The sequence below is a fragment of the Phyllobates terribilis genome, unplaced genomic scaffold (genome assembly GCF_046119375.1).
Source record: "Phyllobates terribilis strain yellow unplaced genomic scaffold, ASM4611937v1 Scaffold_126__1_contigs__length_5098115, whole genome shotgun sequence".
NCBI lineage: Eukaryota > Metazoa > Chordata > Amphibia > Anura > Dendrobatidae > Phyllobates > Phyllobates terribilis.
In genome coordinates, this window is record NW_027362886.1 from 2,530,873 (window position 1) to 2,596,580 (window position 65,708).

Here is a 65,708-nt window from a genome sequence, read left to right on the forward strand (position 1 = left end):
GCGTGCGAGTGTGTGTGACTGTGTGCGACTGTGTGCGAGTGTGTGAGTGCGAGTGTGTGCGAGTGTGTGCGAGTGTGTGTGTGTGAGTGTGTGCGAGTGTGTGTGCGATTGTGTATTAGTGAATGTGTGCGAGTGTGCGTGAGTGTGTGCGTGTGAGTGAGTGAGTGTGTGCGTGCGAGTGTGTGCGAGTGAGTGTGATTGAGTGTGTGCGAGTGTGTGCGAGTGTGTGTGTGCGATTGTGCATAAGTGTGTGCGAGTGTGAGTGTGTAGGACTGTGTGTGCGAGTGTGTGTGCGAGTGTGTGTGAGTGTGTGCGAGTGTGTGTGAGTGTGTGCGATTGTGTGTAGGAGTGTGTGCGATTGTGTGTGTGAGTGTGTAGGACTGTATATGCGAGTGTGTGCGACTGTGTGTGAGTGTGTGTGCGAGTGTGTGAGCATGTGTGAGTGTGTGCAAGTGTGTGCGTGCGAGTGTGTGTGTGCGAGTGTGTGTGATTGTGTATGAGTGAGTGTGTGCGAGTGTGTGCGAGTGTGTGTGTGAGTGTGTGCAAGTGTGTTTGAGTGTGTTTGTGCGAGTGTGTATGAGTGTGTGTGCGAGTGTGTGCAAGTGTGTTTGTGCGAGTGTGTATGAGTGTGTGTGTGCGAGTGTGTGCAAGTGTGTGTGATTGTGTGTGAGTGTGTGTATGAGTGAGTGTGTGGGAGTGTGTGCGAGTGCGTGTGCGAGTGTATGCACGAGTGTGTGCGTGCGAGTGTGTGCGTGCGAGTGTGTGCGAGTGTGCTCGAGTGAGTGGGTGTGAGTGTGTGCGAGTGTGCATGAGTGAGTGTATGTGAGTGTGTGCGTGTGTGCGAGTTTGTGTGCGAGTGTGCTCGAGTGAATGGGTGCGAGTGTGTGTGAGTGTGTGCGAGTGAGTGCAAGTGTGTGCGAGTGTGTGGGTGTGAGTGTGTGCAAGTGTGTGCGAGTGTGTGTGAATGTGTGTTCGAGTGTGTGCGAGTGTGTGTGAGTGTGTGTGCGAGTGTGTGCAAGTGTGTGCGAGTGTGTGTGAATGTGTGTTCGAGTGTGTGCGAGTGTGTGCGTGTGAGTGTGTGTGAGTGTGCTCGAGTGAGTGTGTGCGAGTGTGTGCGAGTGTGTATGAGCGAGTGTGTGCGAGTTTGTGTGCGAGTGTGTGTGTGCGAATGTGTGTGAGTGTGTGCGAGTGTGTGTGAGTGTGTGTGCGAGTGCGTGCGAGTGTGTGCGTTCGAGTGTGTGCAAGTGTGAGTGAGTGTGTGCGAGTGTGTGTGCGAGTTTGTGTGCGAGAGTGTGCGAGTGTGTGCGAGTGTGTGCAAATGTGCCTGAGTGTGCGGGAGTGTGCACGAGTGAGTGGGTGCGAGTGTGTGCGAGTGTGCATGAGCGAGTGTGTGTGAGTGTGTGCGTGTGTGCGAGTTTGTGTGCGAGTGAGTGTGTGCGAATGTGTGCAAGTGTGTCTGTGCGAGTGTGTGTGCAAGTGTGTGCGTGCGAGTGTGTGCGTGCGAGTGTGTGCGTGCGATTGTGTGCGAGTGTGTGTGAGTGTGTGTGTGAGTGTGTGTGCGAGAGTGTGCGAGTGTGTGCGAGTGTGTGCAAATGTGCCCGAGTGTGCGTGAGTGTGCACGAGTGAGTGGGTGCGAGTGTGTGCGAGTGTGTGTGAGTGTGTACGTGTGAGTGTGTGCGAACGTGTGTGAGTGTGTGTGAGTGTGTGTGCGAGTGTGTGTGCATGTGTTTGTGTGCGAGTGTGTGCGAGTGTGTATGAGTGTGTGTGCGAGTGTGTGCAAGTGTGTGTGAGTGTGTGCGAGTGTGTGCGTGCGACTGTGTGCGACTGTGTGCGAGTTTGTGCGAGTGTGTGAGTGCGAGTGTGTCCGAATGTGTGCGAGTGTGTGCGTGCGAGTGTGCACGAGTGTGTGCATGTAAGTGTGTGCGTGCGAGTGTGTGCGAGCGTGCTCGAGTGAATGGTGAGAGTGTGTGCGAGTGTGTGTGAGTGTGTGCGAGTAAGTATGTGTAAGTGTGTATGAGTGAGTGTGTGTGTGTGCGAGTTTGTGTGTGAGTGTGTGCGAGTGAGGATTTGCGACTGTGTGCGAGTTTGTGTGCGAGTGTGTGTGCGAGTGTGTGCGTGCGAGTGTGTGTGTTCGAGTGTGTGCGCGCGAGTGTGTGCGAGTGTGTGAGTGCGAATGTGTGTGCGTTTGAGTGTGTGCGAGTGTGTATGAGTGTATGTGCGAGTGTGTGCCAGTGTGTGCGAGTGTGTGCAAGTGTGTGCGAGTATGTGCGAGAGTGTGCGAGTGTGTGCGAGTGTGTGTGCATTTGTGTATGAGTGTGTGCGAGTGTGTGTGAGTTTGTGCAAGTGTGTGCGTGTGTTCGTGCGAGTGCGTGCAGGTGTGTGTATGCGAGTGTGTGTGCGATTGTGTATGAGTGTGTGTGAGTTTGTGCAAGTGTGTGCGTGTGTGTGCGAGTGCGTGCGAGTACGCGCAAATGTGTGCGAGAGTGTGCGAGTGTGGGCGTGCGAGTGTGTGCTAGTGTGCGCGAGTGTGCGAGTTTGTGTGCGAGTGTGCTCGAGTGAATGGGTGCGAGTGTGTGTGCAAGTGTGTGCATGCGAGTGTGTGCGTGTGAGTGTGTGCGTGCGCGTGTGTGTGACTGTGTGCGACTGTGTGCGAGTGTGTGAGTGCGAGTGTGTGCGAATGTGTGCGTGCGAGTGTGCACGAGTGTGTGCGTGTAAGTGTGTACGTGCGAGTGTGTGCGAGTGTGCTCGAGTGAATGGGTGCGAGTGTTTGCGAGTGTGTGTGAGTGTGTGCGAGTGAGTGTGTGTGAGAGTGTATTAGTGAGTGTGTGTGAGTGTGTGCCAGTGTGTGCGAGTGTGTGCGAGTGTGTGCGTGCGAGTGTGTGCGTGCGAGGGTGTGCGAGTGTGTGAGTGTGTGTGCAAATGTGTGTGCGAGTGAGTGTGTATGAGTGTGTGTAGGAGTGTGTGTGAGTGTGTGCGAATGTGTGTGAGTGTGTAGGACTGTATGTGCAAGTGTGTGCGAGTGTGTTCGAGTGTGTGCGAGTGTGTGTGAGTGTGTGTGAGTGTGTGCAAGTGTGTGTGTGAGTGTGTGCAAGTGTGTGTGCGTGTGTGTGAGTGTGTGCATGAGTGAGTGTGTGCGAGTGTGTGTGTGTGTGTGTGTGAGTGTGTGCGAGTGTGTGTGTGCGCGTGCGAGTGTGTGCGAGTGTGTGCGAGTGTGTGTGTGTGAGTGTGTGCGAGTGTGTGTGCGATTGTGTATTAGTGAATGTGTGCGAGTGTGCGTGAGTGTGTGCGTGTGAGTGAGTGAGTGTGTGCGTGCGAGTGTGTGCGAGTGAGTGTGATTGAGTGTGTGCGAGTGTGTGCGAGTGTGTGTGTGCGATTGTGCATAAGTGTGTGCGAGTGTGAGTGTGTAGGACTGTGTGTGCGAGTGTGTGTGCGAGTGTGTGCGAGTGTGTGCGAGTGTGTGTGAGTGTGTGCGATTGTGTGTAGGAGTGTGTGCGATTGTGTGTGTGAGTGTGTAGGACTGTATATGCGAGTGTGTGCGACTGTGTGTGAGTGTGTGTGCGAGTGTGTGAGCATGTGTGAGTGTGTGCAAGTGTGTGCGTGCGAGTGTGTGTGTGCGAGTGTGTGTGATTGTGTATGAGTGAGTGTGTGCGAGTGTGTGCGAGTGTGTGTGTGAGTGTGTGCAAGTGTGTTTGAGTGTGTTTGTGCGAGTGTGTATGAGTGTGTGTGCGAGTGTGTGCAAGTGTGTTTGTGCGAGTGTGTATGAGTGTGTGTGTGCGAGTGTGTGCAAGTGTGTGTGATTGTGTGTGAGTGTGTGTATGAGTGAGTGTGTGGGAGTGTGTGCGAGTGCGTGTGCGAGTGTATGCACGAGTGTGTGCGTGCGAGTGTGTGCGTGCGAGTGTGTGCGAGTGTGCTCGAGTGAGTGGGTGTGAGTGTGTGCGAGTGTGCATGAGTGAGTGTATGTGAGTGTGTGCGTGTGTGCGAGTTTGTGTGCGAGTGTGCTCGAGTGAATGGGTGCGAGTGTGTGTGAGTGTGTGCGAGTGAGTGCAAGTGTGTGCGAGTGTGTGGGTGTGAGTGTGTGCAAGTGTGTGCGAGTGTGTGTGAATGTGTGTTCGAGTGTGTGCGAGTGTGTGTGAGTGTGTGTGCGAGTGTGTGCAAGTGTGTGCGAGTGTGTGTGAATGTGTGTTCGAGTGTGTGCGAGTGTGTGCGTGTGAGTGTGTGTGAGTGTGCTCGAGTGAGTGTGTGCGAGTGTGTGCGAGTGTGTATGAGCGAGTGTGTGCGAGTTTGTGTGCGAGTGTGTGCGAATGTGTGTGAGTGTGTGCGAGTGTGTGTGAGTGTGTGTGCGAGTGCGTGCGAGTGTGTGCGTTCGAGTGTGTGCAAGTGTGAGTGAGTGTGTGCGAGTGTGTGTGCGAGTTTGTGTGCGAGAGTGTGCGAGTGTGTGCGAGTGTGTGCAAATGTGCCTGAGTGTGCGGGAGTGTGCACGAGTGAGTGGGTGCGAGTGTGTGCGAGTGTGCATGAGCGAGTGTGTGTGAGTGTGTGCGTGTGTGCGAGTTTGTGTGCGAGTGAGTGTGTGCGAATGTGTGCAAGTGTGTCTGTGCGAGTGTGTGTGCAAGTGTGTGCGTGCGAGTGTGTGCGTGCGAGTGTGTGCGTGCGATTGTGTGCGAGTGTGTGTGAGTGTGCGTGTGAGTGTGTGTGCGAGAGTGTGCGAGTGTGTGCGAGTGTGTGCAAATGTGCCCGAGTGTGCGTGAGTGTGCACGAGTGAGTGGGTGCGAGTGTGTGCGAGTGTGTGTGAGTGTGTACGTGTGAGTGTGTGCGAACGTGTGTGAGTGTGTGTGAGTGTGTGTGCGAGTGTGTGTGCATGTGTTTGTGTGCGAGTGTGTGCGAGTGTGTATGAGTGTGTGTGCGAGTGTGTGCAAGTGTGTGTGAGTGTGTGCGAGTGTGTGCGTGCGACTGTGTGCGACTGTGTGCGAGTTTGTGCGAGTGTGTGAGTGCGAGTGTGTCCGAATGTGTGCGAGTGTGTGCGTGCGAGTGTGCACGAGTGTGTGCATGTAAGTGTGTGCGTGCGAGTGTGTGCGAGCGTGCTCGAGTGAATGGTGAGAGTGTGTGCGAGTGTGTGTGAGTGTGTGCGAGTAAGTATGTGTAAGTGTGTATGAGTGAGTGTGTGTGTGTGCGAGTTTGTGTGTGAGTGTGTGCGAGTGAGGATTTGCGACTGTGTGCGAGTTTGTGTGCGAGTGTGTGTGCGAGTGTGTGCGTGCGAGTGTGTGTGTTCGAGTGTGTGCGCGCGAGTGTGTGCGAGTGTGTGAGTGCGAATGTGTGTGCGTTTGAGTGTGTGCGAGTGTGTATGAGTGTATGTGCGAGTGTGTGCCAGTGTGTGCGAGTGTGTGCAAGTGTGTGCGAGTATGTGCGAGAGTGTGCGAGTGTGTGCGAGTGTGTGTGCATTTGTGTATGAGTGTGTGCGAGTGTGTGTGAGTTTGTGCAAGTGTGTGCGTGTGTTCGTGCGAGTGCGTGCAGGTGTGTGTATGCGAGTGTGTGTGCGATTGTGTATGAGTGTGTGTGAGTTTGTGCAAGTGTGTGCGTGTGTGTGCGAGTGCGTGCGAGTACGCGCAAATGTGTGCGAGAGTGTGCGAGTGTGGGCGTGCGAGTGTGTGCTAGTGTGCGCGAGTGTGCGAGTTTGTGTGCGAGTGTGCTCGAGTGAATGGGTGCGAGTGTGTGTGCAAGTGTGTGCATGCGAGTGTGTGCGTGTGAGTGTGTGCGTGCGCGTGTGTGTGACTGTGTGCGACTGTGTGCGAGTGTGTGAGTGCGAGTGTGTGCGAATGTGTGCGTGCGAGTGTGCACGAGTGTGTGCGTGTAAGTGTGTACGTGCGAGTGTGTGCGAGTGTGCTCGAGTGAATGGGTGCGAGTGTTTGCGAGTGTGTGTGAGTGTGTGCGAGTGAGTGTGTGTGAGAGTGTATTAGTGAGTGTGTGTGAGTGTGTGCCAGTGTGTGCGAGTGTGTGCGAGTGTGTGCGTGCGAGTGTGTGCGTGCGAGGGTGTGCGAGTGTGTGAGTGTGTGTGCAAATGTGTGTGCGAGTGAGTGTGTATGAGTGTGTGTAGGAGTGTGTGTGAGTGTGTGCGAATGTGTGTGAGTGTGTAGGACTGTATGTGCAAGTGTGTGCGAGTGTGTTCGAGTGTGTGCGAGTGTGTGTGAGTGTGTGTGAGTGTGTGCAAGTGTGTGTGTGAGTGTGTGCAAGTGTGTGTGCGTGTGTGTGAGTGTGTGCATGAGTGAGTGTGTGCGAGTGTGTGTGTGTGTGTGTGTGTGTGTGAGTGTGTGCGAGTGTGTGTGTGCGCGTGCGAGTGTGTGCGAGTGTGTGCGAGTGTGTGTGTGTGAGTGTGTGCGAGTGTGTGTGCGATTGTGTATTAGTGAATGTGTGCGAGTGTGCGTGAGTGTGTGCGTGTGAGTGAGTGAGTGTGTGCGTGCGAGTGTGTGCGAGTGAGTGTGATTGAGTGTGTGCGAGTGTGTGCGAGTGTGTGTGTGCGATTGTGCATAAGTGTGTGCGAGTGTGAGTGTGTAGGACTGTGTGTGCGAGTGTGTGTGCGAGTGTGTGCGAGTGTGTGCGAGTGTGTGTGAGTGTGTGCGATTGTGTGTAGGAGTGTGTGCGATTGTGTGTGTGAGTGTGTAGGACTGTATATGCGAGTGTGTGCGACTGTGTGTGAGTGTGTGTGCGAGTGTGTGAGCATGTGTGAGTGTGTGCAAGTGTGTGCGTGCGAGTGTGTGTGTGCGAGTGTGTGTGATTGTGTATGAGTGAGTGTGTGCGAGTGTGTGCGAGTGTGTGTGTGAGTGTGTGCAAGTGTGTTTGAGTGTGTTTGTGCGAGTGTGTATGAGTGTGTGTGCGAGTGTGTGCAAGTGTGTTTGTGCGAGTGTGTATGAGTGTGTGTGTGCGAGTGTGTGCAAGTGTGTGTGATTGTGTGTGAGTGTGTGTATGAGTGAGTGTGTGGGAGTGTGTGCGAGTGCGTGTGCGAGTGTATGCACGAGTGTGTGCGTGCGAGTGTGTGCGTGCGAGTGTGTGCGAGTGTGCTCGAGTGAGTGGGTGTGAGTGTGTGCGAGTGTGCATGAGTGAGTGTATGTGAGTGTGTGCGTGTGTGCGAGTTTGTGTGCGAGTGTGCTCGAGTGAATGGGTGCGAGTGTGTGTGAGTGTGTGCGAGTGAGTGCAAGTGTGTGCGAGTGTGTGGGTGTGAGTGTGTGCAAGTGTGTGCGAGTGTGTGTGAATGTGTGTTCGAGTGTGTGCGAGTGTGTGTGAGTGTGTGTGCGAGTGTGTGCAAGTGTGTGCGAGTGTGTGTGAATGTGTGTTCGAGTGTGTGCGAGTGTGTGCGTGTGAGTGTGTGTGAGTGTGCTCGAGTGAGTGTGTGCGAGTGTGTGCGAGTGTGTATGAGCGAGTGTGTGCGAGTTTGTGTGCGAGTGTGTGTGTGCGAATGTGTGTGAGTGTGTGCGAGTGTGTGTGAGTGTGTGTGCGAGTGCGTGCGAGTGTGTGCGTTCGAGTGTGTGCAAGTGTGAGTGAGTGTGTGCGAGTGTGTGTGCGAGTTTGTGTGCGAGAGTGTGCGAGTGTGTGCGAGTGTGTGCAAATGTGCCTGAGTGTGCGGGAGTGTGCACGAGTGAGTGGGTGCGAGTGTGTGCGAGTGTGCATGAGCGAGTGTGTGTGAGTGTGTGCGTGTGTGCGAGTTTGTGTGCGAGTGAGTGTGTGCGAATGTGTGCAAGTGTGTCTGTGCGAGTGTGTGTGCAAGTGTGTGCGTGCGAGTGTGTGCGTGCGAGTGTGTGCGTGCGATTGTGTGCGAGTGTGTGTGAGTGTGTGTGTGAGTGTGTGTGCGAGAGTGTGCGAGTGTGTACGAGTGTGTGCAAATGTGCCCGAGTGTGCGTGAGTGTGCACGAGTGAGTGGGTGCGAGTGTGTGCGAGTGTGTGTGAGTGTGTACGTGTGAGTGTGTGCGAACGTGTGTGAGTGTGTGTGAGTGTGTGTGCGAGTGTGTGTGCATGTGTTTGTGTGCGAGTGTGTATGAGTGTGTGTGCGAGTGTGTGCAAGTGTGTGTGAGTGTGTGCGAGTGTGTGCGTGCGAGTGTGTGCGACTGTGTGCGAGTGTGTGCGAGTGTGTGAGTGCGAGTGTGTCCGAATGTGTGCGAGTGTGTGCGTGCGAGTGTGCACGAGTGTGTGCATGTAAGTGTGTGCGTGCGAGTGTGTGCGAGCGTGCTCGAGTGAATGGTGAGAGTGTGTGCGAGTGTGTGTGAGTGTGTGCGAGTAAGTATGTGTAAGTGTGTATGAGTGAGTGTGTGTGTGTGCGAGTTTGTGTGTGAGTGTGTGCGAGTGAGGATTTGCGACTGTGTGCGAGTTTGTGTGCGAGTGTGTGTGCGAGTGTGTGCGTGCGAGTGTGTGTGTTCGAGTGTGTGCGCGCGAGTGTGTGCGAGTGTGTGAGTGCGAATGTGTGTGCGTTTGAGTGTGTGCGAGTGTGTATGAGTGTATGTGCGAGTGTGTGCCAGTGTGTGCGAGTGTGTGCAAGTGTGTGCGAGTATGTGCGAGAGTGTGCGAGTGTGTGCGAGTGTGTGTGCATTTGTGTATGAGTGTGTGCGAGTGTGTGTGAGTTTGTGCAAGTGTGTGCGTGTGTTCGTGCGAGTGCGTGCAGGTGTGTGTATGCGAGTGTGTGTACGATTGTGTATGAGTGTGTGTGAGTTTGTGCAAGTGTGTGCGTGTGTGTGCGAGTGCGTGCGAGTACGCGCAAATGTGTGCGAGAGTGTGCGAGTGTGGGCGTGCGAGTGTGTGCTAGTGTGCGCGAGTGTGCGAGTTTGTGTGCGAGTGTGCTCGAGTGAATGGGTGCGAGTGTGTGTGCAAGTGTGTGCATGCGAGTGTGTGCGTGTGAGTGTGTGCGTGCGAGTGTGTGTGACTGTGTGCGACTGTGTGCGAGTGTGTGAGTGCGAGTGTGTGCGAATGTGTGCGTGCGAGTGTGCACGAGTGTGTGCGTGTAAGTGTGTACGTGCGAGTGTGTGCGAGTGTGCTCGAGTGAATGGGTGCGAGTGTTTGCGAGTGTGTGTGAGTGTGTGCGAGTGAGTGTGTGTGAGAGTGTATTAGTGAGTGTGTGTGAGTGTGTGCCAGTGTGTGCGAGTGTGTGCGAGTGTGTGCGTGCGAGTGTGTGCGTGCGAGGGTGTGCGAGTGTGTGAGTGTGTGTGCAAATGTGTGTGCGAGTGAGTGTGTATGAGTGTGTGTAGGAGTGTGTGTGAGTGTGTGCGAATGTGTGTGAGTGTGTAGGACTGTATGTGCAAGTGTGTGCGAGTGTGTTCGAGTGTGTGCGAGTGTGTGTGAGTGTGTGTGAGTGTGTGCAAGTGTGTGTGTGAGTGTGTGCAAGTGTGTGTGCGTGTGTGTGAGTGTGTGCATGAGTGAGTGTGTGCGAGTGTGTGTGTGTGTGTGTGTGTGTGTGAGTGTGTGCGAGTGTGTGTGTGCGCGTGCGAGTGTGTGCGAGTGTGTGCGAGTGTGTGTGTGTGAGTGTGTGCGAGTGTGTGTGCGATTGTGTATTAGTGAATGTGTGCGAGTGTGCGTGAGTGTGTGCGTGTGAGTGAGTGAGTGTGTGCGTGCGAGTGTGTGCGAGTGAGTGTGATTGAGTGTGTGCGAGTGTGTGCGAGTGTGTGTGTGCGATTGTGCATAAGTGTGTGCGAGTGTGAGTGTGTAGGACTGTGTGTGCGAGTGTGTGTGCGAGTGTGTGCGAGTGTGTGCGAGTGTGTGTGAGTGTGTGCGATTGTGTGTAGGAGTGTGTGCGATTGTGTGTGTGAGTGTGTAGGACTGTATATGCGAGTGTGTGCGACTGTGTGTGAGTGTGTGTGCGAGTGTGTGAGCATGTGTGAGTGTGTGCAAGTGTGTGCGTGCGAGTGTGTGTGTGCGAGTGTGTGTGATTGTGTATGAGTGAGTGTGTGCGAGTGTGTGCGAGTGTGTGTGAGTGTGTGCAAGTGTGTTTGAGTGTGTTTGTGCGAGTGTGTATGAGTGTGTGTGCGAGTGTGTGCAAGTGTGTTTGTGCGAGTGTGTATGAGTGTGTGTGTGCGAGTGTGTGCAAGTGTGTGTGATTGTGTGTGAGTGTGTGTATGAGTGAGTGTGTGGGAGTGTGTGCGAGTGCGTGTGTGAGTGTATGCACGAGTGTGTGCGTGCGAGTGTGTGCGTGCGAGTGTGTGCGAGTGTGCTCGAGTGAGTGGGTGTGAGTGTGTGCGAGTGTGCATGAGTGAGTGTATGTGAGTGTGTGCGTGTGTGCGAGTTTGTGTGCGAGTGTGCTCGAGTGAATGGGTGCGAGTGTGTGTGAGTGTGTGCGAGTGAGTGCAAGTGTGTGCGAGTGTGTGGGTGTGAGTGTGTGCAAGTGTGTGCGAGTGTGTGTGAATGTGTGTTCGAGTGTGTGCGAGTGTGTGTGAGTGTGTGGGTGCGAGTGTGTGCAAGTGTGTGCGAGTGTGTGTGAATGTGTGTTCGAGTGTGTGCGAGTGTGTGCGTGTGAGTGTGTGTGAGTGTGCTCGAGTGAGTGTGTGCGAGTGTGTGCGAGTGTGTATGAGCGAGTGTGTGCGAGTTTGTGTGCGAGTGTGTGTGTGCGAATGTGTGTGAGTGTGTGCGAGTGTGTGTGAGTGTGTGTGCGAGTGCGTGCGAGTGTGTGCGTTCGAGTGTGTGCAAGTGTGAGTGAGTGTGTGCGAGTGTGTGTGCGAGTTTGTGTGCGAGAGTGTGCGAGTGTGTGCGAGTGTGTGCAAATGTGCCTGAGTGTGCGGGAGTGTGCACGAGTGAGTGGGTGCGAGTGTGTGCGAGTGTGCATGAGCGAGTGTGTGTGAGTGTGTGCGTGTGTGCGAGTTTGTGTGCGAGTGAGTGTGTGCGAATGTGTGCAAGTGTGTCTGTGCGAGTGTGTGTGCAAGTGTGTGCGTGCGAGTGTGTGCGTGCGAGTGTGTGCGTGCGATTGTGTGCGAGTGTGTGTGAGTGTGTGTGTGAGTGTGTGTGCGAGAGTGTGCGAGTGTGTACGAGTGTGTGCAAATGTGCCCGAGTGTGCGTGAGTGTGCACGAGTGAGTGGGTGCGAGTGTGTGCGAGTGTGTGTGAGTGTGTACGTGTGAGTGTGTGCGAACGTGTGTGAGTGTGTGTGAGTGTGTGTGCATGTGTTTGTGTGCGAGTGTGTGCGAGTGTGTATGAGTGTGTGTGCGAGTGTGTGCAAGTGTGTGTGAGTGTGTGCGAGTGTGTGCGTGCGACTGTGTGCGAGTGTGTGCGAGTGTGTGAGTGCGAGTGTGTCCGAATGTGTGCGAGTGTGTGCGTGCGAGTGTGCACGAGTGTGTGCATGTAAGTGTGTGCGTGCGAGTGTGTGCGAGCGTGCTCGAGTGAATGGTGAGAGTGTGTGCGAGTGTGTGTGAGTGTGTGCGAGTAAGTATGTGTAAGTGTGTATGAGTGAGTGTGTGTGTGTGCGAGTTTGTGTGTGAGTGTGTGCGAGTGAGGATTTGCGACTGTGTGCGAGTTTGTGTGCGAGTGTGTGTGCGAGTGTGTGCGTGCGAGTGTGTGTGTTCGAGTGTGTGCGCGCGAGTGTGTGCGAGTGTGTGAGTGCGAATGTGTGTGCGTTTGAGTGTGTGCGAGTGTGTATGAGTGTATGTGCGAGTGTGTGCCAGTGTGTGCGAGTGTGTGCAAGTGTGTGCGAGTATGTGCGAGAGTGTGCGAGTGTGTGCGAGTGTGTGTGCATTTGTGTATGAGTGTGTGCGAGTGTGTGTGAGTTTGTGCAAGTGTGTGCGTGTGTTCGTGCGAGTGCGTGCAGGTGTGTGTATGCGAGTGTGTGTGCGATTGTGTATGAGTGTGTGTGAGTTTGTGCAAGTGTGTGCGTGTGTGTGCGAGTGCGTGCGAGTACGCGCAAATGTGTGCGAGAGTGTGCGAGTGTGGGCGTGCGAGTGTGTGCTAGTGTGCGCGAGTGTGCGAGTTTGTGTGCGAGTGTGCTCGAGTGAATGGGTGCGAGTGTGTGTGAGTGTGTGCTAGTGAGTGCAAGTGTGTGCGAGTGTGTGTGTGCGAGTGTGTGCAAGTGTGTGCGAGTATGTGCGACAATGTGCGATTGTGTGCGAGTGTGTGTGTGCGAGTGTGTGTGCATTTGTGTATGAGTGTGTGCGAGTGTGTGCAAGTGTGTGTGAGTGTGTGCGAGTGTGTGCATGCGAGTGTGTGCGACTGTGTGCGAGTGTGTGCGAGTGTGTGCGAATGTGTGCGAGTGTTTGTGTGCGAGTGTGCACGAGTGTGCACGAGTGTGTCCGTGTAAGTGTGTGCGTGCGAGTGTGTGCGACTGTGCTCGAGTGAATGGGTGCGAGTGTGTGCGAGTGTGTGAGTGTGTGAGAGTGTGTGCGTGCGAGTGTGTGCGAGTGTGTGAGTGTGTGTGCGAATGTGTGTGCGAGTGAGTGTGTATGAGTGTGTGTAGGAGTGTGTGCGATTGTGTGTGTGAGTGTCTAGGACTGTATGTGCAAGTGTGTGCGAGTGTGTTTGAGTGTGTGAGTGTGTGCGAGTGTGTGTGAGTGTGTGTGAGTGTGTGCAAGTGTGTGTGTGCGAGTGTGTGTGTGTGAGTGTGTGCAAGTGTGTTCGAGTGTGTGTGCGAGTGTGTATGAGTGTGTTTGTGCAAGTGTGTGCGCGTGTGTGTGAGTGTGTGTGAGTGTGTGCATGAGTGAGTGTGTGCGAGTGTGTGTGAGTGTGTGTGTGTGTGAGTGTGTGCGAGTGTGTGTGTGCGAGTGTGTGCGTGCGAGTGTGTTCGAGTGTGTGCGAGTGTGTGTGTGTGAGTGTGTGCGAGTGTGTGTGTGCGATTGTGTATTAGTGAATGTGTGCGAGTGTGCGTGAGTGTGTGCGTGTGAGTGAGTGAGTGTGTGTGTGCGAGTGTGTGCGAGTGAGTGTGAGTGAGTGTGTGCGAGTGTGTGTGTGCGATTGTGCATAAGTGTGTGCGAGTTTGAGTGTGTAGGACTGTGTGTGCGAGTGTGTGTGCGAGTGTGTGTGCGAGTGTGTGTGAGTGTGTGCGAGTGTGTGTGAGTGTGTGCGAGTGTGTGTAGGAGTGTGTGCGATTGTGTGTGTGAGTGTGTAGGACTCTATATGCGAGTGTGTGCGACTGTGTTCGAGTGTATGTGCGAGTGTGTGAGCATGTGTGAGTGTGTGCAAGTGTGTGCGTGCGAGTGTGTGTGTGTGTGAGTGTGTGTGATTGTGTATGAGTGAGTGTGTGCGAGTGTGTGCGAGTGTGTGTGAGTGTGTGTGTGTGAGTGTGTGCAAGTGTGTTTGAGTGTGTTTGTGCGAGTGTGTATGAGTGTGTGCGAGTGTGTGCAAGTGTGTTTGTGCGAGTGTGTATGAGTGTGTGTGTGTGCGAGTGTGTGCAGGTGTGTGTGATTGTGTGTGAGTGTGTGTATGAGTGAGTGTGTGCGAGTGTGTGTGAGTGTGTGTGCGAGTGTGTGTGCGAGTGTATGCGCGAGTGTGTGCGTGCGAGTGTGTGCGAGTGTGTGCGTGCGAGTCTGTGTGTGCACACGAGTGTGTGCGAGTGTGTGAGTGTGTGTGCGAATGTGTGTGCGTGTGAGTGTGTGCGAGTGTGTATGAGTGTATGTGCGAGTGTGTGCCAGTGTGTGCGAGTGTGTGTGTGTGTGCAAGTGTGTGCGAGTGAGTGTGTGCGAGTGTGTGCGAGAGTGTGCGAGTGTGTGTGTGCGAGTGTGTGTGTGTGAGTGTGTGTGCAATTGTGTATGAGTGTGGGCGAGTGTGTGTGAGTTTGTGCAAGTGTGTGCGTGTGTGCGTGCGAGTGCGTGTGAGTGAGTGCGAGTGTGTGCGAGTGTGTGTATGCGCGTGTGTGTGCTATTGTGTATGAGTGTGTGCGAGTGTGTGTGAGTTTGTGCGAGTTTGTGTGTGTGTGTGCGAGTGTGTGCTAGTGTGCACGAGTGTTTGAGTGTGTGCGAGTGTGCCTGAGTAAGTGTGTGTGTGATTGTGTGCGAGTGTTTCCGAGTGTGTGTGTGAGTGAGTAGGACTGTGTGTGCGAGTGTTTGCGAGTGTGTGTGCGAGCATGTGTGTGCGAGTGTGTTCGAGTGAGTGCAATTGGGAGCGAGTGTGTGCCAGTGTGTGTGTGCGAGTGTGTGCGAGTGTGTGTATGAGTGTGTGTGTTCGATTGTGTATAAGTGTGTGCGAGTGAGTGTGTGTGAGTGTGTGTGCGAGTGTGTGCATGCGAGTGTGTGCGTGTGAGTGTGTGCGTGCGAGTGTGTGTGACTGTGTGCGACTGTGTGCGAGTGTGTGAGTGCGAGTGTGTGCGAATGTGTGCGTGCGAGTGTGCACGAGTGTGTGCGTGTAAGTGTGTGCGTGCGAGTGTGTGCGAGTGTGCTCGAGTGAATGGGTGCGAGTGTTTGCGAGTGTGTGTGAGTGTGTGCGAGTGAGTGTGTGTGAGAGTGTATTAGTGAGTGTGTGTGAGTGTGTGCCAGTGTGTGCGAGTTTGTGTGCGAGTGTGTGCGAGTGTGTGCGTGCGAGTGTGTGCATGCGAGGGTGTGCGAGTGTGTGAGTGTGTGTGCAAATGTGTGTGCGAGTGAGTGTGTATGAGTGTGTGTAGGAGTGTGTGTGAGTGTGTGCGATTGTGTGTGTGAGTGTGTAGGACTGTATGTGCAAGTGTGTGCGAGTGTGTTCGAGTGTGTGCGAGTGTGTGTGAGTGTGTGTGAGTGTGTGCAAGTGTGTGTGTGAGTGTGTGCAAGTGTGTGTGCGTGTGTGTGAGTGTGTGTGAGTGTGTGCATGAGTGAGTGTGTGCGAGTGTGTGTGAGTGTGTGTGTGTGTGAGTGTGTGCGAGTGTGTGTGTGCGAGTGTGTGTGTGCGAGTGTGTGCGAGTGTGTGCGAGTGTGTGTGTGTGAGTGTGTGCGAGTGTGTGTGCGATTGTGTATTAGTGAATGTGTGCGAGTGTGCGTGAGTGTGTGCGTGTGAGTGAGTGAGTGTGTGCGTGCGAGTGTGTGCGAGTGAGTGTGAGTGAGTGTGTGCGAGTGTGTGCGAGTGTGTGTGTGCGATTGTGCATAAGTGTGTGCGAGTGTGAGTGTGTAGGACTGTGTGTGCGAGTGTGTGTGCGAGTGTGTGCGAGTGTGTGCGAGTGTGTGTGAGTGTGTGCGAGTGTGTGTAGGAGTGTGTGCGATTGTGTGTGTGAGTGTGTAGGACTGTATATGCGAGTGTGTGCGACTGTGTGCGAGTGTGTGTGCGAGTGTGTGAGCATGTGTGAGTGTGTGCAAGTGTGTGCGTGCGAGTGTGTGTGTGCGAGTGTGTGTGATTGTGTATGAGTGAGTGTGTGCGAGTGTGTGCGAGTGTGTGTGTGAGTGTGTGCAAGTGTGTTTGAGTGTGTTTGTGCGAGTGTGTATGAGTGTGTGTGCGAGTGTGTGCAAGTGTGTTTGTGCGAGTGTGTATGAGTGTGTGTGTGCGAGTGTGTGCAAGTGTGTGTGATTGTGAGTGTGTGTATGAGTGAGTGTGTGCGAGTGTGTGTGAGTGTGTGTGCGAGTGTGTGTGCGAGTGTATGCGCGAGTGTGTGCGTGCGAGTGTGTGCGAGTGTGTGCGTGCGAGTCTGTGTGTGCACACGAGTGTGTGCGAGTGTGTGAGTGTGTGTGCGAATGTGTGTGCGTGTGAGTGTGTGCGAGTGTGTATGAGTGTATGTGCGAGTGTGTGCCAGTGTGTGCGAGTGTGTGTGTGTGTGCAAGTGTGTGCGAGTGAGTGTGTGCGAGTGTGTGCGAGAGTGTGCGAGTGTGTGTGTGCGAGTGTGTGTGTGTGAGTGTGTGTGCAATTGTGTATGAGTGTGGGCGAGTGTGTGTGAGTTTGTGCAAGTGTGTGCGTGTGTGCGTGCGAGTGCGTGTGAGTGAGTGCGAGTGTGTGCGAGTGTGTGTATGCGCGTGTGTGTGCTATTGTGTATGAGTGTGTGCGAGTGTGTGTGAGTTTGTGCGAGTTTGTGTGTGTGTTTGTGCGAGTGTGTGCTAGTGTGCACGAGTGTTTGAGTGTGTGCGAGTGTGCCTGAGTAAGTGTGTGTGTGATTGTGTGCGAGTGTTTCCGAGTGTGTGTGTGAGTGAGTAGGACTGTGTGTGCGAGTGTTTGCGAGTGTGTGTGCGAGCATGTGTGTGCGAGTGTGTTCGAGTGAGTGCAATTGGGAGCGAGTGTGTGCCAGTGTGTGTGTGCGAGTGTGTGCGAGTGTGTGTATGAGTGTGTGTGTTCGATTGTGTATAAGTGTGTGCGAGTGAGTGTGTGTGAGTGTGTGTGCGAGTGTGTGCATGCGAGTGTGTGCGTGTGAGTGTGTGCGTGCGAGTGTGTGTGACTGTGTGCGACTGTGTGCGAGTGTGTGAGTGCGAGTGTGTGCGAATGTGTGCGTGCGAGTGTGCACGAGTGTGTGCGTGTAAGTGTGTGCGTGCGAGTGTGTGCGAGTGTGCTCGAGTGAATGGGTGCGAGTGTTTGCGAGTGTGTGTGAGTGTGTGTGAGTGAGTGTGTGTGAGAGTGTATTAGTGAGTGTGTGTGAGTGTGTGCCAGTGTGTGCGAGTTTGTGTGCGAGTGTGTGCGAGTGTGTGCGTGCGAGTGTGTGCATGCGAGGGTGTGCGAGTGTGTGAGTGTGTGTGCAAATGTGTGTGCGAGTGAGTGTGTATGAGTGTGTGTAGGAGTGTGTGTGAGTGTGTGCGATTGTGTGTGTGAGTGTGTAGGACTGTATGTGCAAGTGTGTGCGAGTGTGTGCGAGTGTGTGCGAGTGTGTGTGAGTGTGTGTGAGTGTGTGCAAGTGTGTGTGTGAGTGTGTGCAAGTGTGTGTGCGTGTGTGCGAGTGTGTGCGAGTGTGTGTGAGTGTGTGCGAGTGTGTGTAGGAGTGTGTGCGATTGTGTGTGTGAGTGTGTAGGACTGTATATGCGAGTGTGTGCGACTGTGTGCGAGTGTGTGTGCGAGTGTGTGAGCATGTGTGAGTGTGTGCAAGTGTGTGCGTGCGAGTGTGTGTGTGCGAGTGTGTGTGATTGTGTATGAGTGAGTGTGTGCGAGTGTGTGCGAGTGTGTGTGTGAGTGTGTGCAAGTGTGTTTGAGTGTGTTTGTGCGAGTGTGTATGAGTGTGTGTGCGAGTGTGTGCAAGTGTGTTTGTGCGAGTGTGTATGAGTGTGTGTGTGCGAGTGTGTGCAAGTGTGTGTGATTGTGTGTGAGTGTGTGTATGAGTGAGTGTGTGGGAGTGTGTGCGAGTGCGTGTGCGAGTGTATGCACGAGTGTGTGCGTGCGAGTGTGTGCGTGCGAGTGTGTGCGAGTGTGCTCGAGTGAGTGTGTGTGAGTGTGTGCGAGTGTGCATGAGTGAGTGTATGTGAGTGTGTGCGTGTGTGCGAGTTTGTGTGCGAGTGTGCTCGAGTGAATGGGTGTGAGTGTGTGCGAGTGAGTGCAAGTGTGTGCGAGTGTGTGGGTGTGAGTGTGTGCAAGTGTGTGCGAGTGTGTGTGAATGTGTGTTCGAGTGTGTGCGAGTGTGTGTGAGTGTGTGTGCGAGTGTGTGCAAGTGTGTGCGAGTGTGTGGGTGCGAGTGTGTGCAAGTGTGTGCGAGTGTGTGTGAATGTGTGTTCGAGTGTGTGCGAGTGTGTGCGTGCGAGTATGTGCGAGTGTGCTCGAGTGAGTGTGTGCAAGTGTGTGCGAGTGTGTGTGTGAGTGTGTGCAAGTGTGTTTGAGTGTGTTTGTGCGAGTGTGTATGAGTGTGTGTGCGAGAGTGTGCAAGTGTGTTTGTGCGAGTGTGTATGAGTGTGTGTGTGCGAGTGTGTGCAAGTGTGTGTGATTGTGTGTGAGTGTGTGTATTAGTGAGTGTGTGCGAGTGTGTGTGAGTGTGTGCGAGTGTGTGTGTGAGTGTGTGCGAGTGTGTGTGAGTGTGTGCGAGTGAGTGTGTGCGAGTGTGTGTGCGAGTGTGTGCGAGTGTGTTTGGGTTTTTGCGTGTGAGTGAGTGCGAGTGTGTGCAAATGTGTGTGAGCGTGTGCGAGTGTGTGCAAGTGTGTGTGAGTGTGTGCGAGTGTGTGCATGTAAGTGAGTGTGTGTGTGAGTGTGTGCGAGTGTGTGTTTGCTAGTGTGCGCGAGTGTGTGACTGTGTGCGAGTGTGTGCATGTGAGTAAGTGAATGTGTGTGTGAGTGTGTGGGAGTGTTTGCGAGTGTGTGTGTGAGTGTGTGCGACTGTGTGTGCGAGTGTGTGCGTGTGTGTGCGAGTGTGTATGAGTTTATGTGCGAGTGTGTGTGCGAGTGTGTGCGAGTGTGTGTGTTCGAGTGTGTGCAAGTGTGTGCAAGTGTGTGTGCGAGTGCGTACAAGTGTGTGCGAGTGTGCATGAGTGTGTGCGTGTGAGTGTGTGCAAGTGTGTGCGTGCGAGTGTGTGCGAGTGTGCTCGAGTGAGTGTGTGCGAGTGTGTATGAGCGAGTGTGTGCGTGTGTGCGAGTTTGTGTGCGAGTGTGTGTGCGAATGTGTGTGAGTGTGTGTGAGTGTGTGTGAGTGTGTGTGCGAGTGCGTGCGAGTGTGTGCATTCGAGTGTGTGCAAGTGTGAGTGAGTGTGTGCGAGTGTGTGTGCGAGTGTGTGTGCGAGTGTGTGTGCGAGAGTGTGCGAGTGTGTGCGAGTGTGTGCAAATGTGCCTGAGTGTGCGGGAGTGTGCACGAGTGAGTGGGTGCGAGTGTGTGCGAGTGTGCATGAGCGAGTGTGTGTGAGTGTGTGCGTGTGTGCGAGTTTGTGTGCGAGTGAGTGTGTGCGAATGTGTGCGAGTGTGTCTGTGCGAGTGTGTGTGCAAGTGTGTGCGTGCGAGTGTGTGCGTGCGAGTGTGTGCGATTGTGTGCGAGTGTGTGTGCGAGTGTGTGTGCGAGAGTGTGCGAGTGTGTGCGAGTGTGTGCAAATGTGCCCGAGTGTGCGTGAGTGTGCACGAGTGAGTGGGTGCGAGTGTGTGCGAGTGTGTGTGAGTGTGCATGTGAGTGTGTGTGAGTGTGTGTGAGTGTGTGCAAGTGTGTGTGCATGTGTGTGTGCGAGTGTGTATGAGTGTGTGTGCGAGTGTGTGCAAGTGTGCGTGAGTGTGTGCGAGTGTGTGCGTGCGAGTGTGTGCGACTGTGTGCGAGTGTGTGTGAGTGTGTGAGTGCGAGTGTGTCTGAATGTGTGCGAGTGTGTGCGAGCGAGTGTGCGCGAGTGTGCACGAGTGTGTGCATGTAAGTGTGTGCGTGTGAGTGTGTGTGCATTTGTGTATGAGTGTGTGCGAGTGTGTGCAAGTGTGTGTGAGTGTGTGCGAGTGTGTGCGTGCGAGTGTGTGCGACTGTGTGCGAGTGTGTGCGAGTGTGTGAGTGCGAGTGTGTGCGAATGTGTGCGAGTGTGTGCGTGCGAGTGTGCACGAGTGTGCACGAGTGTGTGCGTGTAAGTGTGTGCGTGCGAGTGTGTGCGAGTGTGCTCGAGTGAATGGGTGCGAGTGTGTGCGAGTGTGTGCTAGTAAGTGCAAGTGTGTGCGAGTGTGTGTGTGCGAGTGTGTGCAAGTGTGTGCGAGTATGTGCGACAGTGTGCGAGTGTGTGTGTGCGAGTGTGTGTGCATTTGTGTATGAGTGTGTGCGAGTACGCGCAAATGTGTGCGAGCGTGTGCGAGTGTGGGCGTGCGAGTGTGTGCTAGTGTGCGCGAGTGTGCGAGTTTGTGTGCGAGTGTGCTCGAGTGAATGGGTGCGAGTGTGTGTGAGTGTGTGCTAGTAAGTGCAAGTGTGTGCGAGTGTGTGTGTGCGAGTGTGTGCAAGTGTGTGCGAGTATGTGCGACAGTGTGCGAGTGTGTGTGTGCGAGTGTGTGTGCATTTGTGTATGAGTGTGTGCGAGTGTGTGCAAGTGTGTGTGAGTGTGTGCGAGTGTGTGCGTGCGAGTGTGTGCGACTGTGTGCGAGTGTGTGCGAGTGTGTGAGTGCGAGTGTGTGCGAATGTGTGCGAGTGTGTGCGTGCGAGTGTGCACGAGTGTGCACGAGTGTGTGCGTGTAAGTGTGTGCGTGCGAGTGTGTGCGAGTGTGCTCGAGTGAATGGGTGCGAGTGTGTGCGAGTGTGTGTGAGTGTGTGCGAGTGAGTGTGTGTGAAAGTGTATTAGTGAGTGTGTGAGAGTGTGTGCGTGTGTGCGAGTTTGTGTGCGAGTGTGTGCGAGTGTGTGAGTTTGTGCGAGTGTGTGCGTGCGAGTGTGTGTGAGTGTGTGAGTGTGTGTGCGAATGTGTGTGCGAGTGAGTGTGTATGAGTGTGTGTAGGAGTGTGTGCGATTGTGTGTGTGAGTGTGTAGGACTGTATGTGCAAGTGTGTGCGAGTGTGTTTGAGTGTGTTTGTGTGAGTGTGTATGAGTGTGTGTGCGAGTGTGTGCAAGTGTGTTTGTGCGAGTGTGTATGAGTGTGTGTGTGCGAGTGTGTGCAAGTGTGTGTGATTGTGTGTGAGTGTGTGTATGAGTGAGTGTGTGGGAGTGTGTGCGAGTGTGTGTGCGAGTGTATGCACGAGTGTGTGCGTGCAATTGTGTGCGAGTGTGCTCGAGTGAATGGGTGTGCGTGTGTGCGAGTTTGTGTGCGAGTGAGTGTGTGCGAATGTGTGCGAGTGTGTCTGTGCGAGTGTGTGTGCAAGTGTGTGCGTGCGAGTGTGTGCGTGCGAGTGTGTGCGATTGTGTGCGAGTGTGTGTGAGTGTGTGTGCGAGTGTGTGTGCGAGAGTGTGCGAGTGTGTGCGAGTGTGTGCAAATGTGCCCGAGTGTGCGTGAGTGTGCACGAGTGAGTGGGTGCGAGTGTGTGCGAGTGTGTGTGAGTGTGCATGTGAGTGTGTGCGAACGTGTGTGAGTGTGTGTGAGTGTGTGCGAGTGTGTGTGCATGTGTGTGTGCGAGTGTGTATGAGTGTGTGTGCGAGTGTGTGCAAGTGTGTGTGAGTGTGTGCGAGTGTGTGCGTGCGAGTGTGTGCGACTGTGTGCGAGTGTGTGCGAGTGTGTGAGTGCGAGTGTGTCTGAATGTGTGCGAGTGTGTGCGTGCGAGTGTGCGCGAGTGTGCACGAGTGTGTGCATGTAAGTGTGTGCGTGCGAGTGTGTGCGAGCGTGCTCGAGTGAATGGGTGAGAGTGTGTGCGAGTGTGTGTGAGTGTGTGCGAGTAAGTATGTGTAAGTGTGTATGAGTGAGTGTGTGTGTGCGAGTTTGTGTGTGAGTGTGTGCGAGTGAGGGTTTGCGAGTGTGTGCGAGTTTGTGTGCGAGTGTGTGTGCGTGCGAGTGTGTGTGTTCGAGTGTGTGCGCGCGAGTGTGTGCGAGTGTGTGAGTGCGAATGTGTGTGCGTTTGAGTGTGTGCGAGTGTGTATGAGTGTATGTGCGAGTGTGTGCCAGTGTGTGCGAGTGTGTGCAAGTGTGTGCGAGTATGTGCGAGAGTGTGCGAGTGTGTGTGTGCGAGTGTGTGTGTGCGAGTGTGTGTGCATTTGTGTATGAGTGTGTGCGAGTGTGTGTGAGTTTGTGCAAGTGTGTGCGTGTGTTCGTGCGAGTGCGTGCAGGTGTGTGTATGCGAGTGTGTGTGCGATTGTGTATGAGTGTGTGTGAGTTTGTGCAAGTGTGTGCGTGTGTGTGCGAGTGCGTGCGAGTACGCGCAAATGTGTGCGAGCGTGTGCGAGTGTGGGCGTGCGAGTGTGTGCTAGTGTGCGCGAGTGTGCGAGTTTGTGTGCGAGTGTGCTCGAGTGAATGGGTGCGAGTGTGTGTGAGTGTGTGCTAGTGAGTGCAAGTGTGTGCGAGTGTGTGTGTGCGAGTGTGTGCAAGTGTGTGCGAGTATGTGCGACAGTGTGCGAGTGTGTGTGTGCGAGTGTGTGTGCATTTGTGTATGAGTGTGTGCGAGTGTGTGCAAGTGTGTGTGAGTGTGTGCGAGTGTGTGCGTGCGAGTGTGTGCGACTGTGTGCGAGTGTGTGCGAGTGTGTGAGTGCGAGTGTGTGCGAATGTGTGCGAGTGTGTGCGTGCGAGTGTGCACGAGTGTGCACGAGTGTGTGCGTGTAAGTGTGTGCGTGCGAGTGTGTGCGAGTGTGCTCGAGTGAATGGGTGCGAGTGTGTGCGAGTGTGTGTGAGTGTGTGCGAGTGAGTGTGTGTGAAAGTGTATTAGTGAGTGTGTGAGAGTGTGTGCGTGTGTGCGAGTTTGTGTGCGAGTGTGTGCGAGTGTGTGAGTTTGTGCGAGTGTGTGCGTGCGAGTGTGTGCGAGTGTGTGAGTGTGTGTGCGAATGTGTGTGCGAGTGAGTGTGTATGAGTGTGTGTAGGAGTGTGTGCGATTGTGTGTGTGAGTGTGTAGGACTGTATGTGCAAGTGTGTGCGAGTGTGTTTGAGTGTGTTTGTGTGAGTGTGTATGAGTGTGTGTGCGAGTGTGTGCAAGTGTGTTTGTGCGAATGTGTATGAGTGTGTGTGTGCGAGTGTGTGCAAGTGTGTGTGATTGTGTGTGAGTGTGTGTATGAGTGAGTGTGTGGGAGTGTGTGCGAGTGTGTGTGCGAGTGTATGCACGAGTGTGTGCGTGCAATTGTGTGCGAGTGTGCTCGAGTGAATGGGTGTGCGTGTGTGCGAGTTTGTGTGCGAGTGAGTGTGTGCGAATGTGTGCGAGTGTGTCTGTGCGAGTGTGTGTGCAAGTGTGTGCGTGCGAGTGTGTGCGTGCGAGTGTGTGCGTGCGATTGTGTGCGAGTGTGTGTGCGAGTGTGTGTGCGAGAGTGTGCGAGTGTGTGCGAGTGTGTGCAAATGTTCCTGAGTGTGCGTGAGTGTGCACGAGTGAGTGGGTGCGAGTGTGTGCGAGTGTGTGTGAGTGTGTACGTGTGAGTGTGTGCAAACGTGTGTGAGTGTGTGTGAGTGTGTGTGCGAGTGTGTGTGCATGTGTGTGAGTGCGAGTGTGTGCGAGTGTGTATGAGTGTGTGTGCGAGTGTGTGCAAGTGTGTGCGAGTGTGTGCGAGTGTGTATGAGTGTGTGTGCGAGTGTGTGCAAGTGTGTGTGAGTGTGCTCGAGTGAGTGTGTGCGAGTGTGTATGAGCGAGTGTGTGCGTGTGTGCGAGTTTGTGTGCGAGTGTGTGTGTGCGAATGTGTGTGAGTGTGTGCGAGTGTGTGTGAGTGTGTGTGCGAGTGCGTGCGAGTGTGTGCGTTCGAGTGTGTGCAAGTGTGAGTGAGTGTGTGCGAGTGTGTGTGCGAGTGTGTGTGCGAGAGTGTGCGAGTGTGTGCGAGTGTGTGCAAATGTTCCTGAGTGTGCGTGAGTGTGCACGAGTGAGTGGGTGCGAGTGTGTGCGAGTGTGTGTGAGTGTGTACGTGTGAGTGTGTGCGAACGTGTGTGAGTGTGTGTGAGTGTGTGTGCGAGTGTGTGTGCATGTGTGTGTGTGCGAGTGTGTGCGAGTGTGTGCGAGTGTGTATGAGTGTGTGTGCGAGTGTGTGCAAGTGTGTGTGAGTGTGTGCGAGTGTGTGCGTGCGAGTGTGTGCGACTGTGTGCGAGTGTGTGCGAGTGTGTGAGTGCGAGTGTGTCCGAATGTGTGCGAGTGTGTGCATGCGAGTGTGCGCGAGTGTGCACGAGTGTGTGCATGTAAGTGTGTGTGTGCGAGTGTGTGCGAGCGTGCTCGAGTGAATGGGTGAGAGTGTGTGCGAGTGTGTGTGAGTGTGTGCGAGTAAGTATGTGTAAGTGTGTATGAGTGAGTGTGTGTGTGTGCGAGTTTGTGTGTGAGTGTGTACGAGTGACGATTTGCGACTGTGTGCGAGTTTGTGTGCGAGTGTGTGTGCGAGTGTGTGCGTGCGAGTGTGTGTGTTCGAGTGTGTGCGCGCGAGTGTGTGCGAGTGTGTGAGTGCGAATGTGTGTGCGTTTGAGTGTGTGCGAGTGTGTATGAGTGTATGTGCGAGTGTGTGCCAGTGTGTGCGAGTGTGTGCAAGTGTGTGCGAGTATGTGCGAGAGTGTGCGAGTGTGTGCGAGTGTGTGTGCATTTGTGTATGAGTGTGTGCGAGTGTGTGTGAGTTTGTGCAAGTGTGTGCGTGTGTTCGTGCGAGTGCGTGCAGGTGTGTGTATGCGAGTGTGTCTGCGATTGTGTATGAGTGTGTGTGAGTTTGTGCAAGTGTGTGCGTGTGTGTGCGAGTGCGTGCGAGTACGTGCAAATGTGTGCGAGAGTGTGCGAGTGTGGGCGTGCGAGTGTGTGCTATTGTGCGCGAGTGTGCGAGTTTGTGTGCGAGTGTGCTCGAGTGAATGGGTGTGAGTGTGTGTGAGTGTGTGCTAGTGAGTGCAAGTGTGTGCGAGTGTGTGTGTGCGAGTGTGTGCAAGTGTGTGCGAGTATGTGCGACAATGTGCGATTGTGTGCGAGTGTGTGTGTGCGAGTGTGTGTGCATTTGTGTATGAGTGTGTGCGAGTGTGTGCAAGTGTGTGTGAGTGTGTGCGAGTGTGTGCGTGCGAGTGTGTGCGACTGTGTGCGAGTGTGTGCGAGTGTGTGAGTGCGAGTGTGTGCGAATGTGTGCGAGTGTGTGTGTGCGAGTGTGCACGAGTGTGCACGAGTGTGTGCGTGTAAGTGTGTGCGTGCGAGTGTGTGCGACTGTGCTCGAGTGAACGGGTGCGAGTGTGTGCGAGTGTGTGTGAGTGTGTGCGAGTGAGTGTGTGTGAGAGTGTATTAGTGAGTGTGTGAGTGTGTGTGCGTGTGTGCGAGTTTGTGTGCGAGTGTGTGAGTGTGTGCGAGTGTGTGCGTGCGAGTGTGTGCGAGTGTGTGAGTGTGTGTGCGAATGTGTGTGCGAGTGAGTGTGTATGAGTGTGTGTAGGAGTGTGTGCGATTGTGTTTGTGAGTGTGTAGGACTGTATGTGCAAGTGTGTGCGAGTGTGTTTGAGTGTGTGAGTGTGTGCGAGTGTGTGTGAGTGTGTGTGAGTGTGTGCAAGTGTGTGTGTGCGAGTGTGTGTGTGTGAGTGTGTGCAAGTGTGTTTGAGTGTGTGTGCGAGTGTGTATGAGTGTGTTTGTGCAAGTGTGTGCGTGTGTGTGTGAGTGTGTGTGAGTGTGTGCATGAGTGAGTGTGTGCGAGTGTGTGTGAGTGTGTGTGTGTGTGAGTGTGTGCGAGTGTGTGTGTGCGAGTGTGTGCGTGCGAGTGTGTTCGAGTGTGTGCGAGTGTGTGTGTGTGAGTGTGTGCGAGTGTGTGTGTGCGATTGTGTATTAGTGAATGTGTGCGAGTGTGCGTGAGTGTGTGCGTGTGAGTGAGTGAGTGTGTGTGTGCGAGTGTGTGCGAGTGAGTGTGAGTGAGTGTGTGCGAGTGTGTGTGTGCGATTGTGCATAAGTGTGTGCGAGTTTGAGTGTGTAGGACTGTGTGTGCGAGTGTGTGCGAGAGTGTGCGAGTGTGTGTGTGCGAGTGTGTGTGTGTGAGTGTGTGTGCAATTGTGTATGAGTGTGGGCGAGTGTGTGTGAGTTTGTGCAAGTGTGTGCGTGTGTGCGTGCGAGTGCGTGTGAGTGCGTGCGAGTGTGTGCGAGTGTGTGCGAGTGTGTGTATGCGAGTGTGTGTGCTATTGTGTATGAGTGTGTGCGAGTGTGTGTGAGTTTGTGCGAGTTTGTGTGTGTGTGTGTGCGAGTGTGTGCTAGTGTGCACGAGTGTTTGAGTGTGTGCGAGTGTGCCTGAGTAAGTGTGTGTGTGATTGTGTGCGAGTGTTTCCGAGTGTGTGTGTGAGTGAGTAGGACTGTGTGTGCGAGTGTTTGCGAGTGTGTGTGCGAGCATGTGTGTGCGAGTGTGTTCGAGTGAGTGCAATTGGGAGCGAGTGTGTGCCAGTGTGTGTGTGCGAGTGTGTGCGAGTGTGTGTATGAGTGTGTGTGTTCGATTGTGTATAAGTGTGTGCGAGTGAGTGTGTGTGAGTGTGTGTGCGAGTGTGTGCATGCGAGTGTGTGCGTGTGAGTGTGTGCGTGCGAGTGTGTGTGACTGTGTGCGACTGTGTGCGAGTGTGTGAGTGCGAGTGTGTGCGAATGTGTGCGTGCGAGTGTGCACGAGTGTGTGCGTGTAAGTGTGTGCGTGCGAGTGTGTGCGAGTGTGCTCGAGTGAATGGGTGCGAGTGTTTGCGAGTGTGTGTGAGTGTGTGCGAGTGAGTGTGTGTGAGAGTGTATTAGTGAGTGTGTGTGAGTGTGTGCCAGTGTGTGCGAGTTTGTGTGCGAGTGTGTGCGAGTGTGTGCGTGCGAGTGTGTGCATGCGAGGGTGTGCGAGTGTGTGAGTGTGTGTGCAAATGTGTGTGCGAGTGAGTGTGTATGAGTGTGTGTAGGAGTGTGTGTGAGTGTGTGCGATTGTGTGTGTGAGTGTGTAGGACTGTATGTGCAAGTGTGTGCGAGTGTGTTCGAGTGTGTGCGAGTGTGTGTGAGTGTGTGTGAGTGTGTGCAAGTGTGTGTGTGAGTGTGTGCAAGTGTGTGTGCGTGTGTGTGAGTGTGTGTGAGTGTGTGCATGAGTGAGTGTGTGCGAGTGTGTGTGAGTGTGTGTGAGTGTGAGTGTGTGCGAGTGTGTGTGTGCGAGTGTGTGCGTGCGAGTGTGTGTGAGTGTGTGTGTGTGAGTGTGTGCGAGTGTGTGTGCGATTGTGTATTAGTGAATGTGTGCGAGTGTGCGTGAGTGTGTGCGTGTGAGTGAGTGAGTGTGTGCGTGCGAGTGTGTGCGAGTGAGTGTGAGTGAGTGTGTGCGAGTGTGTGCGAGTGTGTGTGTGCGATTGTGCATAAGTGTGTGCAAGTGTGAGTGTGTAGGACTGTGTCTGCGAGTGTGTGTGCGAGTGTGTGCGAGTGTGTGCGAGTGTGTGTGAGTGTGTGCGAGTGTGTGTAGGAGTGTGTGCGATTGTGTGTGTGAGTGTGTAGGACTGTATATGCGAGTGTGTGCGACTGTGTGCGAGTGTGTGTGCGAGTGTGTGAGCATGTGTGAGTGTGTGCAAGTGTGTGCGTGCGAGTGTGTGTGTGCGAGTGTGTGTGATTGTGTATGAGTGAGTGTGTGCGAGTGTGTGCGAGTGTGTGTGTGAGTGTGTGCAAGTGTGTTTGAGTGTGTTTGTGCGAGTGTGTATGAGTGTGTGTGCGAGAGTGTGCAAGTGTGTTTGTGCGAGTGTGTATGAGTGTGTGTGTGCGAGTGTGTGCAAGTGTGTGTGATTGTGTGTGAGTGTGTGTATGAGTGAATGTGTGCGAGTGTGTGTGAGTGTGTGCGAGTGTGTGTGTGAGTGTGTGCGAGTGTGTGTGAGTGTGTGCGAGTGAGTGTGTGCGAGTGTGTGTGCGAGTGTGTGCGAGTGTGTTTGGGTTTTTGCGTGTGAGTGAGTGCGAGTGTGTGCAAATGTGTTTGAGCGTGTGCGAGTGTGTGCAAGTGTGTGTGAGTGTGTGCGAGTGTGTGTGTGTGAGTGAGTGTGTGTGTGAGTGTGTGCGAGTGTGTGTTTGCTAGTGTGCGCGAGTGTGTGAGTGTGTGCGAGTGTGTGCATGTGAGTAAGTGAATGTGTGTGTGAGTGTGTGGGAGTGTTTGCGAGTGTGTGTGTGAGTGTGTGCGACTGTGTGTGCTAGTGTGTGCGCGTGTGTGCGAGTGTGTATGAGTTTATGTGCGAGTGTGTGTGCGAGTGTGTGCGAGTGTGTGTGTTCGAGTGTGTGCAAGTGTGTGCAAGTGTGTGTGCGAGTGCGTACAAGTGTGTGCGAGTGTGCATGAGTGTGTGCGTGTGAGTGTGTGCAAGTGTGTGCGTGCGAGTGTGTGCGAGTGTGCTCGAGTGAGTGTGTGCGAGTGTGTATGAGCGAGTGTGTGCGTGTGTGCGCGTTTGTGTGCGAGTGTGTGTGCGAATGTGTGTGAGTGTGTGTGAGTGTGTGTGAGTGTGTGTGCGACTGCGTGCGAGTGTGTGCATTCGAGTGTGTGCAAGTGTGAGTGAGTGTGTGCGAGTGTGTGTGCGAGTGTGTGTGCGAGTGTGTGTGCGAGAGTGTGCGAGTGTGTGCGAGTGTGTGCAAATGTGCCTGAGTGTGCGGGAGTGTGCACGAGTGAGTGGGTGCGAGTGTGTGCGAGTGTGCATGAGCGAGTGTGTGTGAGTGTGTGCGTGTGTGCGAGTTTGTGTGCGAGTGAGTGTGTGCGAATGTGTGCGAGTGTGTCTGTGCGAGTGTGTGTGCAAGTGTGTGCGTGCGAGTGTGTGCGTGCGAGTGTGTGCGATTGTGTGCGAGTGTGTGTGAGTGTGTGTGCGAGTGTGTGTGCGAGAGTGTGCGAGTGTGTGCGAGTGTGTGCAAATGTGCCCGAGTGTGCGTGAGTGTGCACGAGTGAGTGGGTGCGAGTGTGTGCGAGTGTGTGTGAGTGTGCATGTGAGTGTGTGCGAACATGTGTGAGTGTGTGTGAGTGTGTGTGCGAGTGTGTGTGCATGTGTATGTGTGCGACTGTGTATGAGTGTGTGTGCGAGTGTGTGCAAGTGTGTGTGAGTGTGTGCGAGTGTGTGAGTGCGAGTGTGTGCGACTGTGTGCGAGTGTGTGCGAGTGTGTGAGTGCGAGTGTGTCCGAATGTGTGCGAGTGTGTGCATGCGAGTGTGCGCGAGTGTGCACGAGTGTGTGCATGTAAGTGTGTGCGTGCGAGTGTGTGCGAGCGTGCTCGAGTGAATGGGTGAGAGTGTGTGCGAGTGTGTGTGAGTGTGTGCGAGTAAGTATGTGTAAGTATGTATGAGTGAGTGTGTGTGTGCGAGTTTGTGTGTGAGTGTGTGCGAGTGAGGGTTTGCGAGTGTGTGCGAGTTTGTGTGCGAGTGTGTGTTCGAGTGTGTGCGTGCGAGTGTGTGTGTTCGAGTGTGTGCGCGCGAGTGTGTGCGAGTGTGTGAGTGCGAATGTGTGTGCGTTTGAGTGTGTGCGAGTGTGTATGAGTGTATGTGCGAGTGTGTGCCAGTGTGTGCGAGTGTGTGCAAGTGTGTGCGAGTGTGTGTGTGCGAGTGTGTGTGTGCGAGTGTGTGTGCATTTGTGTATGAGTGTGTGCGAGTGTGTGTGAGTTTGTGCAAGTGTGTGCGTGTGTTCGTGCGAGTGCGTGCAGGTGTGTGTATGCGAGTGTGTGTGCGATTGTGTATGAGTGTGTGTGAGTTTGTGCAAGTGTGTGCGTGTGTGTGCGAGTGCGTGCGAGTACGCGCAAATGTGTGCGAGCGTGTGCGAGTGTGGGCGTGCGAGTGTGTGCTAGTGTGCGCGAGTGTGCGAGTTTGTGTGCGAGTGTGCTCGAGTGAATGGGTGCGAGTGTGTGCGAGTGTGTGTGAGTGTGTGCGAGTGAGTGTGTGTGAAAGTGTATTAGTGAGTGTGTGAGAGTGTGTGCGTGTGTGCGAGTTTGTGTGCGAGTGTGTGCGAGTGTGTGAGTGTGTGCGAGTGTGTGCGTGCGAGTGTGTGCGAGTGTGTGAGTGTGTGTGCGAATGTGTGTGCGAGTGAGTGTGTATGAGTGTGTGTAGGAGTGTGTGCGATTGTGTGTGTGAGTGTGTAGGACTGTATGTGCAAGTGTGTGCGAGTGTGTGCAAGTGTGTTTGTGCGAGTGTGTATGAGTGTGTGTGTGCGAGTGTGTGTGCATTTGTGTATGAGTGTGTGCGAGTGTGTGCAAGTGTGTGTGAGTGTGTGCGAGTGTGTGCGTGCGAGTGTGTGCGACTGTGTGTGATTGTGTATGAGTGAGTGTGTGGGAGTGTGTGCGAGTGTGTGTGCGAGTGTATGCACGAGTGTGTGCGTGCGAGTGTGTGCGTGCGAGTGTGTGCGAGTGTGCTCGAGTGAGTGGGTGTGAGTGTGTGCGAGTGTGCATGAGTGAGTGTATGTGAGTGTGTGCGTGTGTGCGAGTTTGTGTGCGAGTGTGCTTGAGTGAATGGGTGCGAGTGTGTGTGAGTGTGTGCGAGTGAGTGCAAGTGTGTGCGAGTGTGTGGGTGTGAGTGTGTGCAAGTGTGTGCGAGTGTGTGTGAATGTGTGTTCGAGTGTGTGCGAGTGTGTGTGAGTGTGTGTGCGAGTGTGTGCAAGTGTGTGCGAGTGTGTGGGTGCGAGTGTGTGCAAGTGTGTGCGAGTGTGTGTGAATGTGTGTTCGAGTGTGTGCGAGTGTGTGCGTGCGAGTATGTGCGAGTGTGCTCGAGTGAGTGTGTGCAAGTGTGTGCGAGTGTGTGTGCGAGTGTGTATGAGTGTGTGTGCGAGAGTGTGCAAGTGTGTTTGTGCGAGTGTGTATGAGTGTGTGTGTGCGAGTTTGTGCAAGTGTGTGTAATTGTGTGTGAGTGTGTGTATGAGTGAGTGTGTGCGAGTGTGTGTGAGTGTGTGCGAGTGTGTGTGTGAGTGTGTGCGAGTGTGTGTGAGTGTGTGCGAGTGAGTGTGTGCGAGTGTGTGTGCGAGTGTGTGCGAGTGTGTTTGGGTTTTTGCGTGTGAGTGAGTGCGAGTGTGTGCAAATGTGTGTGAGCGTGTGCGAGTGTGTGCAAGTGTGTGTGAGTGTGTGCGAGTGTGTGCGTGTGAGTGAGTGTGTGTGTGAGTGTGTGCGAGTGTGTGTTTGCTAGTGTGCGCGAGTGAGTGAGTGTGTGCGAGTGTGTGCATGTGAGTAAGTGAATGTGTGTGTGAGTGTGTGGGAGTGTTTGCGAGTGTGTGTGTGAGTGTGTGCGACTGTGTGTGCGAGTGTGTGCGCGTGTGTGCGAGTGTGTATGAGTTTATGTGCGAGTGTGTGTGCGAGTGTGTGCGAGTGTGTGTGTTCGAGTGTGTGCAAGTGTGTGCAAGTGTGTGTGCGACTGCATACAAGTGTGTGCGAGTGTGCATGAGTGTGTGCGTGTGAGTGTGTGCAAGTGTGTGCGTGCGAGTGTGTGTGAGTGTGCTCGAGTGAGTGTGTGCGAGTGTGTATGAGCGAGTGTGTGCGTGTGTGTGAGTTTGTGTGCGAGTGTGTGTGCGAATGTGTGTGAGTGTGTGTGAGTGTGTGTGAGTGTGTGTGCGAGTGCGTGCGAGTGTGTGCATTCGAGTGTGTGCAAGTGTGAGTGAGTGTGTGCGAGTGTGTGTGCGAGTGTGTGTGCGAGAGTGTGCGAGTGTGTGCGAGTGTGTGCAAATGTGCCTGAGTGTGCGGGAGTGTGCACGAGTGAGTGTGTGCGAGTGTGTGCGAGTGTGCATGAGCGAGTGTGTGTGAGTGTGTGCGTGTGTGCGAGTTTGTGTGCGAGTGAGTGTGTGCGAATGTGTGCGAGTGTGTCTGTGCGAGTGTGTGTGCAAGTGTGTGCGTGCGAGTGTGTGCGTGCGAGTGTGTGCGATTGTGTGTGAGTGTGTGTGAGTGTGTGTGCGAGTGTGTGTGCGAGAGTGTGCGAGTGTGTGCGAGTGTGTGCAAATGTGCCCGAGTGTGCGTGAGTGTGCACGAGTGAGTGGGTGCGAGTGTGTGCGAGTGTGTGTGAGTGTGCATTTGAGTGTGTGCGAACGTGTGTGAGTGTGTGTGCGAGTGTGTGTGCATGTGTGTGTGTGCGAGTGTGTATGAGTGTGTGTGCGAGTGTGTGCAAGTGTGTGTGAGTGTGTGCGAGTGTGTGCGTGCGAGTGTGCGCGAGTGTGCACGAGTGTGTGCATGTAAGTGTGTGCGTGCGAGTGTGTGCGAGCGTGCTCGAGTGAATGGGTGAGAGTGTGTGCGAGTGTGTGTGAGTGTGTGCGATTAAGTATGTGTAAGTGTGTATGAGTGAGTGTGTGTGTGCGAGTTTGTGTGTGAGTGTGTGCGAGTGAGGGTTTGCGAGTGTGTGCGAGTTTGTGTGCGAGTGTGTGTGCGAGTGTGTGTGCGAGTGTGTGCGTGCGAGTGTGTGTGTTCGAGTGTGTGCGCGCGAGTGTGTAAGTGGGAATGTGTGTGCGTTTGAGTGTGTGCGAGTGTGTATGAGTGTATGTGCGAGTGTGTGCCAGTGTGTGCGAGTGTGTGCAAGTGTGTGCGAGTATGTGCGAGAGTGTGCGAGTGTGTGCGAGTGTGTGTGTGCGAGTGTGTGTGCATTTGTGTATGAGTGTGTGCGAGTGTGTGTGAGTTTGTGCAAGTGTGTGCGTGTGTTCGTGCGAGTGCGTGCAAGTGTGTGTATGCGAGTGTGTGTGCGATTGTGTATGAGTGTGTGTGAGTTTGTGCAAGTGTGTGCGTGTGTGTGCGAGTACGTGCGAGTACGCGCAAATGTGTGCGAGCGTGTGCGAGTGTGGGCGTGCGAGTGTGTGCTAGTGTGCGCGAGTGTGCGAGTTTGTGTGCGAGTGTGCTCGAGTGAATGGGTGCGAGTGTGTGTGAGTGTGTGCTAGTGAGTGCAAGTGTGTGCGAGTGTGTGTGTGCGAGTGTGTGCAAGTGTGTGTGAGTATGTGCGACAGTGTGCGAGTGTGTGTGTGCGAGTGTGTGTGCATTTGTGTATGAGTGTGTGCGAGTGTGTGCAAGTGTGTGTGAGTGTGTGCGAGTGTGTGCGTCCGAGTGTGTGCGACTGTGTGCGAGTGTGTGCGAGTGTGTGAGTGCGAGTGTGTGCGAATGTGTGCGAGTGTGTGCGTGCGAGTGTGCACGAGTGTGCATGAGTGTGTGCGTGTAAGTGTGTGTGTGCGAGTGTGTGCGAGTGTGCTCGAGTGAATGGGTGCGAGTGTGTATGAGTGTGTGTGAGTGTGTGCGAGTGAGTGTGTGTGAAAGTGTATTAGTGAGTGTGTGAGAGTGTGTGCGTGTGTGCGAGTTTGTGTGCGAGTGTGTGTGAGTGTGTGAGTGTGTGCGAGTGTGTGCGTGCGAGTGTGTGCGAGTGTGTGTGCGAATGTGTGTGCGAGTGAGTGTGTATGAGTGTGTGTAGGAGTGTGTGCGATTGTGTGTGTGAGTGTGTAGGACTGTATGTGCAAGTGTGTGCGAGTGTGTTTGAGTGTGTGAGTGTGTGCGAGTGTGTGTGAGTGTGTGTGAGTGTGTGCAAGTGTGTGTGTGCGAGTGTGTGTGTGTGAGTGTGTGCAAGTGTGTTCGAGTGTGTGTGCGAGTGTGTATGAGTGTGTTTGTGCAAGTGTGTGTGCGTGTGTGTGAGTGTGTGTGAGTGTGTGCATGAGTGAGTGTGTGCGAGTGTGTGTGAGTGTGTGTGTGTGAGTGTGTGCGAGTGTGTGTGTGCGAGTGTGTGCGTGCGAGTGTGTGCGAGTGTGTGCGAGTGTGTGTGTTAGTGTGTGCGACTGTGTGTGTGCGATTGTGTATTAGTGAATGTGTGTGAGTGTGCGTGAGTGTGTGCGTGTGAGTGAGTAAGTGTGTGTGTGCGAGTGTGTGCGAGTGAGTGTGAGTGAGTGTGTGCGAGTGTGTGCGAGTGTGTGTGTGCGATTGTGCATAAGTGTGTGCGAGTGTGAGTGTGTAGGACTGTGTGTGCGAGTGTGTGTGCGAGTGTGTGCGAGTGTGCGAGTGTGTGTGAGTGTGTGCGAGTGTGTGTAGGAGTGTGTGTGATTGTGTGTGTGAGTGTGTAGGACTGTATATGCGAGTGTGTGCGACTGTGTTCGAGTGTGTGTGCGAGTGTGTGAGCATGTGTGAGTGTGTGCAAGTGTGTGCGTGCGAGTGTGTGTGTGCGAGTGTGTGTGATTGTGTATGAGTGAGTGTGTGCGAGTGTGTGCGAGTGTGTGTGAGTGTGTGTGTGTGAGTGTGTGCAAGTGTGTTTGAGTGTGTTTGTGCGAGTGTGTATGAGTGTGTGTGTGTGCGAGTGTGTGCAGGTGTGTGTGATTGTGTGTGAGTGTGTGTATGAGTGAGTGTGTGCGAGTGTGTGTGAGTGTGTGTGCGAGTGTGTGTGCGAGTGTATGCGCGAGTGTGTGTGTGCGAGTGTGTGAGAGTGTGTGCGTGCGAGTCTGTGTGTGCACACGAGTGTGTGCGAGTGTGTATGAGTGTATGTGCGAGTGTGTGCCAGTGTGTGCGAGTGTGTGTGTGCGAGTGTGTGCAAGTGTGTGCGAGTGAGTGTGTGTGAGTGTGTGCGAGTGTGTTTGAGTGTGTTTGTGCGAGTGTGTATGAGTGTGTGTGTGTGCGAGTGTGTGCAGGTGTGTGTGATTGTGTGTGAGTGTGTGTATGAGTGAGTGTGTGCGAGTGTGTGTGAGTGTGTGTGCGAGTGTGTGTGCGAGTGTATGCGCGAGTGTGTGTGTGCGAGTGTGTGAGAGTGTGTGCGTGCGAGTCTGTGTGTGCACACGAGTGTGTGCGAGTGTGTATGAGTGTATGTGCGAGTGTGTGCCAGTGTGTGCGAGTGTGTGTGTGCGAGTGTGTGCAAGTGTGTGCGAGTGAGTGTGTGTGAGTGTGTGCGAGAGTGTGCGAGTGTGTGTGTGCGAGTGTGTGTGTGAGTGTGTGTGCAATTGTGTATGAGTGTGGGCGAGTGTGTGTGAGTTTGTGCAAGTGTGTGCGTGTGTGCGTGCGAGTGCGTGTATGAGTGTGTGTGTTCGATTGTGTATAAGTGTGTGCGAGTGAGTGTGTGTGTGCGAGTGCGTGCATGCGAGTGTCTGCGTGCGAGTGTGTGCGTGCGAGTGCGTGCGACTGTGTGCGAGTGTGTGAGTGCGAGTGTGTGCGAATGTGTGCGTGCGAGTGTGCACGAGTGTGTGCGTGTAAGTGTGTGCGTGCGAGTGTGTGCGACTGTGTGCGACTGTGTGCGAGTGTGTGAGTGCGAGTGTGTGCGAATGTGTGTGTGCGAGTGTGTATGAGCGAGTGTGTGCGTGTGTGTGAGTTTGTGTGCGAGTGTGTGTGTGCGAATGTGTGTGAGTGTGTGCGAGTGTGTGTGAGTGTGTGTGCGAGTGCGTGCGAGTGTGTGCATTCGAGTGTGTGCAAGTGTGAGTGAGTGTGTGCGAGTGTGTGTGCGAGTGTGTGTGCGAGAGTGTGCGAGTGTGTGCGAGTGTGTGCAAATGTGCCTGAGTGTGCGGGAGTGTGCACGAGTGAGTGGGTGCGAGTGTGCATGAGCGAGTGTGTGTGAGTGTGTGCGTGTGTGCGAGTTTGTGTGCGAATGTGTGCGAGTGTGTGCGAGTGTGCCTGTGCGAGTGTGTGTGCGAGTGTGTGCGTGCGAGTGTGTGCATGCGATTGTGTGCGAGTGTGTGTGAGTGTGTGCGAGTGTGTGTGCGAGTGTGTGTGCGAGAGTGTGCGAGTGTGTGCGAGTGTGTGCAAATGTGCCCGACTGTGCGTGAGTGTGCACGAGTGAGTGTGTGCGAGTGTGTGCGAGTGTGTGTGAGTGTGTGCATGTGAGTGTGTGCGAACGTGTGCGATTGTGTGTGAGTGTGTGTGCGAGTGTGTGTGCATGTGTGTGTGTGCGAGTGTGTGCGAGTGTGTATGAGTGTGTGTGCGAGTGTGTGCAAGTGTGTTTGAGTGTGTGCGAGTGTGTGCGTGCGAGTGTGTGCGAGTGTGTGCGACTGTGCGAGTGTGTGAGTGCGAGTGTGTCCGAATGTGTGCGAGTGTGTGCGTGCGAGTATGCGCGAGTGTGTATGAGTGTGTGTGCGAGTGTGTGCAAGTGTGTTTGAGTGTGTGCGAGTGTGTGCGTGCGATTGTGTGCGAGTGTGTGTGAGTGTGTGCGAGTGTGTGTGCGAGTGCGTGTGCGAGAGTGTGCGAGTGTGTGCGAGTGTGTGCAAATGTGCCCGACTGTGCGTGAGTGTGCACGAGTGAGTGGGTGCGAGTGTGTGCGAGTGTGTGTTAGTGTGTGCATGTGAGTGTGTGCGAGTGTGTGCGGGTGTGTATGAGTGTGTGTGCGAGTGTGTGCAAGTGTGTTTGAGTGTGTGCGAGTGTGTGCGTGCGAGTGTGTGCGAGTGTGTGCGACTGTGCGAGTGTGTGAGTGCGAGTGTGTCCGAATGTGTGTGAGTGTGTGCGTGCGAGTGTGCACGAATGTGTGCATGTAAGTGTGTGCGTGCGAGTGTGTGCGAGTGTGCTCGAGTGAATTGGTGAGAGTGTGTGCGAGTGTGTGTGAGTGTGTGCGAGTAAGTGTGTGTGTATGAGTGAGTGTGTGTGAGTGTGTGTGCGAGTTTGTGTGCGAGTGTGTGCGAGTGAGTGTGTGCGAGTGTGTGCGAGTTTGTGTGCGAGTGTGTGTGCGAGTGTGTGCGTGCGAGTGTGTGTGTTCGAGTGTGTGCGCGCGAGTGTGTGCGAGTGTGTGAGTGCAAATGTGTGTGCGTGTGAGTGTGTGCGAGTGTGTATGAGTGTATGTGCGAGTGTGTGCCAGTGTGTGCGAGTGTGTGTGTATGAGTGTGTGCGAGAGTGTGCGAGAGTGTGCGAGTGTGTGCGAGTGTGTGTGTGCGAGTGTGTGTGCAATTGTGTATGAGTGTGTGCGAGTGTCTCTGAGTTTGTGCAAGTGTGTGCGTGTGTTCGTGCGAGTGTGTGTGCGAGTGAATGCGGGTGTGTGTATGCGAGTGTGTGTGCGATTGTGTATGAGTGTGTATGAGTTTGAGCAAGTGTGTGCGTGTGTGTGCGAGTGCGTGCACACGCGCAAATGTGTGCGAGAGTGTGCGAGTGTGGGCGTGCGAGTGTGTGCTAGTGTGCGTGAGTGTGTGAGTGTGTGCGAGTGTGCGTGAGTAAGTGTGTGTGTAAGTGCGTGCGAGTGTTTCCGAGTGTGTGTGTGAGTGTGTAGGACTGTGTGTGCGAGTGTGTGTGCGAGTGTGTGAGTACGAGTGTGTTCGAGTGTGTGCAATTTTGTGTGAGTGTGTGTGTGAGTGCGTATGAGTGAGTGTGTGCGAGTGTGTGTTTGCGAGTTTGTGTGCGAGTGTGTGCGAGTGTGTGCGAGTGTATGTGCGAGTGTGTGCGTGTGAGTGTGTGCGTGTGTGCGAGTTTGTGTGCGAGTGAGTGTGTGCGAATGTGTGCGAGTGTGTCTGTTCGAGTGTGTGTGCGAGTGTGTGTGCGAGTGTGTGCGTGCGAGTGTGTGTGCGAGAGTGTGCGAGTGTGTGCGAGTGTGTGCAAATGTGCCCGAGTGTGCGTGAGTGTGCCCGAGTGAGTGGGTGCGATTGTGTGTGAGTGTGTGCATGTGAGTGTGTGCGAGTGTGTGCGAGTGTGTGTGAGTGTGTGCGAGTGTGTGTGAGTGTGTGCGAGTGTGTGTGCATGTGTGTGTGCGAGTGTGTATGAGTGTGTGTGCGAGTGTGTGAAAGTGTGTGTGAGTGTGTGCGAGTGTGTGTGCAAGTGTGTGCGAGTGTGTGCGAATGTGTATGAGTGTATGTGCGAGTGTGCGTGCGAGTGTGTGTGAGTGTGTGCGAGTGTGTGTAGGAGTGTGTGTGAGTGTGTGCGATTGTGTGTGTGAGTGTGTAGGACTGTATGTGCGAGTGTGTGCGAGTGTGTTCGAGTGTGTGTGTGTGCGAGTGTGTGAGTGTGTGTGAGTGTGTGCAAGTGTGTGTGTGCGAGTATGTGTGTGAGTGTGTGCGACTGTGTGTACACGTGTGTGTGCGAGTGTGTATGAGTGTATGTGAGAGTGTGTGTGCGAGTGTGTGCGAGTGTTGGTGCGAGTGTGTGTGTTTGAGTGTGTGAGTGTGTGCGAGTAAGTGCGTGCGAGTGTGTGCGAGTGTGTGAGTGTGTGTGCGAATGTGTGTGCGAGTGAGTGTGTATTAGTGTGTGTAGGAGTGTGTGCGATTGTGTATGTGAGTTGTAGGACTGTATGTGCAAGTGTGTGCGAGTGTGTTTGAGTGTGTGAGTGTGTGCGAGTGTGTGTGAGTGTGTGTGAGTGTGTGCAAGTGTGTGTGTGTGCGAGTGTGTGTGTGTGCAAGTGTGTTCGAGTGTGTGTGCGAGTGTGTATGAGTGTGTTTGTGCAAGTGTGTGCGCGTGTGTGTGAGTGTGTGTGAGTGTGTGCATGAGTGAGTGTGTGCGAGTGTGTGTGAGTGTGTGTGTGTGTGAGTGTGTGCGAGTGTGTGTGTGCGAGTGTGTGCGTGCTAGTGTGTGCGAGTGTGTGCGAGTGTGTGTGTGTGAGTGTGTGCGAATGTGTGTGTGCGATTGTGTATTAGTGAATGTGTGTGAGTGTGCGTGAGTGTGTGCGTGTGAGTGAGTGAGTGTGTGTGTGCGAGTGTGTGCGAGTGAGTGTGAGTGAGTGTGTGCGAGTGTGTGTGTGCGATTGTGCATAAGTGTGTGCGAGTGTGAGTGTGTAGGACTGTGTGTGCGAGTGTGTGTGCGAGTGTGTGCGAGTGTGCGAGTGTGTGTGAGTGTGTGCGAGTGTGTGTAGGAGTGTGTGCGATTGTGTGTGTGAGTGTGTAGGACTGTATATGCGAGTGTGTGCGACTGTGTTCGAGTGTGTGTGCGAGTGTGTGAGCATGTGTGAGTGTGTGCAAGTGTGTGCGTGCGAGTGTGTGTGTGCGAGTGTGTGTGATTGTGTTTGAGTGAGTGTGTGCGAGTGTGTGCGAGTGTGTGTGAGTGTGTGTGTGTGAGTGTGTGCAAGTGTGTTTGAGTGTGTTTGTGCGAGTGTGTATGAGTGTGTGCGAGTGTGTGCAAGTGTGTTTGTGCGAGTGTGTATGAGTGTGTGTGTGTGCGATTGTGTGCAGGTGTGTGTGATTGTGTGTGAGTGTGTGTATGAGTGAGTGTGTGCGAGTGTGTGTGAGTGTGCGTGCGAGTGCGTGTGAGTGAGTGCGAGTGTGTGCGAGTGTGTGTATGCGAGTGTGTGTATGCGAGTGTGTGTGCTATTGTGTATGAGTGTGTGCGAGTGTGTGTGAGTTTGTGCGAGTTTGTGTGTGTGTGTGTGCGAGTGTGTGCTAGTGTGCACGAGTGTTTGAGTGTGTGCGAGTGTGCCTGAGTAAGTGTTTGTGTGATTGTGTGCGAGTGTTTCCGAGTGTGTGTGTGAGTGAGTAGGACTGTTTGTGTGAGTGTTTGCGAGTGTGTGTGCGAGCATGTGTGTGCGAGTGTGTTCGAGTGAGTGCAATTGGGAGCGAGTGTGTGCCAGTGTGTGTGTGCGAGTGTGTGCGAGTGTGTGTATGAGTGTGTGTGTTCGATTGTGTATAAGTGTGTGCGAGTGAGTGTGTGTGTGCGAGTGTGTGCATGCGAGTGTGTGCGTGCGACTGTGTGCGTGCGAGTGTGTGCGACTGTGTGCGACTGTGTGCGAGTGTGTGAGTGCGAGTGTGTGCGAATGTGTGCGTGCGAGTGTGCACGAGTGTGTGCGTGTAAGTGTGTGCGTATGTGTGTGTGCGAGTGTGTATGAGTGAGTGTGTGCGTGTGTGCGACTTTGTGTGCGAGTGTGTGTGTGCGAATGTGTGTGAGTGTGTGCGAGTGTGTGTGCGAGTGCGTGCGAGTGTGTGCGTTCGAGTGTGAGTGAGCGTGTGCGAGTGTGTGTGCGAGTGTGTGTGCGAGAGTGTGCGAGTGTGTGCGAGTGTGTGCAAATGTGCCTGAGTGTGCGGGAGTGTGCACGAGTGAGTGGGTGCGAGTGTGTGCGAGTGTGCATGAGCGAGTGTGTGTGAGTGTGTGCGTGTGTGCGAGTTTGTGTGCGAGTGAGTGTGTGCGAATGTGTGCGAGTGTGTGCGAGTGTGCCTGTGCGAGTGTGTGTGCGAGTGTGTGCGTGCGAGTGTGTGCGTGCGATTGTGTGCGAGTGTGTGTGAGTGTGTGCGAGTGTGTGTGCGAGTGTGTGTGCGAGAGTGTGCGAGTGTGTGCGAGTGTGTGCAAATGTGCCCGAATGTGCGTGAGTGTGCACGAGTGAGTGGGTGCGAGTGTGTGCGAGTGTGTGTGAGTGTGTGCATGTGAGTGTGTGCGAACGTGTGCGAGAGTGTGTGAGTGTGTGTGCGAGTGTGTGTGCATGTGTGTATGTGCGAGTGTGTGCGAGTGTGTATGAGTGTGTGTGCGAGTGTGTGCAAGTGTGTTTGAGTGTGTGCGAGTGTGTGCGTGCGAGTGTGTGCGAGTGTGTGCGACTGTGCGAGTGTGTCCGAATGTGTGCGAGTGTGTGCGTGCGAGTGTGCGCGAGTGTGTATGAGTGTGTGTGCGAGTGTGTGCAAATGTGTTTGAGTGTGTGCGAGTGTGTGCGTGCGATTGTGTGCGAGTGTGTGTGAGTGTGTGCGAGTGTGTGTGCGAGTGTGTGTGCGAGAGTGTGCGAGTGTGTGCGAGTGTGTGCAAATGTGCCCGACTGTGCGTGAGTGTGCCCGAGTGAGTGGGTGCGAGTGTGTGCGAGTGTGTGTGAGTGTGTGCATGTGAGTGTGTGCGAACGTGTGCGAGTGTGTGTGAGTGTGTGTGCGAGTGTGTGTGCATGTGTGTGTGTGCGAGTGTGTGCGAGTGTGTATGAGTGTGTGTGCGAGTGTGTGCAAGTGTGTTTGAGTGTGTGCGAGTGTGTGCGTGCGAGTGTGTGCGAGTGTGTGCGACTGTGCGAGTGTGTGAGTGCGAGTGTGTCCGAATGTGTGCGAGTGTGTGCGTGCGAGTGTGCGCGAGTGTGCACGAATGTGTGCATGTAAGTGTGTGCGTGCGAGTGTGTTTGAGTGTGTGCGAGTGTGTGCGTGCGATTGTGTGCGAGTGTGTGTGAGTGTGTGCGAGTGTGTGTGCGAGTGTGTGTGCGAGAGTGTGCGAGTGTGTGCGAGTGTGTGCAAATGTGCCCGACTGTGCGTGAGTGTGCCCGAGTGAGTTTGTGCGAGTGTGTGCGAGTGTGTGTGAGTGTGTGCATGTGAGTGTGTGCGAACGTGTGCGAGTGTGTGTGAGTGTGTGTGCGAGTGTGTGTGCATGTGTGTGTGTGCGAGTGTGTGCGAGTGTGTATGAGTGTGTGTGCGAGTGTGTGCAAGTGCGTTTGAGTGTGTGCGAGTGTGTGCGTGCGAGTGTATGCGAGTGTGTGCGACTGTGCGAGTGTGTGAGTGCGAGTGTGTCCGAATGTGTGCGAGTGTGTGCGTGCGAGTGTGCGCGAGTGTGCACGAATGTGTGCATGTAAGTGTGTGCGTGCGAGTGTGTTTGAGTGTGTGCGAGTGTGTGCGTGCGATTGTGTGCGAGTGTGTGTGAGTGTGTGCGAGTGTGTGTGCGAGTGTGTGTGCGAGAGTGTGCGAGTGTGTGCGAGTGTGTGCAAATGTGCCCGACTGTGCGTGAGTGTGCCCGAGTGAGTGGGTGCGAGTGTGTGCGAGTGTGTGTGAGTGTGTGCATGTGAGTGTGTGCGAACGTGTGCGAGTGTGTGTGAGTGTGTGTGCGAGTGTGTGTGCATGTGTGTGTGTGCGAGTGTGTGCGAGTGTGTATGAGTGTGTGTGCGAGTGTGTGCAAGTGTGTTTGAGTGTGTGCGAGTGTGTGCGTGCGAGTGTGTGCGAGTGTGTGCGACTGTGCGAGTGTGTGAGTGCGAGTGTGTCCGAATGTGTGCGAGTGTGTGCGTGCGAGTGTGCGCGAGTGTGCACGAATGTGTGCATGTAAGTGTGTGCGTGCGAGTGTGTGCGAGTGTGCTCGAGTGAATTGGTGAGAGTGTGTGCGAGTGTGTGTGAGTGTGTGCGAGTAAGTGTGTGTGTATGAGTGAGTGTGTGTGAGTGTGTGTGCAAGTTTGTGTGCGAGTGTGTGCGAGTGATTGTGTGCGAGTGTGTGCGAGTTTGTGTGCGAGTGTGTGTGCGAATGTGTGCGTGCGAGTGTGTGTGTTCGAGTGTGTGCGCGCGAGTGTGTGCGAGTGTGTGAGTGCAAATGTGTGTGCGTGTGAGTGTGTGCGAGTGTGTATGAGTGTATGTGCGAGTGTGTGCCAGTGTGTGCGAGTGTGTGTGTGTGAGTGTGTGCGAGTGTGTGCGAGAGTGTGCGAGTGTGTGCGAGTGTGTGTGTGCGAGTGTGTGTGCAATTGTGTATGAGTGTGTGCGAGTGTCTGTGAGTTTGTGCAAGTGTGTGCGTGTGTTCGTGCGAGTGTGTGTGTGCGAGTGAATGCGGGTGTGTGTATGCGAGTGTGTGTGCGATTGTGTATGAGTGTGTATGAGTTTGTGCAAGTGTGTGCATGTGTGTGCGAGTGCGTGCGAGCACGCGCAAATGTGTGCGAGAGTGTGCGAGTGTGGGCGTGCGAGTGTGTGCTAGTGTCCGCGAGTGTGTGAGTGTGTGCGAGTGTGCGTGAGTAAGTGTGTGTGTAAGTGCGTGCGAGTGTTTCCGAGTGTGTGTGTGTGAGTGTGTAGGACTGTGTGTGCGAGTGTGTGTGCGAGTGTGTGAGTACGAGTGTGTTCGAGTGTGTGCAATTTTGTGTGAGTGTGTGTGTGAGTGCGTATGAGTGAGTGTGTGCGAGTGTGTGTTTGCGAGTTTGTGTGCAAGTGTGTGCGAGTGTATGTGCGAGTGTGTGCGTGTGAGTGTGTGCGTGTGTGTGAGTTTGTGTGCGAGTGAGTGTGTGCGAATGTGTGCGAGTGTGTCTGTTCGAGTGTGTGTGCGAGTGTGTGTGCGAGTGTGTGCGTGCGAGTGTGTGTGCGAGAGTGTGCGAGTGTGTGCGAGTGTGTGCAAATGTGCCCGAGTGTGCGCGAGTGTGCACGAGTGGGTGGGTGCGAGTGTGTGTGAGTGTGTGCATGTGAGTGTGTGCGAGTGTGTGCGAGTGTGTGTGAGTGTGTGTGCGAGTGTGTGTGCATGTGTGTGTGTGCGAGTGTGTGCGAGTGTGCACGAGTGTTTGAGTGTGTGCGAGTGTGCCTGAGTAAGTGTTTGTGTGATTGTGTGCGAGTGTTTCCGAGTGTGTGTGTGAGTGAGTAGGACTGTTTGTGCGAGTGTTTGCGAGTGTGTGTGCGAGCATGTGTGTGTGAGTGTGTTCGAGTGCGTGCAATTGGGAGCGAGTGTGTGCCAGTGTGTGTGTGCGAGTGTGTGTATGAGTGTGTGTGTTCGATTGTGTATAAGTGTGTGCGAGTGAGTGTGTGTGTGCGAGTGTGTGCATGCGAGTGTGTGCGTGCGAGTGTGTGCGTGCGAGTGTGTGCGACTGTGTGCGACTGTGTGCGAGTGTGTGAGTGCGAGTGTGTGCGAATGTGTGCGTGCGAGTGTGCACGAGTGTGTGCGTGTAACTGTGTGCGTGCGAGTGTGTGCGACTGTGTGCGACTGTGTGCGAGTGTGTGAGTGCGAGTGTGTGCGAATGTGTGTGTGCGAGTGTGTATGAGCGAGTTTGTACGTGTTTGCGAGTTTGTGTGCGAGTGTGTGTGTGCGAATGTGTGTGAGTGTGTGCGAGTGTGTTTACGAGTGCGTGCGAGTGTGTGCGTGCGAGTGTGTGCAAGTGTGAGTGAGTGTGTGCGAGTGTGTGTGCGAGTGTGTGTGCGAGAGTGTGCGAGTGTGTGCGAGTGTGTGCAAATGTGCCTGAGTGTGCGGGAGTGTGCACGAGTGAGTGGGTGCGAGTGTGTGCGAGTGTGCATGAGCGAGTGTGTGTGAGTGTGTGCGTGTGTGCGAGTTTGTGTGCGAGTGAGTGTGTGCAAATGTGTGCGAGTGTGTGCGAGTGTGCCTGAGCGAGTGTGTGTGCGAGTGTGTGCGTGCGAGTGTGTGCGTGCGATTGTGTGCGAGTGTGTGTGAGTGTGTGCGAGTGTGTGTGCGAGTGTGTGTGCGAGAGTGTGCGAGTGTGTGCGAGTGTGTGCAAATGTGCCCGACTGTGCGTGAGTGTGCACGAGTGAGTGGGTGCGAGTGTGTGCGAGTGTGTGCATGTGAGTGTGTGCGAACGTGTGCGAGTGTGTGTGGGTGCGTGTGCGAGTGTGTGTGCATGTGTGTGTGTGCGAGTGTGTGCGAGTGTGTATGAGTGTGTGTGCGAGTGTGTGCAAGTGTGTTTGAGTGTGTGCGAGTGTGTGCGTGCGAGTGTGTGCGACTGTGCGAGTGTGTGAGTGCGAGTGTGTCCGAATGTGTGCGAGTGTGTGCGTGCGAGTGTGCGCGAGTGTGTATGAGTGTGTGTGCGAGTGTGTGCAAGTGTGTTTGAGTGTGTGCGAGTGTGTGCGTGCGATTGTGTGCGAGTGTGTGTGAGTGTGTGCGAGTGTGTGTGCGAGTGTGTGTGCGAGAGTGTGCGAGTGTGTGCGAGTGTGTGCAAATGTGCCCGACTGTGCGTGAGTGTGCCCGAGTGAGTGGGTGCGAGTGTGTGCGAGTGTGTGTGAGTGTGTGCATGTGAGTGTGTGCGAACATGTGCGAGTGTGTGTGAGTGTGTGTGCGAGTGTGTGTGCATGTGTGTGTGTGCGAGTGTGTGCGAGTGTGTATGAGTGTGAGTGCGAGTGTGTGCAAGTGTGTTTGAGTGTGTGCGAGTGTGTGCGTGCGAGTGTGTGCGAGTGTGTGCGACTGTGCGAGTGTGTGAGTGCGAGTGTGTCCGAATGTGTGCGAGTGTGTGCGTGCGAGTGTGCGCGAGTGTGCACGAATGTGTGCATGTAAGTGTGTGCGTGCGAGTGTGTTTGAGTGTGTGCGAGTGTGTGCGTGCGATTGTGTGCAAGTGTGTGTGAGTGTGTGCGAGTGTGTGTGCGAGTGTGTGTGCGAGAGTGTGCGAGTGTGTGCGAGTGTGTGCAAATGTGCCCGACTGTGCGTGAGTGTGCCCGAGTGAGTTTGTGCGAGTGTGTGCGAGTGTGTGTGAGTGTGTGCATGTGAGTGTGTGCGAACGTGTGCGAGTGTGTGTGAGTGTGTGTGCGAGTGTGTGTGCATGTGTGTGTGTGCGAGTGTGTGCAAGTGTGTTTGAGTGTGTGCGAGTGTGTGCGAGTGTGCTCGAGTGAATTGGTGTGAGTGTGTGCGAGTAAGTGTGTGTGTATGAGTGAGTGTGTGTGAGTGTGTGTGCGAGTTTGTGTGCGAGTGTGTGCGAGTGAGTGTGTGCGAGTGTGTGCGAGTTTGTGTGCGAGTGTGTGTGCGAGTGTGTGCGTGCGAGTGTGTGTGTTCGAGTGTGTGCGCGCGAGTGTGTGCGAGTGTGTGAGTGCAAATGTGTGTGCGTGTGAGTGTGTGCAAGTGTGTATGAGTGTATGTGCGAGTGTGTGCCAGTGTGTGCGAGTGTGTGTGTGCAAGTGTGTGCGAGAGTGTGCGAGTGTGTGTGTGCGAGTGTGTGTGTGCGAGTGTGTGTGCAATTGTGTATGAGTGTGTGCGAGTGTCTGTGAGTTTGTGCAAGTGTGTGCGTGTGTTCGTGCGAGTGCGTGCGAGTGAATGCGGGTGTGTGTATGCGAGTGTGTGTGCGATTGTGTATGAGTGTGTATGAGTTTGTGCAAGTGTGTGCGTGTGTGTGCGAGTGCGTGCGAGCACGCGCAAATGTGTGCGAGAGTGTGCGAGTGTGGGCGTGCGAGTGTGTGCTAGTGTCCGCGAATGTGTGAGTGTGTGCGAGTGTGCGTGAGTAAGTGTGTGTGTAAGTGCGTGCGAGTGTTTCCGAGTGTGTGTGTGTGAGTGTGTAGGACTGTGTGTGCGAGTGTGTGTGCGAGTGTGTGAGTACGAGTGTGTTCGAGTGTGTGCAATTTTGTGTGAGTGTGTGTGTGAGTGCGTATGAGTGAGTGTGTGCGAGTGTGTGTTTGCGAGTTTGTGTGCGAGTGTGTGCGAGTGTATGTGCGAGTGTGTGCGTGTGAGTGTGTGCGTGTGTGCGAGTTTGTGTGCGAGTGAGTGTGTGCGAATGTGTGCGAGTGTGTCTGTTCGAGTGTGTGTGCGAGTGTGTGTGCGAGTGTGTGCGTGCGAGTGTGTGTGCGAGAGTGTGCGAGTGTGTGCGAGTGTGTGCAAATGTGCCCGAGTGTGCGCGAGTGTGCACGAGTGGGTGGGTGCGAGTGTGTGTGAGTGTGTGCATGTGAGTGTGTGCGAGTGTGTGCGAGTGTGTGTGAGTGTGTGCGAGTGTGTGTGCATGTGTGTGTGCGAGTGTGTATGAGTGTGTGTGCGAGTGTGTGAAAGTGTGTGTGAGTGTGTGCGAGTGTGTGTGTGCAAGTGTGTGCGAGTGTGTGCGAATGTGTATGAGTGTATGTGCGAGTGTGCGTGCGAGTGTGTGTGAGTGTGTGCGAGTGTGTGTAGGAGTGTGTGTGAGTGTGTGCGATTGTGTGTGTGAGTGTGTAGGACTGTATGTGCGAGTGTGTGCGAGTGTGTTCGAGTGTGTGTGTGTGCGAGTGTGTGAGTGTGTGTGAGTGTGTGCAAGTGTTTGTGTGTGAGTATGTGTGTGAGTGTGTGCGACTGTGTGTACACGTGTGTGTGCGAGTGTGTATGAGTGTATGTGTGAGTGTGTGTGCGAGTGTGTGCGAGTGTTGGTGCGAGTGTGTGTGTTTGAGTGTGTGCAAGTGTGTGCGAGTGGGTGCGTACGAGTGTGTGCGTGTGTGCGAGTGTGTGCTTGCGAGTGTGTGCGAGTGTGCTCGAGTGAGTGGGTGCGAGTGTGTGTGAGTGTGTGCGAGTGAGTGTGTGCTAGTGTGCGCGAGTGTGTGAGTTTGTGCGAGTGTGCACGAGTGTGTGCGTGTGAGTGAGTGTGTGTGTGTGCAAGTGTGTGCAAGTGTGTTTGTGAGTGTGTGCAAGTGTGTGCGTGCGAGTGTGTGCGTGCGAGTGTGTGCGAGTGTGTGTGCGTGTGTGTGCGAGTGTGTACGAGTGTGTGTGTGATTGTGTGGGAGTGTGTGCGAGTGAGTGTGATTGAGTGTGTGCGAGTGTGTGCGAGTGCGTGCGAGTGTGTGTGTGAGTGTGTGGGAGTGTGTGCGAGTGAGTGTGATTGAGTGTGTGCGAGTGTGTGCGAGTGTGTGTGTGCGATTGTGTATGAGTGAGTGTGTGAGTGTGTGCGAGTGTGTGTGAAAGTGCGTGCGAGTGTGTGTGTGAGTGTGTGCGAGTGTGTGTGAGTGTGTGCGGGTGTGTGCGTGCGAGTGAGTGCGAGTGTGTGCAAGCGTGTGCGAGTGTGTGCGAGTGTATGTGACTGTGCACGAGTGTGCAAGTGTGAGTGAATGTGTGTGTGAATCTGTGCGAGTGTGTGCTTGCGAGTGTTTGCTAATGTGCGTGAGTGTGTGAGTGTGTGCGAGTGTGCGCGAGTGTGTGCGTGTGAGTGTGTGTGAGTGTTTGTGAGTTTGTGTGTGAATGTGTGCGACTGTGTGTGCGAGTGTGTGCGCGTGTGTGCGAGTGTGTATGAGTGTATGTGCGAGTGTGTGCGAGTGTGCATGAGTGTGTGCGTGTAAGTGTGTGCGTGCGAGTGTGTGCGAGTGTGTATGAGTGAGTGTGTGTGAGTGTGTGCGTGTGTGCGAGTTTGTGTGCGAGTGAGTGTGTGCGAATTTGTGCGAGTGTGTGTGAGTGTGTGTGTGAGTGTGTGTGTGTGAGTATGTGCGTGCGAGTGTGTGCCAGCGAGTGCGTGCGAGTGTGTGCAAGTGTGAGTGAGTGTTTGTGAGTGTGTGTGCAAGTGTGTGTGTGAGAGTGTGTGAGTGTGTGCAAATGTGGGCGAGTGTGCGCGAGTGTGCACTAGTGAGTGCGTGCGAGTGTGTGTGAGTGTATGTGCGAGTGTGTGCGTGTGAATGTGTGTGAGTGTGTGCGAGTGTGTCTGTGCAAGTGTGTGTGCGAGTGTGTGTGCGAGTGTGTGCGTGCGAGTGTGTGTGCGAGAGTGTGCGAGTGTGTGCGAGTGTTTTGAAATGTGCCCGAGTGTGCGTGAGTGTGCACGAGTGAGTGGGTGCGAGTGTGTGTGAGTGTGTGCATGTGAGTGTGTGCGAGTGTGTGTGATTGTGTGCGAGTGTGTGCGTGCAAGTGTGTTTGGGTTTGTGCGTGTGAGTGAGTGTGAGTGTGTGCAAATGTGTGTGAGCGTGTGCGAGTGTGTGCGAGTGTGTGTGAGTGTGTGCGTGTGAGTGAGTGTGTGTGAGTCTGTGCGAGTGTGTGCTTGTGAGTGTTTGCTAGTGTGAGTGTGTGCGAGTGTGTGTGAAAGTGCGTGCGAGTGTGTGTGTGAGTGTGTGCGAGTGTGTGTGAGTGTGTGCGGGTGTGTGAGTGCGAGTGAGTGCGATTGTGTGCAAGCGTGTGCGAGTGTGTGCGAGTGTGTGTGACTGTGCACGAGTGTGCAAGTGTGAGTGAATGTGTGTGTGAATCTGTGCGAGTGTGTGCTTGCGAGTGTTTGCTAGTGTGCGTGAGTGTGTGAGTGTGTGCGAGTGTGCGTGAGTGTGTGCGTGTGAGTAAGTGAGTGTGTGTGTGAGTGTGTGTGAGTGTTTGTGAGTTTGTGTGTGAATGTGTGCGACTGTGTGTGCGAGTTTGTGCGCGTGTGTGCGAGTGTGTATGAGTGTATGTGCGAGTGTGTATGAGTGTATGTGCGAGTGTGTGTGCGAGTGTGCATGAGTGTGTGCGTGTGAGTGTGTGCGTGCGAGTGTGTGCGAGTGTGTATGAGTGAGTGTGTGTGAGTGTGTTCGTGTGTGCGAGTTTGTGTGCGAGTGAGTGTGTGCGAATTTGTGGAGTGTGTGTGAGTGTGTGTGTGTGAGTATGTGCGTGCGAGTGTGTGCCAGCGAGTGCGTGCGAGTGTGTGCAAGTGTGAGTGAGTGTTTGCGAGTGTGTGTGCGAGAGTGTGCGAGTGTGTGCAAATGTGCTCGAGTGTGCGCGAGTGTGCACGAGTGAGTGCGTGCGAGTGTGTGCGAGTGTATGTGCGAGTGTGTGCGTGTGAGTGTGTGCGAGTTTGTGTGCGAGTGAGTGTGTGCGAATGTGTGCGAGTGTGTGCGAGTGTGTCTGTGCGAGTGTGTGTGTGAGTGTGTGCGTGCGAGTGTGTGTGCGAGAGTGTGCGAGTGTGTGCGAGTGTGTGCAAATGTGCCCGAGTGTGCGCGAGTGTGCACGAGTGAGTGTGTGCGAGTGTGTGCAAATGTGCCCGAGTGTGCGCGAGTGTGCACGAGTGAGTGGGTGCGAGTGTGTGTGAGTGTGTGCATGTGAGTATGTGCGAGTGTGTGAGAGTGTGTGTGAGTGTGTGCGAGTGTGTGTGAGTGTGTGTGCATGTGTGTGCGAGTGTGTGCGAGTGTGTGCGAGTGTGTGTGCGAGTGTGTGAAAGTGTGTGTGAGTGTGTGCGAGTGTGTGTGTGCAAGTGTGTGCGAGTGTGTGCGAGTGTGTGCGAGTGTGTGTGAGTGTGTGTGCGAGTGTGTGTGCGAGTGTGTTCAATTGTGTGCGAGTGTGAGTGTGAGTGAGTGTGTACGAGTGTGTGCGAGTGTGTGCGAGTGTGTGTGCGAGTGTGTGTGAGTGTGTGAGAGTGTGTGTGTGAGTGTGTGCGAGTGTGTGCGATTGTGTGTGTGAGTGTGTAGGACTGTATGTGCGAGTGTGTATGAGTGTGTGTGTGAGTGTATGCGAGTGTGTGCAAGTGTGTGCGAGTGAGTGTGTGCGAGTGTGTGTGCGAGTTTGTGCGTGCGAGTGTGTTTGGGTTTTTGCGTGAAAGTTAGTGCGAGTGTGTGCAAATGTGTGTGAGCGTGTGCGAGTGTGTGCGAGTGTGTGTGAGTGTGTGCGAGTGTGTGCGTGTGAGTGAGTGTGTGTGTGAGTCTGTGCGAGTGTGTGTGTGTGAGTGTGTGCGAGTGTGTGTGCGAGTGCGTACAAGTGTGTGCGTGCGAGTGTGTGCGAGTGTGCATGCGAGTGTGTGCGAGTGTGCTCGAGTGAGTGTGTGCGAGTGTTTATGATCGAGTGTGTGCGAGTGTGCTCGAGTGAGTGTGTGCGAGTGTGTATGAGCGAGTGTGTGCGTGTGTGCGAGTTTGTGTGTGAGTGAGTGTGTGCGAATGTGTGTGAGTGTGTGCGAGTGTGTGTGAGTGTGTGTGCAAGTGCGTGTGAGAGTGTGCGTGTGTGTGCGAGTGTGTGCAAATGTGCCTGAGTGTGCGGGAGTGTGCAAGAGTGAGTGGGTGCGAGTGTGTGCGAGTGTGCATGAGCGAGTGTGTGTGAGTGTGTGCGTGTGTGCGAGTTTGTGTGCGAGTGAGTGTGTGCGAATGTGTGCGAGTGTGTCTGTGCGAGTGTGTGTGCAAGTGTGTGCGTGCGAGTGTGTGCGTGCGAGTGTGTGCGTGCGATTGTGTGCGAGTGTGTGTGAGTGTGTGTGCGAGAGTGTGCGAGTGTGTGCTAGTGTGTGCAAATGTGTCCGAGTGTGCGTGAGTGTGCACGAGTTAGTGGGTGCGAGTGTATGCGAGTGTGTGTGAGTGTGTGCATGTGAGTGTGTGCGAACGTGTGTGAGTGTGTGTGCGAGTGTGTGTGCATGTGTGTGTGTGCGAGTGTGTGCGAGTGTGTGCAAGTGTGTGTGAGTGTGTGCGAGTGTGTGCGTGCGATTGTGTGCAACTGTGTGCGAGTGTGTGCGAGTGTGTGAGTGCGAGTGTGTCTGAATGTGTGCGAGTGTGTGCGTGCAAGTGTGCGCGAGTGTGCACGAGTGTGTGCATGTAAGTGTGTGCGTGCGAGTGTGTGCGAGTGTGCTCGAATGAATGGGTGAGAGTGTGTGCGAGTGTGTGTGAGTGTGTGCGAGTAAGTGTGTGTGAGTGTGTATGAGTGAGTGTGTGTGTGTGCGAATGTGTGCGATTGTGTGCGAGTGTGTCTGTGCGAGTGTGTGTGCGAGTGTGTGTGCGAGTGTGTGCGAGTGTGTGTGCGAGAGTGTGCGAGTGTGTGCAAATGTGCCCGATTGTGCGCGAGTGTGCACGAGTGAGTGGGTGCGAGTGTGTGTGAGTGTGTGCATGTGAGTGTGTGCGAGTGTGTGCGAGTGTGTGTGAGTGTGTGCGAGTGTGTGTGCATGTGTGTGTGCGAGTGTGTGTGCATGTGTGTGTGCGAGTGTGTGCGAGTGTGTGTGCGAGTGTGTGAAAGTGTGTGTGAGTGTGTGCGAGTGTGTGTGCATGTGTGTGTGCGAGTGTGTGCGAGTGTGTGCGATTGTGTGTGCGAGTGTGTGAAAGTGTGTGTGAGTGTGTGCGAGTGTGTGTGTGCAAGTGTGTACGAGTGTGTGCCAGTGTGTGCGTGTGAGTGAGTGCGAGTGTGTGCGAGTGTGTGCGATTGTGTGTGCGAGTGTGTGCGACTGCGTGCGAGTGTGTGCGAGTGGGTGAGTGTGTGCAAGTGTGTGCGAGTGTGTGCCAGTGTGTGCGTGTGAGTGAGTGCGAGTGTGTGCGAGTGTGTGTATGCGAGTGTGTGTGCGATTGTGTATGAGTGTGTTCGAGTGTGTGTGAGTTTGTGTGTGTGTGTGTGCGAGTGTGTGCTAGTGCGCACGAGTGTTTGAGTGTGTGCGAGTGTGCCTGAGTAAGTGTGTGTGTGATTGTGTGCTAGTGTTTCCAAGTGTGTGTGTGAGTGAGTAGGACTGTGTGTGCGAGTGTTTGCGAGTGTGTGTGCGAGCATGTGTGTGCGAGTGTGTTTGAGGGTGTGCAATTGTGTGCAAGTGTGTGTGTGCGAGTGCGAGTCCATATGAGTGAGTGTGTGAATGTGTGCGAGTGTGCTCCAGTGTGTGTGTGCGAGTGTGTGTATGAGTGTGTGCGAGTGTGTGCGTGCGAGTGTGTGCGAGTGTGTATGAGTGTATGTGCGAGTGTGTGCGAGTGTGTGTGCGAGTGTGTGTGTTCGCGTGTGTGCAAGTGTGCGCGAGTGTGTGTGCGAGTGCGTACGAGTGCGTGTAAGTGTGCACGAGTGTGTGCGTGTGAGTGTGTGCGAGTGGGTGATTGTGTGTGCGAATGTGTGTGTGTGTGAGTGTGTGCGAGTGTGTATGAGTGTATGTGCGAGTGTGTGCCAGTGTGTGCAAGTGTGTGTGTGTGAGTGTGTGCAAGTGTGTGCGAGAGTGTGCGAGTGTGTGTGTGCGAGTGTGTGTGTGCGAGTGTGTGTGTACGAGTGTGTGTGCAATTGTGTATGAGTGTGTGCGAGTGTGTGTGAGTTTGTGCAAGTGTGTGCGTGTGTGCGTGCGAGTGCGTGCAAGTGAGTGCGAGTGTGTGCGAGTGTGTGTATGCGAGTGTGTGTGCGATTGTGTATGAGTGTGTGCGAGTGTGAGTGAGTTTGTGCGAGTGTGTGCGTGTGTGTGCGAGTGTGTGTGCATGTGTGTGTGCGAGTGTGTGCGAGTGTGTGTGCGAGTGTGTGTGCGAGTGTGTGAAAGTGTGTGTGAGTGTGTGCGAGTGTGTGTGTGCAAGTGTGTGTGAGTGTGTGCGAGTGTGTGCGAGTGTGTGTGCGAGTGTGCTCAATTGTGTGCGAGTGTGTGTGTGAGTGTGAGTGAGTGCGTACGAGTGTGTGCGAGTGTGTGCGAGTGTGTGTGCGAGTGTGTGTGTGAGTGTGTGCGAGTGTGTGTGAGTGTTTGCGAGTGAGTGTGTGCGAGTGTGTTTGCGAGTGTGTGCGAGTGTGTTTGGGTTTTTGCGTGTGAGTGAGTGCGAGTGTGTGCAAATGTGTGTGAGCGTGTGCGAGTGTGTGCAAGTGTGTGTGAGTGTGTGCGAGTGTGTGCGTGTGAGTGAGTGTGTGTGTGAGTGTGTGCGAGTGTGTGTTTGCTAGTGTGCGCGAGTGTGTGAGTGTGTGCGAGTGTGTGCATGTGAGTAAGTGAATGTGTGTGTGAGTGTGTGCGAGTGTTTGCGAGTGTGTGTGTGAGTGTGTGTGACTGTGTGTGCGAGTGTGTGCTCGTGTGTGCGAGTGTGTATGAGTTTATGTGCGAGTGTGTGTGCGAGTGTGTGCGAGTGTGTGTGTTCGAGTGTGTGCAAGTGTGTGCAAGTGTGTGTGCGAGTGCGTACAAGTGTGTGCGAGTGTGCATGAGTGTGTGCGTGTGAGTGTGTGCGTGCGAGTGTGTGCGAGTGTGCTCGAGTGAGTGTGTGCGAGTGTGTGCGAGTGTGTATGAGCAAGTGTGTGCGTGTGTGCGAGTTTGTGTGCGAGTGTGTGTGTGCGAATGTGTGTGAGTGTGTGCGAGTGTGTGTGAGTGTGTGTGCGAGTGCGTGCGAGTGTGTGCGTTCGAGTGTGTGCAAGTGTGAGTGAGTGTGTGCGAGTGTGTGTGCGAGAGTGTGCGAGTGTGTGCGAGTGTGTGCAAATGTGCCTGAGTGTGCGGGAGTGTGCACGAGTGAGTGGGTGTGAGTGTGTGCGAGTGTGCATGAGCGAGTGTGTGTGAGTGTGTGCGTGTGTGCGAGTTTGTGTGCGAGTGAGTGTGTGCGAATGTGTGCGAGTGTGTGTGCAAGTGTGTGCGTGCGAGTGTGTGCGTGCGAGTGTGTGTGTGCGATTGTGTGCGAGTGTGTGTGAGTGTGTGTGCGAGTGTGTGTGCGAGAGTGTGCGAGTGTGTGCGAGTGTGTGCAAATGTGCCTGAGTGTGCGGGAGTGTGCACGAGTGAGTGGGTGCGAGTGTGTGCGAGTGTGCATGAGCGAGTGTGTGTGAGTGTGTGCGAGTTTGTGTGCGAGTGAGTGTGTGCGAATGTGTGCGAGTGTGTGTGCAAGTGTGTGCGTGCGAGTGTGTGCGTGCGAGTGTGTGCGTGCGATTGTGTGCGAGTGTGTGTGAGTGTGTGTGCGAGTGTGTGCGAGTGTGTGCAAATGTGCCCGAGTGTGCGTGAGTGTGCACGAGTGAGTGGGTGCGAGTGTGTGCGAGTGTGTGTGAGTGTGTACGTGTGAATGTGTGCGAACGTGTGTGAGTGTGTGTGAGTGTGTGTGCGAGTGTGTGTGCATGTGTGTGTGTGCTAGTCTGTGCGAGTGTGTATGAGTGTGTGTGCGAGTGTGTGCAAGTGTGTGTGAGTGTGTGTGAGTGTGTGCGACTGTGTGCGAGTGTGTGCGAGTGTGTGAGTGCGAGTGTGTCCGAATGTGTGCGAGTGTGTGCGTGCGAGTGTGCGCGAGTGTGAACGAGTGTGTGCATGTAAGTGTGTGCGTGCGAGTGTGTGCGAGCGTGCTCGAGTGAATGGGTGAGAGTGTGTGCGAGTGTGTGTGAGTGTGTGCGAGTAAGTATGTGTAAGTGTGTATGAGTGAGTGTGTGTGTGTGCGAGTTTGTGTGTGAGTGTGTGCGAGTGAGGGTTTGCGACTGTGTGCGAGTTTGTGTGCGAGTGTGTGTGCGTTTGAGTGTGTGCGAGTGTGTATGAGTGTATGTGCGAGTGTGTGCCAGTGTGTGCGAGTGTGTGCAAGTGTGTGCGAGTATGTGCGAGAGTGTGCGAGTGTGTGCGAGTGTGTGTGTGCGAGTGTGTGTGCATTTGTGTATGAGTGTGTGCGAGTGTGTGTGAGTTTGTGCAAGTGTGTGCGTGTGTTCGTGCGAGTGCGTGCAGGTGTGTGTATGCGAGTGTGTGTGCGATTGTGTATGAGTGTGTGTGAGTTTGTGCAAGTGCATGCGAGTGTGTGCGAGTGTGCTCGAGTGAATGGGTGCGAGTGTGTGCGAGTGTGTGTGAGTGTGTGCGAGTGAGTGTGTGTGAGAGTGTATTAGTGAGTGTGTGTGAGTGTGTGCGTGTGTGCGAGTTTGTGTGCGAGTGTGTGCGAGTGTGTGCGTGCGAGTGTGTGCGTGCGAGAGTGTGCGAGTGTGTGAGTGTGTGTGCAAATGTGTGTGCGAGTGAGTGTGTATGAGTGTGTGTAGGAGTGTGTGTGCGATTGTGTGTGTGAGTCTGTAGGACTTTATGTGCAAGTGTGTGCGAGTGTGTTCGAGTGTGTGCGAGTGTGTGTGAGTGTGTGTGAGTGTGTGCGAGTGTGTATGAGTGTGTTTGTGCAAGTGTGTGCGCGTGTGTGTGAGTGTGTGTGAGTGTGTGCATGAGTGAGTGTGTGCGAGTGTGTGTGAGTGTGTGTGTGTGTGAGTGTGTGCGAGTGTGTGTGTGCGAGTGTGTGCGTGCGAGTGTGTTCGAGTGTGTGTGAGTGTGTGTGTGTGTGAGTGTGTGCGAGTGTGTGTGCGATTGTGTATTAGTGAATGTGTGCGAGTGTGCATGAGTGTGTGCGTGTGAGTGAGTGAGTGTGTGTGTGCGAGTGTGTGCGAGTGAGTGTGAGTGAGTGTGTACGAGTGTGTGTGAGTGTGTGTGTGCGATTGTGCATAAGTGTGTGCGAGTGTGAGTGTGTAGGACTGTGTGTGCGAGTGTGTGAGCGAGTGTGTGCGAGTGTGTGTGAGTGTGTGCGAGTGTGTGTAGGAGTGTGTGCGATTGTGTGTGTGAGTGTGTAGGACTGTATATGCGAGTGTGTGCGACTGTGTGCGAGTGTGTGTGCGAGTGTGTGAGCATGTGTGAGTGTGTGCAAGTGTGTGCGTGTGAGTGTGTGTGTGCGAGTGTGTGTGATTGTGTATGAGTGAGTGTGTGCGAGTGTGTGCGAGTGTGTGTGTGAGTGTGTGCAAGTGTGTTTGAGTGTGTTTGTGCGAGTGTGTATGAGTGTGTGTGCGAGTGTGTGCAAGTGTGTTTGTGCGAGTGTGTATGAGTGTGTGTGTGCGAGTGTGTGCAAGTGTGTGTGATTGTGTGTGAGTGTGTGTATGAGTGAGTGTGTGGGAGTGTGTGCGAGTGTGTGTGCGAGTGTATGCGCGAGTGTGTGCGTGCGAGTGTGTGCGTGCGAGTGTGTGCGAGTGTGATCGAGTGAGTGGGTGTGAGTGTGTGCGAGTGTGCATGAGTGAGTGTATGTGAGTGTGTGCGTGTGTGCGAGTTTGTGTGCGAGTGTGCTCGAGTGAATGGGTGCGAGTGTGTGTGAGTGTGTGCGAGTGAGTGCAAGTGTGTGCGAGTGTGTGGGTGTGAGTGTGTGCAAGTGTGTGCGAGTGTGTGTGAATGTGTGTTCGAGTGTGTGCGAGTGTGTGTGAGTGTGTGTGCGAGTGTGTGCAAGTGTGTGCGAGTGTGTGGGTGCGAGTGTGTGCAAGTGTGTGCGAGTGTGTGTGAATGTGTGTTCGAGTGTGTGCGAGTGTGTGCGTGCGAGTATGTGCGAGTGTGCTCGAGTGAGTGTGTGCGAGTGTGTGTGAGTGTGTGTGTGAGTGTGTGCAAGTGTGTTTGAGTGTGTTTGTGCGAGTGTGTATGAGTGTGTGTGCGAGTGTGTGCAAGTGTGTTTGTGCGAGTGTGTATGAGTGTGTGTGTGCGAGTGTGTGCAAGTGTGTGTGATTGTGTGTGAGTGTGTGTATGAGTGAGTGTGTGCGAGTGTGTGTGAGTGTGTGCGAGTGTGTGTGTGAGTGTGTGCGAGTGTGTGTGAGTGTGTGCGAGTGAGTGTGTGTGAGTGTGTGTGCGAGTGTGTGCGAGTGTGTTTGGGCTTTTGTGTGTGAGTGAGTGCGAGTGTGTGCAAATGTGTGTGAGCGTGTGCGAGTGTGTGCAAGTGTGTGTGAGTGTGTACGAGTGTGTGCGTGTGAGTGAGTGTGTGTGAGTGTGTGCGAGTGTGTGTTTGCTAGTGTGCACGAGTGTGTGAGTGTGTGCGAGTGTGTGCATGTGAGTAAGTGAATGTGTGTGTGAGTGTGTGCGAGTGTTTGCGAGTGTGTGTGAGTGTGTGCGACTGTGTGTGCGAGTGTGTGCGCGAGTGTGTATGAGTTTATGTGCGAGTGTGTGTGCGAGTGTGTGCGAGTGTGTGTGTTCGAGTGTGTGCAAGTGTGTGCAAGTGTGTGTGCGAGTGCGTACAAGTGTGTGCGAGTGTGCATGAGTGTGTGCGTGTGAGTGTGTGCAAGTGTGTGCGTGCGAGTGTGTGCGAGTGTGCTCGAGTGAGTGTGTGCGAGTGTGTGCGAGTGTGTATGAGCGAGTGTGTGCGTGTGTGCGAGTTTGTGTGCGAGTGTGTGTGTACGAATGTGTGTGAGTGTGTGTGAGTGTGTGTGAGTGTGTGTGTGAGTGCGTGCGAGTGTGTGCGTTCGAGTGTGCGCAAGTGTGAGTGAGTGTGTGCGAGTGTGTGCGAGTGTGTGTGCAAGTGCGTGTGTGCGAGTCTGTGCGAGTGTGTATGAGTGTGTGTGCGAGTGTGTGCAAGTGTGTGTGAGTGTGTGTGAGTGTGTGCGACTGTGTGCGAGTGTGTGCGAGTGTGTGAGTGCGAGTGTGTCCGAATGTGTGCGAGTGTGTGCGTGTGAGTGTGCGTGAGTGTGAACGAGTGTGTGCATGTAAGTGTGTGCGTGCGAGTGTGTGCGAGCGTGCTCGAGTGAATGGGTGAGAGTGTGTGCGAGTGTGTGTGAGTGTGTGCGAGTAAGTATGTGTAAGTGTGTATGAGTGAGTGTGTGTGTGTGCGAGTTTGTGTGTGAGTGTGTGCGAGTGAGGGTTTGCGACTGTGTGCGAGTTTGTGTGCGAGTGTGTGTGCGTTTGAGTGTGTGCGAGTGTGTATGAGTGTATGTGCGAGTGTGTGCCAGTGTGTGCGAGTGTGTGCAAGTGTGTGCGAGTATGTGCGAGAGTGTGCGAGTGTGTGCGAGTGTGTGTGTGCGAGTGTGTGTGCATTTGTGTATGAGTGTGTGCGAGTGTGTGTGAGTTTGTGCAAGTGTGTGCGTGTGTTCGTGCGAGTGCGTGCAGGTGTGTGTATGCGAGTGTGTGTGCGATTGTGTATGAGTGTGTGTGAGTTTGTGCAAGTGTGTGCGTGTGTGTGCGAGTGCATGCGAGTACGCGCAAATGTGTGCGAGAGTGTGCGAGTGTGGGCGTGCGAGTGTGTGCTAGTGTGCGCGAGTGTGCGAGTTTGTGTGTGAGTGTGCTCGAGTGAATGGGTGCGAGTGTGTGTGAGTGTGTGCTAGTGAGTGCAAGTGTGTGCGAGTGTGTGTGTGCAAGTGTGTGCGAGTATGTGCGACAATGTGCGAGTGTGTGCGAGTGTGTGTGTGCGAGTGTGTGTGCATTTGTGTATGAGTGTGTGCGAGTGTGTGCAAGTGTGTGTGAGTGTGTGCGAGTGTGTGCGTGCGAGTGTGTGCGACTGTGTGCGAGTGTGTGCGAGTGTGTGAGTGCGAGTGTGTGCGAATGTGTGCGAGTGTGTGCGTGCGAGTGTGCACGAGTGTGCACGAGTGTGTGCGTGTAAGTGTGTGCGTGCGAGTGTGTGCGACTGTGCTCGAGTGAATGGGTGCGAGTGTGTGCGAGTGTGTGTGAGTGTGTGCGAGTGAGTGTGTGTGAGAGTGTATTAGTGAGTGTGTGAGAGTGTGTGCGTGTGTGCGAGTTTGTGTGCGAGTGTGTGCGAGTGTGTGAGTGTGTGCGAGTGTGTGCGTGCGAGTGTGTGCGAGTGTGTGAGTGTGTGTGCGAATGTGTGTGCGAGTGAGTGTGTATGAGTGAGTGTAGGAGTGTGTGCGATTGTGTATGTGAGTGTGTAGGACTGTATGTGCAAGTGTTTGCGAGTGTGTTTGAGTGTGTGAGTGTGTGCGAGTGTGTGTGAGTGTGTGTGAGTGTGTGCAAGTGTGTGTGTGCGAGTGTGTGTGTGTGAGTGTGTGCAAGTGTGTTCGAGTGTGTGTGCGAGTGTGTATGAGTGTGTTTCTGCAAGTGTGTGCGCGTGTGTGTGAGTGTGTGTGAGTGTGTGCATGAGTGAGTGTGTGCGAGTGTGTGTGAGTGTGTGTGTGTGTGAGTGTGTGCGAGTGTGTGTGTGCGAGTGTGTGCGTGCGAGTGTGTTCGAGTGTGTGCGAGTGTGTGTGTGTGTGAGTGTGTGCGAGTGTGTGTGCGATTGTGTATTAGTGAATGTGTGCGAGTGTGCGTGAGTGTGTGCGTGTGAGTGAGTGAGTGTGTGTGTGCGAGTGTGTGCGAGTGAGTGTGAGTGAGTGTGTGCGAGTGTGTGCGAGTGTGTGTGTGCGATTGTGCATAAGTGTGTGCGAGTGTGAGTGTGTAGGACTGTGTGTGCGAGTGTGTGTGCGAGTGTGTGCGAGTCTGTGCGAGTGTGTGTGAGTGTGTGCGAGTGTGTGTAGGAGTGTGTGCGATTGTGTGTGTGAGTGTGTAGGACTGTATATGCGAGTGTGTGCGACTGTGTTCGAGTGTGTGTGCGAGTGTGTGAGCATGTGTGAGTGTGTGCAAGTGTGTGCGTGCGAGTGTGTGTGTGCGAGTGTGTGTGATTGTGTATGAGTGAGTGTGTGCGAGTGTGTGCGAGTGTGTGTGAGTGTGTGTGTGTGTGAGTGTGTGCAAGTGTGTTTGAGTGTGTTTGTGCGAGTGTGTATGAGTGTGTGCGAGTGTGTGCAAGTGTGTTTGTGCGAGTGTGTATGAGTGTGTGTGCGAGTGTGTGCAGGTGTGTGTGATTGTGTGTGAGTGTGTGTATGAGTGAGTGTGTGCGAGTGTGTGTGAGTGTGTGTGCAAGTGTGTGTGCGAGTGTATGCGCGAGTGTGTGCATGCGAGTGTGTGCGAGTGTGTGCGTGCGAGTCTGTGTGTGCACACGAGTGTGTGCGAGTGTGTGAGTGTGTGTGCGAATGTGTGTGCGTGTGAGTGTGTGCGAGTGTGTATGAGTGTATGTGCGAGTGTGTGCAAGTGTGTGCGAGTGAGTGTGTGCGAGTGTGTGCAAGTGTGTGTGTGCGAGTGTGTGTGTGTGAGTGTGTGTGCAATTGTGTATGAGTGTGGGCGAGTGTGTGTGAGTTTGTGCAAGTGTGTGCGTGTGTGCGTGCGAGTGCGTGTGAGTGAGTGCGAGTGTGTGCGAGTGTGTGTATGCAAGTGTGTGTGCTATTGTGTATGAGTGTGTGCGAGTGTGTGTGAGTTTGTGCGAGTTTGTGTGTGTGTGTGTGCGAGTGTGTGCTAGTGTGCACGAGTGTTTGACTGTGTGCGAGTGTGCCTGAGTAAGTGTGTGTGTGATTGTGTGCGAGTGTTTCCGAGTGTGTGTGTGAGTGAGTAGGACTGTGTGTGCGAGTGTTTGCGAGTGTGTGTGCGAGCATGTGTGTGCGAGTGTGTTCGAGTGAGTGCAATTGGGAGCGAGTGTGTGCCAGTGTGTGTGTGCGAGTGTGTGCGAGTGTGTGCGAGTGTGTGCATGCGAGTGTGTGCGTGTGAGTGTGTGCGTGCGAGTGTGTGCGACTGTGTGCGAGTGTGTGAGTGCGAATGTGTGCGTGCGAGTGTGCACGAGTGTGTGCGTGTAAGTGTGTGCATGCGAGTGTGTGCGAGTGTGCTCGAGTGAATGGGTGCGAGTGTGTGCGAGTGTGTGTGAGTGTGTGCGAGTGAGTGTGTGTGAGAGTGTATTAGTGAGTGTGTGTGAGTGTGTGCGTGTGTGCGAGTTTGTGTGCGAGTGTGTGCGAGTGTGTGCGTGCGAGTGTGTGCGTGCGAGGGTGTGCGAGTGTGTGAGTGTGTGTGCAAATGTGTGTGCGAGTGAGTGTGTATGAGTGTGTGCGTGCGAGTGTGTGCGTGCGAGGGTGTGCGAGTGTGTGAGTGTGTGTGCAAATGTGTGTGCGAGTGAGTGTGTATGAGTGTGTGTAGGAGTGTGTGTGCGATTGTGTGTGTGAGTCTGTAGGACTGTATGTGCAAGTGTGTGTGAGTGTGTTCGAGTGTGTGCGAGTGTGTGTGAGTGTGTGTGAGTGTGCACGAGTGAGTGGGTACCAGTGTGTGTGAGTGTGTGTGAGTGTGCATGTGAGTGTGTGCGAATGTGTGTGAGTGTGTGTGAGTTTGTGTGCGAGTGTGTGTGCATGTGTGTGTGTGTGAGTGTGTGCGAGTGTGTATGAGTGTGTGTGCGAGTGTGTACAAGTGTGTGTGAGTGTGTGCGAGTGTGTGCGTGCGAGTGTGTGCGACTGTGTGCGAGTGTGTGCGAGTGTGTGAGTGCGAGTGTGTCCGAATTTGTGCGAGTGTGTGCGTGCGAGTGTGCGCGAGTGTGCACGAGTGTGTGCATGTAAGTGTGTGCGTGCGAGTGTGTGCGAGCGTGCTCGAGTGAATGTGTGAGAGTGTGTGCGAGTGTGTGTGAGTGTGTGCGAGTAAGTATGTGTAAGTGTGTATGAGTGAGTGTGTGTGTGCGAGTTTGTGTGTGAGTGTGTGCGAGTGAGGGTTTGCGAGTGTGTGCGAGTTTGTGTGCGAGTGTGTGTGCGAGTGTGTGTGTCCGAGTGTGTGTGTTCGAGTGTGTGCGCGCGAGTGTGTGCGAGTGTGTGAGTGCGAATGTGTGTGCGTTTGAGTGTGTGCGAGTGTGTATGAGTGTATGTGCGAGTGTGTGCCAGTGTGTGCGAGTGTGTGCGAGTGTGTGCGAGTATGTGCGAGAGTGTGCGAGTGTGTGTGTGCGAGTGTGTGTGCATTTGTGTATGAGTGTGTGCGAGTGTGTGTGAGTTTGTGCAAGTGTGTGCGTGTGTTCGTGCGAGTGCGTGCAGGTGTGTGTATGCGAGTGTGTGTGTGATTGTGTATGAGTGTGTGTGAGTTTGTGCAAGTGTGTGCGTGTGTGTGCGAGTGCGTGCGAGTACGCGCAAATGTGTGCGAGAGTGTGCGAGTGTGGGCGTGCGAGTGTGTGCTAGTGTGCGCGAGTGTGCGAGTTTGTGTGCGAGTGTGCTCGAGTGAATGGGTGCGAGTGTGTGTGAGTGTGTGCTAGTGAGTGCAAGTGTGTGCGAGTGTGTGTGTGCGAGTGTGTGCAAGTGTGCGCGAGTATGTGCGACAGTGTGCGAGTGTGTGCGAGTGTGTGTGTGCGAGTGTGTGTGCATTTGTGTATGAGTATGTGCAACAGTTTGCGAGTGTGTGAGTGTGTGTGTGCGAGTGTGTGTGCATTTGTGTATGAGTGTGTGCGAGTGTGTGCAAGTGTGTGTGAGTGTGTGCGAGTGTGTGCGTGCGAGTGTGTGCGAGTGTGTGCGAGTGTGTGCGAGTGTGTGAGTGCGAGTGTGTGCGAATGTGTGCGAGTGTGTGCGTGCGAGTGTGCACGAGTGTGCACGAGTGTGTGCGTGTAAGTGTGTGCGTGCGAGTGTGTGCGAGTGTGCTCGAGTGAATTGGTGCGAGTGTGTGCGAGTGTGTGTGAGTGTGTGCGAGTGAGTGTGTGTGAAAGTGTATTAGTGAGTGTGTGAGAGTGTGTGCGTGTGTGCGAGTTTGTGTGCGAGTGTGTGCGAGTGTGTGAGTGTGTGCGAGTGTGTGCGAGTGTGTGAGTGTGTGTGCGAATGTGTGTGCGAGTGAGTGTGTATGAGTGTGTGTAGGAGTGTGTGCGATTGTGTGTGTGAGTGTGTAGGACTGTATGTGCAAGTGTGTTCGAGTGTGTTTGAGTGTGTGAGTGTGTGCGAGTGTGTGTGAGTGTGTGTGAGTGTGTGCAAGTGTGTGTGTGTGCGAGTGTGTGTGTGTGAGTGTGTGCAAGTGTGTTCGAGTGTGTGTGCGAGTGTGTATGAGTGTGTTTGTGCAAGTGTGTGCGCGTGTGTGAGTGTGTGTGAGTGTGTGCATGAGTGAGTGTGTGCGAGTGTGTGTGAGTGTGTGTGTGTGTGAGTGTGTGCGAGTGTGTGTGTGCGAGTGTGTGCGTGCGAGTGTGTGCGAGTGTGTGCGAGTGTGTGTGTGTGAGTGTGTGCGACTGTGTGTGTGCGATTGTGTATTAGTGAATGTGTGTGAGTGTGCGTGAGTGTGTGCGTGTGAGTGAGTGAGTGTGTGTGTGCGAGTGTGTGCGAGTGAGTGTGAGTGAGTGTGTGCGAGTGTGTGCGAGTGTGTGTGTGCGATTGTGCATAAGTGTGTGCGAGTGTGAGTGTGTAGGACTGTGTGTGTGAGTGTGTGTGCGAGTGTGTGCGAGTGTGCGAGTGTGTGTGAGTGTGTGCGAGTGTGTGTAGGAGTGTGTGCGATTGTGTGTGTGAGTGTGTAGGACTGTATATGCGAGTGTGTGCGACTGTGTTCGAGTGTGTGTGCGAGTGTGTGAGCATGTGTGAGTTTGTGCAAGTGTGTGCGTGCGAGTGTGTGTGTGCGAGTGTGTGTGATTGTGTATGAGTGAGTGTGTGCGAGTGTGTGCGAGTGTGTGTGAGTGTGTGTGTGTGAGTGTGTGCAAGTGTGTTTGAGTGTGTTTGTGCGAGTGTGTATGAGTGTGTGCGAGTGTGTGCAAGTGTGTTTGTGCGAGTGTGTATGAGTGTGTGTGTGTGCGAGTGTGTGCAGGTGTGTGTGATTGTGTGTGAGTGTGTGTATGAGTGAGTGTGTGCGAGTGTGTGTGAGTGTGTGTGTGAGTGTGTGTGCGAGTGTATGCGCGAGTGTGTGCGTGCGAGTGTGTGCGAGTGTGTGCGTGCGAGTCTGTGTGTGCACACGAGTGTGTGCGAGTTTGTGAGTGTGTGTGCGAATGTGTGTGCGTGTGAGTGTGTGCGAGTGTGTATGAGTGTATGTGCGAGTGTGTGCCAGTGTGTGCGAGTGTGTGTGTGCGTGTGTGTGCAAGTGTGTGCGAGTGAGTGTGTGCGAGTGTGTGCGAGAGTGTGCGAGTGTGTGTGTGCGAGTGTGTGTGTGTGAGTGTGTGTGCAATTGTGTATGACTGTGGGCGAGTGTGTGTGAGTTTGTGCAAGTGTGTGCGTGTGTGCGTGTGTGCGTGCGAGTGCGTGTGAGTGAATGCGAGTGTGTGCGAGTGTGTGCGAGTGTGTGTATGTGAGTGTGTGTGCTATTGTGTATGAGTGTGTCCGAGTGTGTGTGAGTTTGTGCGAGTTTGTGTGTGTGTGTGCGAGTGTGTGCTAGTGTGCACGAGTGTTTGAGTGTGTGCGAGTGTGCCTGAGTAAGTGTGTGTGTGATTGTGTGCGAGTGTTTCCGAGTGTGTGTGTGAGTGAGTAGGACTGTTTGTGCGAGTGTTTGCGAGTGTGTGTGCGAGCATGTGTGTGCGAGTGTGTTCGAGTGAGTGCAATTGGGAGCGAGTGTGTGCCAGTGTGTGTGTGCGAGTGTGTGCGAGTGTGTGTATGAGTGTGTGTGTTCGATTGTGTATAAGTGTGTGCGAGTGAGTGTGTGTGAGTGTGTGTGCGAGTGTGTGCATGCGAGTGTGTGCGTGCGAGTGTGTTCGTGCGAGTGTGTGCGACTGTGTGCGACTGTGTGCGAGTGTGTGAGTGCGAGTGTGTGCGAATGTGTGCGTGTGAGTGTGCACGAGTGTGTGCGTGTAAGTGTGTGCGTGCGAGTGTGTGCGAGTGTGCTCGAGTGAATGGGTGCGAGTGTGTGCGAGTGTGTGTGAGTGTGTGCGAGTGAGTGTGTGTGAGAGTGTATTAGTGAGTGTGTGTGAGTGTGTGCGTGTGTGCGAGTTTGTGTGCGAGTGTGTGCGAGTGTGTAAGTGTGTGCGACTGTGTGCGTGCGAGTGTGTGCGTGCGAGGGTGTGTGAGTGTGTGTGCAAATGTGTGTGCGAGTGAGTGTGTATGAGTGTGTGCAGGAGAGTGTGTGAGTGTGTGCGATTGTGTGTGTGAGTGTGTAGGACTGTATGTGCAAGTGTGTGCGAGTGTGTTCGAGTGTGTGCGAGTGTGTGTGAGTGTGTGTGAGTGTGTGCAAGTGTGTGTGTGTATGAGTGTGTGCAATTGTGTGCGCGTGTGTGTGAGTGTGTGTGAGTGTGTGCATGAGTGAGTGTGTGCGAGTGTGTGTGAGTGTGTGTGTGTGTGAGTGTGTGCGAGTGTGTGTGTGCGAGTGTGTGCGTGCGAGTGTGTGCGAGTGTGTGCGAGTGTGTGTGTGTGAGTGTGTGCGAGTGTGTGTGCGATTGTGTATTAGTGAATGTGTGCGAGTGTGCGTGAGTGTGTGCGTGTGAGTGAGTGAGTGAGTGTCTGCGAGTGTGTGCGAGTGAGTGTGAGTGAGTGTGTGCGATTGTGCATAAGTGTGTGCGAGTGTGAGTGTGTAGGACTGTGTGTGCGAGTGTGTGTGCGAGTGTGTGCGAGTGTGTGTGAGTGTGTGCGAGTGTGTGTAGGAGTGTGTGCGATTGTGTGTGTGAGTGTGTAGGACTGTATATGCGAGTGTGTGCGACTGTGTGCGAGTGTGTGTGCGAGTGTGTGAGTGTGTGCAAGTGTGTGCGTGTGAGTGTGTGTGTGCGAGTGTGTGTGATTGTGTATGAGTGAGTGTGTGCGAGTGTGTGCGAGTGTGTGTGTGAGTGTGTGCAAGTGTGTTTGAGTGTGTTTGTGCGAGTGTGTATGAGTGTGTGTGCGAGTGTGTGCAAGTGTGTTTGTGCGAGTGTGTATGAGTGTGTGTGTGCGAGTGTGTGCAAGTGTGTGTGATTGTGTGTGAGTGTGTGTATGAGTGAGTGTGTGGGAGTGTGTGCGAGTGTGTGTGCGAGTGTATGCGCGAGTGTGTGCGTGCGAGTGTGTGCGTGCGAGTGTGTGCGAGTGTGATCGAGTGAGTGGGTGTGAGTGTGTGCGAGTGTGCATGAGTGAGTGTATGTGAGTGTGTGCGTGTGTGCAAGTTTGTGTGCGAGTGTGCTCGAGTGAATGGGTGCGAGTGTGTGTGAGTGTGTGCGAGTGAGTGCAAGTGTGTGCGAGTGTGTGGGTGTGAGTGTGTGCAAGTGTGTGCGAGTGTGTGTGAATGTGTGTTCGAGTGTGTGCGAGTGTGTGTGAGTTTGTGTGCGAGTGTGTGCAAGTGTGTGCGAGTGTGTGGGTGCGAGTGTGTGCAAGTGTGTGCGAGTGTGTGTGAATGTGTGTTCGAGTGTGTGCGAGTGTGTGCGTGCGAGTATGTGCGAGTGTGCTCGAGTGAGTGTGTGCGAGTGTGTGCGAGTGTGTGTGTGAGTGTGTGCAAGTGTGTTTGAGTGTGTTTGTGCGAGTGTGTATGAGTGTGTGTGCGAGTGTGTGCAAGTGTGTTTGTGCGAGTGTGTATGAGTGTGTGTGTGCGAGTGTGTGCAAGTGTGTGTGATTGTGTGTGAGTGTGTGTATGAGTGAGTGTGTGCGAGTGTGTGTGAGTGTGTGCGAGTGTGTGTGTGATTGTGTGCGAGTGTGTGTGAGTGTGTGCGAGTGAGTGTGTGCGAGTGTGTGTGCGAGTGTGTGCGAGTGTGTTTGGGCTTTTGTGTGTGAGTGAGTGCGAGTGTGTGCAAATGTGTGTGAGCGTGTGCGAGTGTGTGCAAGTGTGTGTGAGTGTGTGCGAGTGTGTGCGTGTGAGTGAGTGTGAGTGTGAGTGTGTGCGAGTGTGTGTTTGCTAGTGTGCACGAGTGTGTGAGTGTGTGCGAGTGTGTGCATGTGAGTAAGTGAATGTGTGTGTGAGTGTGTGCGAGTGTTTGCGAGTGTGTGTGAGTGTGTGCGACTGTGTGTGCGAGTGTGTGCGCGTGTGTGCGAGTGTGTATGAGTTTATGTGCGAGTGTGTGTGCGAGTGTGTGCGAGTGTGTGTGTTCGAGTGTGTGCAAGTGTGTGTGCGAGTGCGTACAAGTGTGTGCGAGTGTGCATGAGTGTGTGCGTGTGAGTGTGTGCAAGTGTGTGCGTGCGAGTGTGTGCGAGTGTGCTCGAGTGAGTGTGTGCGAGTGTGTGCGAGTGTGTATGAGCGAGTGTGTGCGTGTGTGCGAGTTTGTGTGCGAGTGTGTGTGTGCGAATGTGTGTGAGTGTGTGTGAGTGTGTGTGAGTGTGTGTGCGAGTGCGTGCGAGTGTGTGCGTTCGAGTGTGTGCAAGTGTGAGTGAGTGTGTGCGAGTGTGTGCGAGTGTGTGTGCGAGAGTGTGCGAGTGTGTGCGAGTGT